This window comes from Oryctolagus cuniculus, chromosome 7 (genome assembly GCF_051225735.1).
Source record: "Oryctolagus cuniculus isolate XC-2025 breed Fujian yellow rabbit chromosome 7, ASM5122573v1, whole genome shotgun sequence".
In the NCBI taxonomy this organism is placed as follows: Eukaryota; Metazoa; Chordata; class Mammalia; order Lagomorpha; family Leporidae; genus Oryctolagus; species Oryctolagus cuniculus.
This window is the reverse complement of record NC_142873.1, coordinates 30,237,970-30,309,624: the sequence shown is the minus strand read 5'-3', so window position 1 is coordinate 30,309,624 and position 71,655 is coordinate 30,237,970. Positions and strand designations below refer to the sequence as shown.

The 71,655-nt window shown below is 40.8% G+C and overlaps 1 long non-coding RNA gene and 1 pseudogene across 1 annotated transcript; one reads left to right on the top strand and one right to left on the bottom strand.

Moving 5' to 3' along the window:
• The first annotated feature begins 6,436 nt into the window (after window positions 1-6,436).
• On the top strand, window positions 6,437-6,865 carry LOC149125388 (MKI67 FHA domain-interacting nucleolar phosphoprotein pseudogene; annotated as a pseudogene).
• A 4,156-nt stretch (window positions 6,866-11,021) lies between these two features.
• LOC103350018 (uncharacterized) lies at window positions 11,022-39,939 on the bottom strand. The gene is made up of 3 exons (XR_518089.5): window positions 39,865-39,939; window positions 13,917-13,996; window positions 11,022-11,168 (listed from the first exon to the last, which is right to left on the bottom strand). It is a non-coding gene; the product is annotated as an uncharacterized LOC103350018 (long non-coding RNA).
• Window positions 39,940-71,655: the final 31,716 nt, after the last annotated feature.

Below are 71,655 nucleotides of genomic sequence, written 5' to 3'. Positions count from 1 at the left end.
AACATGCTGAATTACAACTTTCTATGAGAAGACAGGTTCTAATTATTTGAGTATCCAAGACATCAAAGTACTTAATTTTTTTAGCAGCAGAAAACATTGACTTTTCTCACTCTGAAAACTCAAAAAATAGCTGAAAAGAATTTTTAGAACTTTCCAAAAATAAAGATTTTCTTTAAGGCTGAGATGAAGCCTGGGAAATGCCAATGTAGAAGGAAAAACAAGTTCAAATAGCGTAAATTTTTCGAAATAGGCTATGTGTACTGACCTTTGAGGTACCGTGGAGAAAATGGCTTGTTATTTAGAAGAGAAGAAACGTTTGATCACTGAACTTGCATGTCAGTTACCAGAACAGGCCCTGTGCCTTGTGGACTCCATATCACACCAAAGAGTCAACACAGGACCACAGACTGACCATAACTTGAGGTTGTCCTCACAAAATGCTATCGCAAAATACACACATACTCCCTGAGGGGACTCTTAGAGTCTTTCTTTATGGCTTTAAATGGAACTGTAATTAAATAAAAATAACAAGAATATATAAGAGTATTCAGAATGTTCATAGAAAATGGAATTCAGAGATTAGATTATCACAGTAAAAACAATTTTGAGGGGCCTGGTACAGATACTCGTAAATTCTTAAAAATACTCTTAGATATTCTTAAAATGAACACGAGTTCCACACTAAAAGATGTAGCAGTGTCGGTGAGAGAATTAAAACAAAGTCACATAATGCAATAATCTGTATCATAATGCATGATTTACCCTGTAAACTATTTAGTATTGATTCTAAGTCATTATTTAGTAGTTCATTCCTTCAAATAATATATACTCTACTAGCCCAATTAGCAAACAAAGAGTTTGAGAGTAATCAATTACTTGAAAGTATCATAGGTATTAAAACACGAAGAAATTCTTTCTTAAAAATTTATTCACTGGGGCCAGCACTCTGGTGTAGTGTGTTAAGCTGCTGCCTGCATCACCAGCATCACATGTGGGTGCTGGTTCGAGTCCTGGCTGCTCTACTTCTGAGTGAGTTCCTTGCTAAAGCTCCTGCAAAAGCAGCTGATAATGGATCAAGTCCTTGGGGGCCTGCACCCATGTGGGAGACTTAAGGGGGCTCCTGGCTCCTGGCTTCAGATTAGCCCAGGTCTGGCCTATGCAGCCATTTGGGGAATGAACGAGAGGATGGAATATAGATCTCTCTCTCTCTCTCTTCATTTCTCTGTCCCTCCCTCTCTGTAACTCTTGCCTTACGAATAAATGAATAAATCTTTTTTAAAGAAATCTCTCTCACTATCTGTAACTCTGCCTTGCAAATAAATAAATCTTAAACAAATGAAAAAAATTTTGAGATCCATGCTGAGTTTTTTCATAATACACATTTTTCCAAAATTTTTTGAAGACTCCTTGTAGTTTCTAGATTCCTCAGAAAGTAAGGCTATTAACCTCCCAGAGACTGCCTTTTCTCATCTATAACATAAATGGGTTAACTAGTCTAGAAAACCCTTTTCATCTCTGTGGTGTTGCCACAGCTTTCTCTATCATTTTCTCTGCCCACTTTGTCAATGTTGTTACATGAGCCTGCACACGAAAAGCATGAAGGACACGGTAAGCAATTAGCAGTTGTGAATTCTGTGTACTAAGGGTCACCAAGATCAGGCACATAATTACACTGCGTTTGCTTATCTGTTTGATTTTCCAAAGTTTTCATCATTTTTCTAGAGTTTTGTAGCAGATTTCTCATTAGTTATAAGTCAACTCAAGATAGACGAACCCTTCAGAAAGGACCAGCTATCAAAGGGGAATTCTACAAAAAATCTTAACCTTGAGCCTTATGTGTTCATTCCCTTCAAAGTTACTTGTCAATTTCAGGAGTGTATTAGGCCCCTGTGCCCTGTATGATATCACTGGCTGGTTGCCTCACTACTCCACCAACTCAATTTACCCAAAACTAAACATAATATTTTTCCAACCCAGTCAGCTCAACCTGCCAGAGTTGTTTTGTTCCCAAATACTCAATCTTACAATATGTTAACCATCTTTTATTTTCCTTCTTCTTTGTGCTTATCTATACATTCATAATTCTTATTATTTTCCTTCACTTAAGAACAATAATACTTTTATTTTGTCACAATATGTCAAAAGCATATTGGGGCTGGTGCTGTGGCATAGTGGGTTAAGCTGCCTCCTGTAGTGCCAGCATCCCATATGGGCGCCGGCTAGAGACCTGGCTGCTCCTCTTCCAATCCAGCTCTCTGCTATGGCCTGGGAAAGCAGTGGAAGATGATCCAACTTCTTGGGCCCCTGCACCTGCCTGAAGGACCCAGAATATTCTCCTGGCTCCTGGCTTCGGATCAGTGCAGCTTCGGCCGTTGCACCATCTGGGGAGTGAACCAGCATATGGAAAACCTTTCTCTCTCTCTCTGCCTCTCCTTCTCTCTCTGTGTAACTCTGACTTTTAAATAAATAAATAAATAAATCTTTTTTTTTTTTTTTTTGACAGGCAGAGTGGACAGTGAGAGAGAGAGACAGAGAGAAAGGTCTTCCTTTGCCGTTGGTTCACCCTCCAATGGCCGCCGCGGCCAGCGCGCTGCGGCCGGCGCACCGCACTGATCCGATGGCAGGAGCCAGGAGCCAGGTGCTTTTCCTGGTCTCCCATGGGGTGCAGGGCCCAAGCACCTGGGCCATCCTCCACTGCACTCCCTGGCCACAGCAGAGAGCTGGCCTGGAAGAGGGGCAACCGGGACAGAATCCGGCGCCCGAACTGGGACTAGAACCCGGTGTGCCGGCGCCGCTAGGTGGAGGATTAGCCTAGTGAGCCACGGCGCCGGCCTAAATAAATAAATCTTTAAAAACAGAAAGCATACCTCCCAAAGTCACCCGAAATAGTGTTTTCCACTTTCTATGCATTTTTTTTCCTGTGCACTCTCACTGCTTCCACTGATTTCAGTGACTTATAGAAGAGGAATTTTACAATCTTTCCTTTGCTTCCAATTCCCTTCTCCAACTCATCTCACAAACCTCAGCTGATTTATCTTCCTAGAACTATGGTTGGTTCATATTCTCCATGCATCTCTCTCTCTCTCTCTCTCTCTCTCTCTTTTTGCCATGGTTAACATATAAAACTCAAATTCCTTTAGGTCATTTTCCAAGTGCTTGCCAAGCTCAGTGTGGCTTAGATTTGAGTTAAAAGACTGGGGTTACTGTCCAGACCTGAGCCTCATTTTTCTGTTATAAAATTAGAAAAACCCCTGTACCTAAACAAAGACACCACGGGTCCAACAAATAAATGCAAAGGACATGCAATTACATTTCGCAGAAATATACTTGAGGCAGCTGCAGATTTCTCTTCAACCATTTTCCTCTACTCCATTTCACAAATTCTCCCCTCAAGTATATCCACCTGCATGCATTCATTCTGACAGTGTCACATTATAAGCATTGTTTCCTCTGAATATTTCCTTCCTCTGATCCCTCTGAATATATTTCCCTTTCTGTTTGAGTTGGATTTTTCCTTGAAAATCAAAATATGTTTCCTCCTCCCTGTGAAACTTTTCTACTACGGTCCTGATCTGGGAGCACATCCCCCGCATTTATGATCCCTTTGAATTTTTTTTTTTTTTTTGACAGGCAGAGTGGACAGTGAGAGAGAGAAAGACAGAGAAAGGTCTTCCTTTTGCTGTTGGTTCACCCTCCAATGGCCGCCGCGGCCAGCACACTGCGGCCAGTGCACCCCACTGATCCAAAGGCAGGAGCCAGGTGCTTCTCCTGGTCTCCCATGGGGTGCAGGGCCCAAGCACTTGGGCCATCCTCCACTGCACTCCTGGGCCACAGCAGAGAGCTGGCCTGGAAGAGGGGCAACCGGGACAGAATCCGGCGCCCTGACCGGGACTAGAACCTGGTGTGCCGGCGCCGCGGGCAGAGGATTAGCCTAGTGAGCCGCAGTGCCGGCCAACCCCTTTGAATTTCTAAAGTTCTCCATCCCTCCTTTAACACTGAGCCGCTGACAACCTGTACCACTTAACATCTTCCATATGCCTTGCATCCCTAATGAGAATAGGGATTCTTTGAGATCAGGGACCTCTCTGCCTACCCAGTGCTGCACATGACCAGAGAGTCTATGAACATTTGTTGCTCTGGATGACAATGACAACGTCACCTCAATCATGAAGCATGATCATTCTTAGGTAAATTGGAGACTCTCAGTGCCAATATGCTGACACTCTTGATATTCTTAATTAGCATTTGGCAATTATACTTCATAGTTGTTTCCACAGGACAGTTCACAATTATTCCTCAGTTTTTGTCAAGATATTCTCAAGTGGTGAGTGATAAAGATCACTCCCTGCCATTCTTTTGTTTTTTAATTGAGTAAAGCAAAGTACTGGTGACTTTATGATATACTGCAAATGTATAATACAAAAATTGACATGGGAAAGTAAACTAAATAAACTGGGAGGGTCAGGCATTGTTATGTTGCTTGGAACACCTGCATCCCAGATTGGAACAACTGGGACGATGGGGTCACACGTCTACTTATGATCTAGCTCCCTGCTAATGTGCTCTCTGGGAAGCAGCAGATGATGGCTCAAGGAATTGGATCCCTGCGATCCACGTGGAGGCCCAGATGGAGTTCCTGCTCCTGGTTTTGGTGTGGCCCATTCTTGGCTACTGAAGACATTTCTCTTTCTCTCTTTCTTTCTCTTCCCCTCTCTCTCTCTCTCTCTCTCTCTTTCTCTATCACTTTCCTTTTCATTCTGCACTGCATATAAATAATATTTTTAAAAAAGAAATAATTTTGATAATGCTTCTATAGCAATTTGTTTCTATAGCAAGCCAAATAGTGTCTTTTTATATAACGATTTGTTTATTTATTTGAAAGTCATAGTTATGGAGAGAGAAGAGACAGAGAGAAAGAGAGAGAGAGAGAGGTGGAGATCTTCCATTTACCAGTTCATTCCTTGAATGGCCACAACGGCAGTTCAGCCAGTCTGAAACCAGGAGCCAGAAGCTTCTTTAACGTCTCTCATGTGCGTGCAAGGGTCCATGGATTTGGCCCATCTTCCACTGTTTTCCAAGGCACATCAGGAGGGACCTGGATTGGAAGTGGAGCAGCCAGGAATTGAACCGGTGCCTAAATGGGATGCTGGTGCTGTAGGACCTAGCTTTACTCTATAAGCCACAGTGCCAGCCCCAGAAATATTGTCTTATTTTATTTTATTGAAGTATCAGTAGACCTGTAAGATTAGGAGATTCTTCGGTTTTCTTTTAAAACTGAAAACTTTCATTTAAACATCTGAAAAAATAGAAAATTTGAATGTTTCTTTGTTGTAGTATTTGTATTACTTATAATTATTTCTGATTAAAAATGCAAATTAAACCCAAAGTAAGTAAAAGGAATGAAATAAGGAATAAAAAACAAGGAAGTTTTTTTAAAGATTTATTCCATTTATTTGAAAGAGTTGCAGAGAAAGGTAGAGACACAGAGAGAGGTATTCCATCTGCGGGTTCGATCCCCACATGGCCACAATGGGCAGAGCTTCACTGATCCAAAGCCAGGAGCCAGAAGCTTCTTCCAGGTCTCCCACGCGGGTGCAGGGGCCCAAAGACTTGGGCCATTTTCTGCTGCTGTCCCAGGCCATAGCAGAGAGCTGGATAGGAAGAGGAGCAGCTGGTACTAGAACCAGCGTCCATATGGGCTGCTGGCACTTCAGGCCAGGGCTTTTACCTGCTGCACCGCAGTGCCGGCCCCAAGGAAATTTTTTTTAAAAAGATTAAAAAATAACACTGACAAAATTGATCAGGGAATAAAAAGAAAAGACACAACTTGACAATATCAACAATGGAAGAGTAAATGTCACTAGAGTTCAACATTAAAAGGATAATAAAAATATTATAGGCCTGCGCAGCGGCTCACTAGGCTAATCCTCCACCTGCGGCGCCGGCACCCCGGGTTCTAGTCCCGGTTGGGTCACTGGATTCTGTCCCAGTTGCTCCTCTTCCAGACCAGCTCTCTGCTGTGGCCTGGGAAGGCAGTGGAGGATGGCCCAAGTGCTTGGGCCCTGCACCCACATGGGAGACCAGGAGGAGGCACCTGGCTCCTGGCTTCGGATTGGAGTAGCTCTGACCGCAGCTGCCATTTGGGGAGTGAACCAGTGGAAGCAAGACCTTTCTCTCTGTCTCTCTCTCTCTCTCACTAACTCTGCCTGTCAAATAAATAAATGAATAAATAAATAAATAATTAAAAATATTATAAATAGCATTATGCTAATAAATTCAATAACTTGGATAAAATGGGAAAAATATGGAATGAGTCTGTAGGACGCCAACTACCCAAAACACATAAGAACAAAAAGATACCCTGGATATCTTTTTATCTATGAATACATTTAGTTTGTAAAGAAAAATAATCCCTCAAAAGAAACTCCAAGCTCACATGATTTCAGTTGAATATTACCACGCATTTATTGAAAAAATGTCAATTCTTGATTATGATTTTCCCTCATTGATTTTACAGAAAGGGAAAAATGTTGGAAGCACTGATCTTCAGAAATCTACAAATGGCCAGGTGGTAAATGTACCTTCAAAGAAGAAGAAAACTTCTGGCATACCTAAGAAGAAGAAAAAAAAGACTTCAGGTACTGCTAACACTCCTGAGAAGACTGTGGATAGCCAGGGCCCCACACCAGTTTGTACACCATCATATTTGGAGAGACGAAAATCTGAAGCAGCTGAAACGAAAGATGAAGAGAAAGATGATGAAATAGTTTTCAAACAGCCTGTATCTGATGTAAAAGAAGAAACACAAGAGACTCAAACAACTGCACGTTCAGGGAAGAAAAGACGAAGAAAAAGAAATCCATGATTCTGAGTGTATTTTGTATAATATATCTTCTGGGAAAAAAAAAAGAAAGAAAAAATGTCAATTCTACATAAATGGTTATAGAAAATGAAAGAATATATTCCAGATCATTTTAGGAGACCAATATTACCCTAAAATCAAAGCCAAAAAAATATACTGTAAGAAAGAAAACTACAGGCTGGCTCCACGGCTCACTTGGCTAATCCTCCGCCTGCGGCGCCAGCACCCTGGGTTCTAGTCCTGATTGGGTCACTGGATTCTGTCCCAGTTGCTCCTCTTCCAGTCCAGCTCTCTGCTGTGGCCCAGGAAGGCAGTGGAGGATGGCCCAAGTGCTTGGGCCCTGCACCCGCATGAGAGACCAGGGGAAGCACCTGGCTCCTGGCTTTGGATCGGCGCAGTGTGCCGGCCGTAGTGGCCATTTAGGGGGTACAGACCACTGTCTAACTCTACCTGTCAAAAAACAAACAAACAAACCAAAAAAAAACCTGCAGATCAATATCTTTCATTTACATAAACTCTTGACATTCTTTTTTTAAAAAATGATTTTTATTTATTTATTTGAAACTCAGAATTACACAGAGGAGAGGGAGTGGGAGGGAGATAGAGAGAGAGAGGTTTTCCATCTGATGGTTCACTCCCCAATTGGCCACAACAGCCAGAGCTGCGCCAATCTGAAGCTAGGAGCCAGGAGCTTCTTCTGGGTCTCCCACGCGGGTGTAGGGGCCCAAGAACTTGGGCCATCTTCTACTGCTTTCCCCGGCCATATTAGAGAGAGGATTGGAAGTGGAACAGCTGGGTCTTGAACTAGAGCCCAAATGGGATTCTGGTGCTTCAGGCCAGGGTGTTAACCTGCTGCGCCACAGCATTGGCCCCTTAACATTCTTTTAAGAAATTAAATTTTAAAACCCACATAAATTTTTTAAAAACTCTCAGAAAACTAGAAATAGAATTTTCTCAACATGATAAAACACATCTAAAATAAACCTTATCTCACTCCATCTTTAAAAGTTAACTTGGCATGTGTTATAGGTCTAAATAAGAACTACTAGTGTATAAAATTTGTGGTTAGATAAAGATTTCTGAATTAATACCGTAAGAAAATGACTATAAGAAAAAAAATGGACTTCATCTAAGTTTAAGAGTTTCAGTCTTCAAAAAAACACTGTTAAGAAAATGAAAAGCGCTGGTGCCACGGCTCACTAGGCTAATCCTCCGCCTTGCAGCGCCAGCACACCGGGTTCTAGTCCCGGTCGGGGCGCCGGATTCTGTCCCGGTTGCCCCTCTTCCAGACCAGCTCTCTGCTGTGGCCCAGGAGTGCAGTGGAGGATGGCCCAGGTGCTTGGGCCCTGCACCCCATGGGAGACCAGGATAAGTACCTGGCTCCTGCCATCGGATCAGCACGGTGCGCCGGCTGCAGCGCGCCAGCCGCGGCGGCCATTGGAGAGTGAACTAACGGCCAAGGAAGACCTTTCTCTCTGTCTTTCTCTCTCACTGTCCACTCTGCCTGTCAAAAAATTTAAAAAAAAAAAGAAAGAAAATGAAAAGTCACAGATCAGGAAAAATATTTGCAAAACATATATATAATCAATAACTTCATATATGCAAATATATAAAGAGCATAACTCATTAACAAGAAATCTATATGTAATCTATTTATACCCCTATAATCTATACATAATCTACTTTTACCCCTATAAATAGATGGGGTAGGGAAAGGGGATGATTTAATAGACTTTCAGCAAAGAAAATATAAAAATTGCAAATAAGTGCATTTGAAGATGTTCAACATCATTAGTCATTAATAAAACATCTATTAAAGCTACATTAAATTGCCTCTTTGATCTCACTTGGATGACTAAAATTAAAACAATTGACAACTTCAAGTTTTGGTGAACATGTGGAACCGGAACACCCAAATATTACACAAGATTCACCTACTTGGAAAATGACTTTAGCAGCTCCTTATAAATTTATAAGTAATACAGTAATTCCATTCTTATGTATTTACCCAAAAGAAATAAAAACTATGGGCATTCAAATACTTGTACACTAATGGCCAGCACACTTCATTCACGGTAATAAGAAAATTGAAACAACTCAGATATCCAACAAGGGGCAAATGGAAAATCAGATTGCAGCACGCATATGACAGAATACTATCTTGGCCACACAAAGAAATGAACTACTGATAAGTCCAACAGCATAGAAGAATCTCAAGAAGTGTTATCCTAGCTCAGGAGCCTACATAGTATAAGATTCTGTTTACACGAAATATTGGAAAAGGTAAAACCACAGTGACAAAAAGAAGACTTTTTTTGTTAGGGGTCAGGAGGTCAGAGGATGGTAATGCAAAAGGATCTATGAAAACTCTGGGGAGACTGAAGGCAACTGTATCTTAGTTGTAGTAGTTAACATGGGCATAAACAGTTGTCTAAAACATCAAGTTCTACATTTAAATTTGTGAATTTTATTGTAGTAACTTATCCCTCAATAAAACTTTGAAAAATACTGCCTATTAGTCACAGATAGTTTTTCTGTATTCTTCTTTTCTACATGGTTTTTAAATGCTTTCAAATGATGAACCTGACCCTGTTGCTAAAAACTTTGTTAGCATTTAATTCCTATATATTCATTTATAAATATGCCACACTCGATTAATAGTTCCCTTATTTTTTTCTTGTTTTTTAATTTTTATTTATTTATTTTTATTTTTTGACAGGCAGAGTGGACAGTGAGAGAGAGAGACAGAGAAAAAGGTCTTCCTTTGCCGTTGGTTCACCCTCCAGTGACCGCCGCGGGCTGCGCGCTGCGGCCAGCGCACCGTGCTGATCCCTTGGCAGGAGCCAAGTACTTCTGGTCTCCCATGGGGTGCAGGGCCCAAGCACTTGGGCCATCCTCCGCTGCACTCCCTGGCCACAGCAGAGAGCTGGCCTGGAAGAGGGGAAACCAGGACAGAATCCGGCGCCCCGACCGGGACTAGAACCTGGTGTGCCAGTGCCGCAAGGCGGAGGATTAGCTTAGTGAGCCACGGCGCAGGCCAGTAGTTCCCTTATTGATAGAAACCTGTATTGTTTTCATTTTTTCTCTATATTAATACTCAGATGCACTTTGTCCACATATGTTTTTGTATTTTCCCCTTACATTAGGTTTTGCAAAAAAAATTGCAAGAGTAGGCCAAAGAATAAGAATGCTTTAATGATCATACAATGTATTGCTAAATTTTTCCAGGAAAATTATACCGATTTAACTTTCACTAGCGATATAAGAAAGGACCAGTTATATTGCACTCCTGGCAAGACTGAATGTTATTGTTAATTATTATTTTAGATATTTGCTAAAACCCTGTTCTAGAACCTTACACTTCAGTTCTGCACTGGATTATAACTATTCTGTAACCTCCTGTGCATAAAGAATCAGTCTATGTTACTCACCCTCCCGTGAACAGGGTCCGTTTTATCCATTCATGGGGATCCCTGCACATCTGCAGATCCTCTGGGTCTTGTGATCCTCTACAATGACATCATCTTTCCAATAGTCGGCAGCCTGTGTCTGGCTGTCTCCATTTGTTACTTCTGCCTGGCTAGTTATCTCTTAATATGTTTGTGAATGCCCAGTGTTCATATAATCTCTGTGGCTTAAAGCTTTAACATAGTACAGCACATCCAAGCTGTTACACACACAGCACCTTTGATCCCATGATGTCATTTAACATCACAGCAGACCTTCTCAGCCATATAGCACAGCTGTGATTTGTTCTTCATTGACATTCACCTCCCAATCCCTACCTTTCCTTTTAGCTCTCTTCTTGTCTCCCCAAACCAGCACCTTTTGCAGTTACAAGCAAGGATCAAATAGAAAGTCGAAGGTAATACCAAGGAGATCTGAGCCCTCTCTCCCTGGCACCAGCTGATCAGCCTTCAGCCCATGTTCCCCAGCCGCTTCTGTGCAGGACTCAATGTGTCCTTCCGCTTGCCTGCTTAATCCTCTCCACGCCCTGAGTCGGAAGCTCCAGCTGGTTTTGAGTCAGTCTAGTGTAGGATCACCACTTGTTTTGATTCTACCTGTGAGACCCACGTTCGGTGCCGACTCTGTCTCAGAGCTCTCAGGGTGACTTGAGGCCCTCTTGTGTGCTCCAGTGGCATCATCTGCTCATCCCTGTTACTATTCATATTCCACTTGATTACCTGATCCAGGGCAGCCATCCCCACTGGAGACGTGAGCTCTAGGAGGCCAGGCGCTGCTCTTTCATCTACACATCGCTGGCAGTGTGTAGTCCACCTACTCCGCACACAGAGGCCACAGTGATCTTTAAAAAAAAAAAAAACATAAATCACTCTTTCCCTTTAATCTACTAATTTTTAAGCAGTTGGTGTTCTGCTTTGCTGCAGTGGCTACCAATGTATTTGCTTTTGTTTTTATTTAGTGATTTTCTACCTGTTTTCATATTATATCTGTATCATTGTGAACGCATAAGACTTTTTAAATATTTTCAATGAGTCAATCAATTGTAGCCACTATTTTTTTTTTTTATGCTCAAATTACCTTGCATCAGTAGAAGTTCCTTCAAATCAGCTCCTGGGGAACCATTCTGACACAGCCCTATCAGCTTGCATAGATTCTTTGGTTACTGGAACCACAAGGTTTACCAGGCTCACCTGGCTTATTCCAGCTTCACACTTCGAATCAGCCCATTCTCAAGTCTTGGTCCCTCCCAGTGTTCATGTTGCCTGTATGTCATGGATCTTCCTTGACACTGGTCTGGTACTGTTTCTAGGACTTTAGACTGGACAAAAGCAAGGGATGTACATCTGTTTTTACTGTTTTGTATGATTACATTTCAGAAAACAAAACTCCAAGTTGACAACGTACCGCTTTTCTTCAGAGGAGAATTTTAGTAGATAAGAATTAATACAATTAATAAATAAAATTATTAAAATTAGAAGCATTAATGAAATAATTAATTCAGGCAATGAATGTCAACAGAAGCTAAAATCATTCAGAAAAAGGATGATGGGGACATTTACCATAGTTTACGCCATCAGATCCCACTGATCAATTTTAATGTCTCAAAATGAGACAATCAGACATCATGTGCTTCATGATGTAATGTAACAAGACACCTCACTTATGAAATATTCTTGCCAAAAAACATTGAACTTGTATTTAGTCAAGATTTATATCTAACTTAGTTTGCACAGAAGTAGGAAAACAAACAGATAAATCCAGAATTTGGGACAATTTATAAGACAAAAAGTCAAGGACCAGGAAAAAAGAGGAGAGAGATATCTGTCCTAAATTAAAAGAAGCTTAAAGTGTGTCACAATCAAATGTAATGATTATACCTCATCTGAATCCTAATTCAAATAAATCAATTGTAAAATCCTTTTCTTTCTTTCTTTTTTTTTTTTTTGATAATGGTAGAAATGTTAAGAAAGACCGAGCTTAGATGTCACCAATGAGCTTTTGCTCATTTTTGTTAAAAATAATATATATGAACCTTTTAATACTTATACAGACATTGTATGTGTGTGCATCTGTGTCCATGTGTGTGTGTGTGTGTATAAACAATTGTGGTTAAGACGACATGACGGTAGGGATTTGTTTTAAAATAAGCAGGGAGTGATAAAGAAAGAAAAAACACACAAGGAAAGCAGGAGCAGGCATAAACTATCAGTTTGCTCCCCAAATGTGCACATGCCAGGGTCTGGGGCTGAGGCAGGGAGCTGGAACTCAATCCAGGTCTCCCACATGGGTGGTAAGGACCCAATTACTTGAGCCATCACCTGTTACCTCCCAAGGTCTGCACCAGCAGGAAGCTGAAGTCAGGATCCTGGGTTGGAGTCAGATCCCTAGGTATACTGATATGGGATGCAGACATATTAACTGCTAGACTAAACTCCTGATCCCAATATTTTTACTTCTAAAAGTTTTTAAAAAAATACACACCAAGTCATTAGATTTGATCATTTCCCTTTTTGTTTTCTGAATTTGACATGTGTTTATTATGAGAGGGTGTCTATTGGTAGAGATGAGGGAATAGGAGGGTACAGAAAAGTACAAGAAGCAAACAAAAATCATCCAGGGTCACACTGCCCAATGATAATTATCATTGCCTTTGAGGTCTATTGTAGTCTAGGCAAAAATGGTCACTATTTTGTACTACCAATGTCAAATCAGTTCAAATGGCTTATGCTTGCTATTTAAAGTGGCACTGCAACTAGAGAGACAGAATATTCTCTCATAAGTTCACTGGCCATTTATATTTTTATACTATTTATTTATTTAGTATGTAAAAATTATTAATATGGTTCAGAAGAAACTAAGTTAGCCATTATGCTCACATTAAACAGAGAATGAAGATTTTAATTTACTAATAATAAACTTAAAGATTTCCTCAGGGAATGTTGTAATAGTTTACCAATATATAGTTCAGAGTCTTTTTTGTAAAAGAGTTTATTTATTTATTTGAGAGGTAGAGTTACAGACAGACAGTGGGAGAGAAGAGAGAAGGGTCTTCCATGCTCTGGTTCATCCCCAAATGGCTGCAGCAGCCAGAGCTGAGCCAATCAGAGGTCAAGAGCCAGGAAGTTCTTCCGGGTCTCCCACGTGGGTGCAGGGGCCCAAGCAGTTGGGCCCTTTTTACTGCTTTCCCAGGCCATCAGCAGGGAGCTGGATCGGAAGTGGAGCAGCTGGGACTCAAAATGGGGCTCATATGGGATGCTGGCGCCGCAGACAGATGCTTAACCTACTACGTCACAGCGCAGGCCCCAGTTCCAAGAGTCTTATGTTAAATAGTTCTAAAAGAACACCTCCCCTCCCCGCTACAGGAATGTAGGTTTCTTTATGTAGTTCTTTCTGTGAGTTACTAGATTTGAAGGTCTTGTCGTCTGTATTGCAAACTTCTCTTTCTGTTGTTGCTGCGTTGCTGCACTGGACTTTGCGTAGATGATGTGGTATAACCACTAACAAGGGAACATGAAGCAGCTGCTGATGCGGGCAATTCTGCAGATGCCAATCTCCCTGATTCTCGGGGCGACTGTGCTGCACCACTCACCTAGAGGGAGTGTACTGCTCTGCTCCGCAGTGTCAATAAGGAGCAGGTTGAGAGTTTCAGTTTATCTTGGCTGCAGGCTCCTGTAGAGCAAAATGGAAAACAAGTCTGGTAAGTAGGGAAATGCGAAAATGTGAGTTACACTTTGATGAAAAAAAAATACAGCAAATCGTTCACAACACATCTTATTAAAGGATTTGCTCCTCCTAGTCAAAACATTTAGCTTCAGAAAGGAGATGGGAGTCCAACGAAACTATAAGCAAATATCATCAAGCTTCAGCAAAGCACAAGAGGACTGCTACTCTTGGTTTGATTGTCAAGGCGTCTCCTCTACGTTCTTGCAGTTTCTCCTTTCTGTTTCCTGCCCCCTTGTTCACTGTCTGCCCTTGTCTCCAGGACGCCATTCTTAAAACCATCCAGTATAAAAGAGCTTCCTCTTCCTCCTCTTATTTTTCTTGGATCTTCCTGAGCTAGACTTCTAGAGGTCGTGATTCTGGGAAAACAGAGCACTTTCTGGGAAGTGTGAAGTATTTATGTGAGGTTGTGGCAGGTAGGAGACAGACAATACGGGCAGAAGCAAAGGTCAGCAGCTCAGTGCTTGAAAGAAATGAGCACAGGAGGAGAGTTAGGGGCAAGGACGGAGAAAGCCAGGAAGAATTGTGTGAAGCATCTATTCTGTGTCTCCTCATTGATAGGATGTCACTTCATCCTCATAACTCTGGGAGGTGAGCATACTTTTCACAGAACAGGGAATGGAAAGTCAGGAAGAAAAATATGTTGCTAAAGGTCATACAGCTAGAATGTGTTGTTATCAAGATTCAATACTGGTTCTGTTCAGCGGCAAAGGCCATGATCTTTCTAAAATCACAATAGCTCCAAAGCATAGAAGAAGGAACTGGATCATGGAGAAATGATAGACTCCAGGATGTCAATTTTTGTGAAGTCATAAAAATGGCATTTCTTCAAAGATATATAAGAACTCTTATATATTGCATCTCTGACCGTTTTCTCATGAAAACGACAGGGAACAAAGTTCGGACTGTGAAACTGGTACACTCCTGCAAGACTTAAAAAAAAAAACTTGCTCAGGTATTCAAGAGATGGAGTTATTTTTCTTAATTTATTTATTTTAAAGGCAGAATGATGGGGCCAGTGCTATGGCACAGAGGGTTAACGCCTTGGCCTGAGGTGCTTGTATCCCATATGGATGCCGGTTCTAGTCCCAGCTGCTTCTCTTCAGATCCAGCTCTCTGCTATGGCCTGGGATAGCAGTAGAAGATGGCCCAAGTCCTTGGGTCCCTGCACCCATATAGGACACCTGGAAGAAGCTCTTGGCTCCTGGTTGCAATCGGTGTAGCTCCAGCTGTTGCAGCCATCTGGGGATTGAACCACTGGTTGGAAGACCTCTCTCTCAGTCTCTACCTCTCTCTGTGCCTCTGTATTTCAAGTAAATAAAATAAATCTTTTTTTTAAACTTTTATTTAATGAATATAAATTTCTGAAGTACAGCTTATAGATTACAATGGCTTCCCTCCCCCAATAACTTCCCTCCCATCTCCCGCTCCCTCTCCCATCCCATTCACATCAAGATTCATTTTCAATTCTCTTTATATACAGAAGATCTTTTTAGCATATATTAAGTAAAGATTTCAACAGTTTGCACCCACATAGAAACACAAAGTGTAAAGTACTGTTTGAGTACTAGTTATAACATTAAATCACAATGTACAGAATATTTAGGACAGAGATCCTACATGAGGAGTAAGTACACAGTGACTCCTGTTGTTGACTTAACAAATTGACACTCTTGTTTATGGCATCAGTAATCTCCTTAGGCTCTTGTCATGACTTGCCAAGGCTATGGAGGCCTTTTGAGTTTGCCGACTCTGATCTTATTTAGACAAGGTCATAGTCAAAGTGGAAGTTCTCTCCTCCCTTCAGAGAAAGGTACCTCCTTTGATGACCTGTTCTTTCCACTGGGATCTCACTCACAGAGATCTTTCATTTAGGTTTGTTGTTGTTGTTGTTGTTGTTTTCCAGAGTGTCTTGGCTTTCCATGCCTAAAATACTCTCATGGGCTCTTCAGGCAGAACCGAATGCCTTAAGGGCTGATTCTGAGGCCAGAGTGCTGTTTAGGACATCTGCCATTCTATGAGTCTGCTGTGTGCATGGGAAGCGGGATACACAGCAGACTCATAAAAATAAACCTTAAAAAATAAAATAAAATAAAATCAGAATGATGGAAGTGAGGGGGAGAGACAAAGACAGACAGAGAAAGATCTTCCATCCACTGGTTCATTTCTCAAATGCCAACAACAGCCAGGGCTGGACCAAAGTGAAGCCAGGGAGTAGGAATTTCACGTGGGTCTACCATGTGGATGGTAGGTACCCAGGGTCCAGGATCATCTGCTCCCTACCAGGATATGCATTAGCAGGAAGCTGGATTTGAAATGAAGGTAGGATTTAGCTGCAGGCTCTCTGGTATGGAGTATATGCATCCTAAGAGGCAGCCTAATTTGCTATGCCAAACACACCTCCCCCCTTTCTAAGTTTATTTGAAGATAGGGTTATTTTAATTCTACTGGAATGTTTAATTTCCAGAATGGCCTCGACCTGGAGAAAAGAGGCAAAACAGGAAGTAGGGCATGTATTTATGAATTACATCTCCTGGGGGATATTGCACTGAAAAAGAAGGTAAGTGTCTCCAAAGCTTGGCAGGTATTATGATTTTATCAGAAATGCCCTCGCCATCAGCTTCCTCAACTGCCTAGAGAACTCTGAACTCTGATCAGTCCTTCAAAGTCCAGCTCTGATAACATGTGCTCCACTACTCAGAGTCTATCACCTCCTCTGTAACCCTTCTTTTCCTCCAGACTCACGTGGGATCCTGTAGCAAATCTCCACCACCCTCTGCCCTCGATACCAATGAAGTCCACTGGCCTCCCTGGCCAAGAGTGTCATCACAGTCATTGATATCTCAGAATCTTGTCTCTAGAAAGTTTACATCTCTTTCAAGTCCATAGAGAAAGCCTATCCCATTCCCAAACACGTGCAACACCCCTTTCTCACTACAGGCTCTGATATTTCCAGCTGTCTCAGTTTAATATTCAGGTTTTCTTTCACTTCAATGATCCCACACCTCTTGCTTAAGGGACCTTGTGGCCCGTTATTTTCACCACTCTGAAAAACCAACTGCTATCCAATTTTTCCTCTACTATGTTAGCCAGAAAAATAATAAGCCTGGATCAACCCACTCATTCACCTTCTCACTGCCATAACTGAGTTTCTAAATGCTAGAAAAACAGATAACATCCTGTGCAGATTAGTGACAATAGAAATTCATTCCTTTAAACCTTAACTGAGCTCTGAGAGCCATATAGCAGCCCTACCTGGGAGCCCAGCCAGTGTTCATTCTATCTCATGGCTTCAGACCCTCTCTATATAATGATAATCTCCAAACCAAACCTTCAAATCTGCTTCCTCACCTAACTTCTAAACTATATATGTGCTTTCTAATTTACATTTCCATGCCAATGTCCAATATATACTGCAAATCCAATATTTTTGAAACTGTTCACCATTATTCTTTTCCCACACCTCAGAAAATGGTATCTTCATCTACTCATTCTCCCAAGCTAGAAACCGGGAATTTATCCTTGGATTTCTCCCTCATCTTGTCTTACCACATGAACCACTCAGATTCTACCTGCTTTACATCTTGAACTCATCTTCTTTTGGCCAATCTCACAACGGATTTCTCGCCTAAATTACTGGAATAGTTCCCAAATAGTCTTTCTAGAAATATTCCTGCCTTCTTCCACCACACCTTCAATCTATTTTCTTATTTTTAAAAATATTTTATTTATTTAAAAGGTTGGAGGGAGGAGAGGAGAGAGAGAGAGAGAGAGAAAATGAACGAGCTCTCCCATCAACTAATTCACTTCGTAAATGCCTGCAAAGCTGGGGCTAGGTGAGGGTGGAGCTGGGAAGTGAGAGCTCCATCTGGGTTCCTCACAGGGGTGGCAGGGACCCGCTCACTTGAACCATCAACTGTTCCCTTTCAGGATGTGCATTAGAAGGAAACTGGAATCAGAAATGGAGCTGGAACTCAAACCAGGCACTATGATATTGGATATGGGCATCCCACATGGCATCTTAACCTCTTTGCCAAACTCCCTTCCCTAGTCTATATTTATAGCATCATCACAAATCACAAATCAGATAATATAACTCTCTTCCTACCCTCAAAATCTTTTGATATAGCCATGAAAGATTATGATTATTATTTAACTACTGAAGGACAAAATAAAAAGTTTTTGAAATGTAAGGACATATATGGAATTTAACACTGGGGGCCAGCATTGTGAAGTAGCCAGTCAAGCTGCTATCTGTATTGCCAGCATTCCATATGGGCACCAATTCATGCCCTAGCTGCTCTGCTTCCTAGCCAGCTTCTTGCTAATGTCCTTAGAAAACAACAGAAGATGGCCCACATATTTGTTTGGTCCCCTACTGCCCTCATGAGAGACCTAGAAGAAGCTCGTGGCTCCTGGCTTCAGCCTGGCCCAGCCCTGGCTGTTACAACCATTTGGGGTGTGAACCAGCGCATGGAAGATCTCTCTCTCTCTCTCTCTCTCTCTCTCTCTCTCTTTCTATCTCTATTTCTCTTTATATCTCCCTCTCTCTCTGTAACACTGACTTTCAAATAAATAAATAAATCTTTACCAAAAAAAAAATTTAACACTGAACAAACTCCTTTGACAGAACACAAGGATCTTTCTGAATTTTCTGCTAAGTTTTACAATAATGTCTTGGCCATCATATTCTACTCACCAGCCATACCGAATTATTTCTGTTTCCAGGAAACTGCCACATTCATGTTTTCGCCACATTAGTATTCAAGCGATTCACTCTATCTTATTCTAAGTCTTCAAATTTCATTTTGTTCATCATCTCCTCAAAAAATCAGTTAGCTTTCCAATAGGCAACTCCTATAGAAGCATTTTTGTAATATCACTTATCATATGGCATAATATTCTTCTGTTCATTTTTCTCTCCAACAGCATGCTTTTAAAGCAAATATATTCGGCTTTACATCTTACATATCATTCATCTTTGAACCCATTTTCAGTACCTGGCTTAGAAGTATGTCCAAAAAGAATATAGAAAGAGCCTGAAGCAAAGCATAAAAAATAATTTAAAAAATTTTTATTTCTATTTATTTATTATTCTGTCATGACCTATCCCTAAACTTAATGGTTTAAAACTACAATTTATTTCTCTAATATTTCTGTGTGTTTAGCTGGGCGGTTCTTTTCAGGATTTCTCATATAGGTGCTACCAGGCTACTGGAACTGAAATGATCTGAAGACTGAAATGGGCTTGATAGTCAAGATGGCTAACTCATACAGCCACCTGTTGGTTTTGCAATCAACTGCACTATCTTGTGGAGCATCTATACGTGTTCTGCAACGTGACTGGACTTCTCACACCATGGTAGATGGTTTCCAAGAGCATCCATGAGAAATTTTCATTAAGTCCAGGTGCAAGTTGCAGGGATTCTTAAGATCTACATCCTTGGAAGCACGATAGTGTCATTTCTACCTCAACTGTTTTGATCAGGCAAGAATCTAAGTCCAACCCAGATTCAAGGTTAGAGAAATTAGAATTCATCTCGTCATATGAGATTGGCACACAGGTGTAAAGGAGGAAGGAATTAATAGCAGCCATCTTTAGGGGAAAAAAAAACAACAACATAACTTGGAATGACAAACTTTAAGTAATTCATTAAAATATATTCCTATTCAAAACTTTTACTTTTCATCAGTTTGGCTATTTTACTCTTAAGAAGTATTTCCACTAATGAAGCGAGCAGGATTATATGAAAAGGTAATTGTCAATGAAGTACCTAGTACTTCCACTATCCTATAAAAATTTTAACCTGATCACTAAAACAAGATGAGTAAATGACTTTTGTGTTTCCATTATCTGTTTATTCTTAAGTGGCATTAAAATAAAAATATTTGAGAAACTAGTCAGTCCTCAGTTTTTCTCTTCATTTGACTTTGCAATTTTATCATTTTTCTATGAGAAGTTTAACTTCAGAAAACAAATTTTTCTTTGGATGCTAATTTCTATAAAATAATGATTAATGATTATATCTTATTTTAAAATTCAAAATTATATTCCCTATTCATAAATGTGAATAAGTACCCCATAGAATTATGTATTCAACATCATTTATTTTTCATTTAGGAGTAAATTCTTAGTAGCCACTGAAACCTACACTGGTATGGAGCATGGCTATTACTTAATTTTTGGAGTCATAGTTTTGCATGGAAAGAAAAGCATACATTGTCCATTGGATGAAAGCATAGTGATACCAGATGTGGAGTTGGAACAGGTTTTACTCTGTCACAATCACAAAAGAGGTAAATATAATATTTATAAGAGTCATCCCTGTCTTCTAAAAGAAATGGCATAGTTTAATATCAATGAATCCTTATAGTGCTCCCCTTCATTGATATTAGAGGAATGAAGAAACGAAAATGAGAAAACCTCAGTATCTAGGTCTTTAGGACCACTGATGCCTGAGACAGGAGGGAATGGCTCAGGCTGGGCTGATAACTGTTGAGTCTGTGGACAGGGGAGCAGGCAGGAGGGAGATGGCGGACTCTGCCTTCTTCCAGGAGAAGGCTCCCTCAAGGCTGCAAAGTGTCCACAGTCAGTGCATCACCTAAGTCATCCCTCATGCTTCACCTCATTCCTCACTTTCCATGATCCTCTTGAGCCTTTCTTAAGAGGGAATAACATGGAGACCTGAAAAAATGTAGAAGTGAGCCGATGCCGCAGCTCACTAGGCTAATCCTCCGCCTTGCGGCGCCGGCACACCAGGTTCTAGTCCCGGTCTGGGTGCCGGATTCTGTCCCGGTTGCTCCTCTTCCAGGCCAGCTCTCTGCTGTGGCCCGGGAGTGCAGTGGAGGATGGCCCAAGTGCTTGGGCCCTGCACCCCATGGGAGACCAGGAGAAGCACCTGGCTCCTGCCTTCGGATCAGTGCGGTGCACTGGCCGTGGTGGCCATTGGAGGATGAACTAACGGCAAAAGGAAGACCTTTCTCTCTGTCTCTCTCTCTCACTGTCCACTCTGTCTGTCCAAAAAAAAAAAAAAAATGTAGACGTGGAGTGTGGGGAGCAAACCGGACTAGACTGTTACTGGAATTAAGACTTATTCTATGCATCTGCTCTCCCACAATATGGCGCTGGGAGAGAAGTAAACAGCTTCCGCACAGCTGCCTCCAGTTCAACCAATTAACTGTAGGACTTGCTCCTGATTGGAGAGCAGCGTACTCAGCCGAGTTGGGATTGGCGGAGGAGGACTATAAAGGAGGAGAGAGACGGCATGCACCAGGAACATCTATGGGGAACATCTAAGGGAACCCGTGCAGCCCCCGAGAGAACCGGCCGGTGGTGTGCCGCTCCCCTGCGGAAGTGGGGAATGCGGCCAGGGGGAACTGCCCTTCCACGGAGGTGGAAGGGATAGTAGCCAACCCGGGAAGAACCAGCAGCAAACCCGGGGAGGGCCGAGCAGACAGAAAGAACAGCGCAGGGTCCTGTGTTGCTCCTCCACGAAGAGGGGGAGCGACATGATGGTGCCGTGACTCGGATATGAAGCCTAGGCAGGGTCCTGTGTCGTTCCTCCGCGAAGAGGGGGAGCGACATGATGGTGCCGTGACTCGGATAGGAAACCTGACTTGGATAGGAAACCTAGGACGGATAGGAAACTTAGGAGGGAAGAAACGGGAAGAACTGGGAAAATACCAGAGAGAGAGACTAGCAAATGGCCTAGGGAAAAGCCGGACGAAAAGAGGTGCCGGAGGAAGTTGTTGAAAGCCTAGGCATAGACTCAGATACGGACTACGGGGGGAAGCTGGGAGAAATCTCTAAGGTCGAAAGCGAAAGTGAAAGCTAGAACAAACAGACTCGGACGCGGACTGTGGGGAGAGGCCAGGAGAAATGAGGGAGGAATATCGTTGGAGGAAAGCTTGGGGAAACATACCGGGTAGAGAAAAATGTTAGGAAAATTGAAGCCGCGGGGGGCAGGCCGAGGCGGAAACGAAAGCCACTTTGGGATTCTCAAGTTAGCCCGGGAATAGGGGGCGAAAAGTTGAAACCAGAAGCTGAGACGTAAGCCAGATTGGGATCCGTCTGATTAGCCCGGGGAGCAAAGGACGGGAAGCCAGATCGTGGGGCGGAGACGTACGCTGGGTTGAATTCGCCAGGCTAGCCCGGGGAACTTAGATTGAATCCTGGTGGCGGAGACGCAAGCTACGCTGTGTTACTCGCGGAAGCCGTCGCGTGCAGAGAGAGCACGGGGCGTGAATAGATAGGGAACGGGCTGGCGTAGGCCGTGGTTCAGACGCGAAAGGGTTAAGCGTGGAGACCGCAGAGCGCGCAAAGCCGAGCCGCGCAAAGCCGGGAAGCTGCGCAGATGAGAGAGGCGCGCGGGCTGAAGCGGCGCGGAGCCGGGAACCCGCCGGCGGGGCGAGGTGCCGGAAAGCTGCGGGGATAAGAGAAACAGAAGTTTTAGAAGTAAAGTGAGAGAAATAGGAATGCTGGAAGATAGAAGTAAAATGGGAGAAATAGGAATGCCCGGAGATAGAGAAATAGAGAGAAATAAGGCCTCCCCTCAACATGCCAATTAGAAGGCTTGGATTCGGTCTGCCCGATTAGTGAGGCGATGAGCACCTGGGCGGCTAGCCGCAGGTCACCGAAGACAGGCACGAATTAACATCAGTAAAGCTTCCCCACAATGCAACAATTAGGAGGCTTGGATTCGGTCTGCCTGATTTAAGGCGGTAAGCGCCAGCAAAGCTCGACCAGAGTATGAGCTGCAGGTCACCAAAGATAGGCACGAACCAACACTAATAAGTCTCCCCCACAATAAGGCAATGAGAAGGCTTGGATTCGGTTTGCCTGATAGGTTTTGTAAACACCTGCAGGCAGTGCTAGCAGAGCAGAGCATGCGCTGCAGGGCACCGAACACAGGCACGCATCAGCGCCTAAAAACCTCCTCACAATGGCGAAGAGAGGACCCGGATTCGGTTTTCCTGATTGATAGGACTTGTAAGAGCCTGTGGCAACTCTAGCAAGTAAAGCAGAGTGTGTGCTGCGGGACACCGAAGACAGGCGCGTATCAACGCCAAAAATAAAAAGAAAGGGGGATCTGTGGGGAGCAAACCGGACTAGACTGTTACTGGAATTAAGACTTATTCTATGCATCTGCTCTCCCACAATATGGCGCTGGGAGAGAAGTAAACAGCTTCCGCACAGCTGCCTCCAGTTCAACCAATTAACTGTAGGACTTGCTCCTGATTGGAGAGCAGCGTACTCAGCCGAGTTGGGATTGGCGGAGGAGGACTATAAAGGAGGAGAGAGACGGCATGCACCAGGAACATCTATGGGGAACATCTAAGGGAACCCGTGCAGCCCCCGAGAGAACCGGCCGGTGGTGTGCCGCTCCCCTGCGGAAGTGGGGAATGCGGCCAGGGGGAACTGCCCTTCCACGGAGGTGGAAGGGATAGTAGCCAACCCGGGAAGAACCAGCAGCAAACCCGGGGAGGGCCGAGCAGACAGAAAGAACAGCGCAGGGTCCTGTGTTGCTCCTCCACGAAGAGGGGGAGCGACATGATGGTGCCGTGACTCGGATATGAAGCCTAGGCAGGGTCCTGTGTCGTTCCTCCGCGAAGAGGGGGAGCGACAGTGGAGTGTGTGCTGAGGGAGGGAAGAAAGCTATGGGCACTGCATGAAACCCTTCACCAAACTTTCAGCAAGGGCTCTGCAAACAAAGGTCTTTGTGAGTTGAGTGTTCAGGGGTGAAGGGATTGCAGTTGGTGAATGACAGGACCCCAGTAGGATGCTGTATACTCAGGAGCAATGAAAAGCACTTTGAGACCTGAAAATGATCCCACACAATTCACTCAGTAGTACAGGCTGCACTTCAAATGCAGAGTTCAAAAAAGAGAACATGGCTTCTTTCTGTGGAATCCACAGAGCCTGGAGATGCCAAAAGAAACCCAAGAACCAATCTCCACAGGAAACCATTAAAGCATTACTTTGAATACAGACAATAATGCTGGATAGAGAACTAGTCAAAAACAAGTACTTTTATGAAAATATCAAAATTACCCTCTCCAGGTAGTCTATGTGAAGTCACACAAAAGCAAGTTTATAGCAACTTTGGTGAATATCCCTATTGCTAGTAAGCAAATTCACTTTAAATAAAAAATTCAACTGAATTGAAAGTTTTGATCTGTTTGAGTCAATATGACTCATCTACATGACTCCACATTTCTTTAGAGCCTAAAAATTCTGGTTTTGATTCAGAAGACTTCTATACCAGAGTTGCTAAACTGGTCCAATCCTTTTTCCTCAGCTTTCCAATATACCCTGTTGCACTCTGCCCTCCCAGCCCCCAGCTCTTCTCTATTTATCTGGGTCCTACACAACTTTCAAGGAAGATTTAGTCTTCCAGTCACATCCTTTTGAATATCACCTTCTCAAATATCACCACCAGTGAGTGGTTATCCCCTTCTCTGCCTCTGAGGAGTCATAACCATAAGGACCACTCACTAGGCAAGAAGCACCTTGTAGAATAGTGATCTGAGCTTAAACCTAGATGTTGATCATTGCCGAAAATTCCCTGCTTCACTCTAAGGCCATGCCTACTGGGACTATGAGATTCAGATTATGGTAGAAAAGCAAGAATTCCAAATTGGCTGCACCTTCTGTGCTACCAGCCCCAGCCTGTTTTTATCCTAGCACGATGATAGAAGATAAATACTGTCTGGCAAACCACGGATCCTCCTGTGTATGGAGAGGATAACTGAGAGATTCAACCAACCATCTTTCATCATTTCTACTTTTTAAAAAACCTATTATTATATATAATCACAGTTGAACCAAGTATACTTAACATAACTATCCTTAAGCCTGATTTTTTTTACTGTAACTGAAATGCATAGTCTTAGGGTCACTTTAGACCATAATATTCTAAGACTGGATGGGAACTTGGAGATCTATTATTCCAAATGTTGGCTTTAATATAAGAGAGAATTGAGGCCTAGAAAGAGTTCAGGATTTTCCCAGAGTCCCATAGGCATGCAGTGAAGGAGCCAAAACTCAGACTCATGTATTCTGATTTGTTTGCTGTCGCTCCCCCTCTTCGTGGAGGAGCAACACAGGACCCTGCGCTGTTCTTTCGTCTGCTCGGCCCTCCCCGGGTTTGCTGCTGGTTCTTCCCGGGTTGGCTACTATCCCTTCCACCTCCGTGGAAGGGCAGTTCCCCCTGGCCGCATTCCCCACTTCCGCAGGGGAGCGGCACACCGCCGGCCGGCTCTCTGGGGGCTGCACGGGTTCCCTTAGATGTTCCCCATAGATGTTCCTGGTGAATGCCGTCTCTCTCCTCCTTTATAGTCCTCCTCCGCCAATCCCAACTCGGCTGCCCACACGCCGAGCACGCTGCTCTCCAATCAGGAGCAAGTCCTACAGTTAATTGGTTGAACTGGAGGCAGCTGTGCGGAAGCTGTTTACTTCTCTCCCAGCGCCATATTGTGGGAGAGCAGATGCATAGAATAAGTCTTAATTCCAGTAACAGTCTAGTCCGGTCTGCTCCCCACAGTTTGCCATCCTCCTCCTACTGCCTTCTCCACTCAAGTGTTTATTGGGAAATTCCCATTCTGTTCCTCTAACACAGCATTGCCTCAGTCAACAAGTCTGAATTCTTGGACAAACCATCCCCATTTTCTTTACTCCACCAGAGGTCTTGACAAAGAGCAAAATGGAGGTGGTGAGTGGAAATGGGGAACAGATCCTGGTCAGACAACACTCTGCAGGTATGCAGTGTTGAGTGGATTAAATGTGTTTTGAAAAATAGATTCTTGGGGCCAGCATTGTGGCATAATGGGTAGAGCAGCTACCTACAATACTGGCATCCCATATAGGTGCCGGTTCCAGTCCCAGCTGCTACACGTCAGATCCAGCTCCCTTTAACGTGACTGGGAAAGCAGTAGAAGATGGTCCAAGTCCTTGGGCCTGTGAACTCGTGTGGGAGACCCTGAAGAAGCTCCTGGCTCCTGTCTTCAGCCTGGCCCAGGGCCAGTTATTGTGTGTGTGTGTGCGTGAGCATGTGTGTGTGTCTGTAGTTGTGCCTTTCAAGTTAATAAAACAAAGCTTTTGAAAAATAGATCCCAATACATATAGTAGGTCAATAATGACAATATGTCTTCCCTTCCCCCAATGTAGAAACCAATTTTGATAACCAGGTATAAAAACCAGCAGAGCACCCAAATTCTCAGGAAAATGACAAGTAGTGATGGTGACTGAAATAGTTTTTTGTTTTGTTTTGTTTTTAAATAAGTGTGCATGGCTTGAAATATGAAAAATTGAAAACCTTCCTTCAGAGAATTGTTTATTCCATCAGGGTACCAGGCCCAATGTTTCACCATGTTTGCAGTTGTATATGCTGAATATAGATTTTCCGGTGCTTGGATTTCTATAGCTCTGCACTGAAGCCCTACAGGAGTAGCCTAACAGCACAAATTATATAATCTGTGCATTCACTTCTTAAAGCTGAGTTTAAAATATGGAAAATGAAATTCTAGAAGTTAAGAGAATAGAGATTAGCAAGCCTTAACTCTGGTACCAGATTATTTCTGATATGTTAAAAAGATAACTTTCCAATTTCTAATTCATTCTCTTCTTTACTCTCTAAGAAAATTATTTCCGTGGGAGACCTTTAAAATAATTGTTCTCAGGCCATCAAGGAGGGAGGCGCCTTTCTCTGAAGGGAGGAAGGAACCTCCACTGTGATATGGCCTTGACTAAACAAGTTCAGAGTTGGTGAACTCAAGGGGCTTCCATAGCCTAGACAGCTCATAGCAAGAGTCTCGGGTGTTTGCTGATGTTATAAATAAGAGTGCCAATTGTTAAATCAACAACAGGAGTCACTGAGTACAGGCTCCCCATGTAGGATCTCTGTCCTTAATGTGTTCTACTAGGAAACTTAAAAATAGCACTACTAGTCGAACAATGCCCTATACCTGGTTCAGTTGTGTGAGTGCAGCCTGTTGAAATCCTTGCTTAGTGTATACTAAGTTGATCTTCTGTATATGAAGGTGATTGAAAATGAAACTCGATGAAGGGTGGGATGGGAGAGGTAGTGGGACAGGGGAGGGCTGCGGGAGGGAGGGAGGTTGGGGGGGGCACAACAATACAAAAGTTGTACTTTGTAAATTCACATTCATTAAATAAATAAAGAAAGAACTTATGGGGGAAAAAGCCATTGTAATTCATAAACTGTACTTTGAAAATTTATATTTATTAAATAAAAGTTAAAAATAAAATAATTGTTCTCATTTGCATACTAATTAGATTACAACAGATAATACGTAAAATCCTTAAAAGTAAAAAGAAAATGCAGTTTCTCAAATATAGAGATGTAAAAATAATGAATTTGAGTACATATTCTGTTCCAGATACTTGGCAAGATAATTTTTTTGTTTCATTTAAATTTTTTAATAATTTTTAAAAATTATTATTTTACTTAATTTAAAGGCAGAGAGGTAAAGAGAAGGACAGAGACAGATAGAGAGCTTCCATCCACTTGTTCATTCCCCAAATACTTGCAACAGCCAGAACTGATCCAGGCTGAAGTCAGGAACCCTGAACTCCATCGAGGTCTCCCACAGGTGTAACAGAGACCCAACAACTTGAACCATCACCTGCTGCTTCCTAGGCTCTGCAGTAGCACAAAGTTGGAATTAGAAGCAGAACTGGGACTCAAACCCAGGCACTCCCATATTGACGCAGGCATCCCAAGTAGTATCTTAACCACTGCACCAAATGTCTGCCCCTACTTTCAGGTATATTATTTCTGAACCTCGGAATGATATTGCAAAGTAAATATTATTAAACCATTTCACAGAAGAGAATCATAGAATTTTGTTGGCTCAAATTCTGGATGGTAAAGAATGGAGGAATGAATCAAACCTACCACTGCAGGGCTCTGCCTTTTATTTATCTTATGCAGCCTTCCTCACAAGAGGCAATGAAAATCGATTTAACTTTAGATTTATATACAGAAGATGTAGGCTGGGACTCAGGTCTTAGTTGTAAATGCCTAGCATTTAGATAAAATGTATGGTTTCTTGCACTTTAATTTCTTCATCTATGAAATGAGAATGCTAGCCACTTCCTCAAAGGATGTTGTGAGTATATTTAATACTCCTTTAGAACCCCTCTGATTGGTGAAGGTTGCAGAAAGCAATTAGAGGAAAGGTGTTTGAGTGGGTGAAGACACTCAATGTTGGCTTATATGAACCACAGCCTCCAACCTACCTCTCAAACTTGCGGTTGGTAACTGGGACACCGCATGTCTAGGACAACATGAGCGATGCATGAGAATACTAGGTATTAACGTTCTTAGGAACTCTGCAAAGCTCAATGCCTAAATAAAATCATTCTTGGACATCAAGTTTTCCTAGAACAGCCTTGCAAAATGTCAGAAGCCCAAAAATGTCTTCAGACCTCAATTTAGAAAATGAGGAACCTTGAAGACTAATAGGACAAAGTCTAGGCAGTATGCTCCACCTGATTTTTGAAGAACCATGGCAGTTATATAGGATAAAATCTTAGTTCTGCAGATGAGGAAAGCATGATCTGGGGTCCCAGCTAGTCAGTAGCAGAGCTGAGACAACAACCCAGAAATGGGGCCTGACCTCTTCCCTCTCCTGTTCCCTGCCTTGCTTTTTACTAAGATCTATTTTCATTTAACTTTATATACAGAGTATTAACTCTTTTCTAGGTAAAGAGTTCAACACTTTGTATGAGAAAGAAAAAGAGAAGGAGGAAAAAAATAAAACTGTTCCTCAACAGTCCAGACAAGGGCTATTCAAAATCATTGTATCTCGAAGGTCAATTCATTTCTTTTAAAAAAAAAAAAAGATGGCCGGCGCCGCGGCTCACTAGGCTAATCCTCCACCTAGCGGCGCCGGCACACCGGGTTCTAGTCCCGGTTGGGGCGCCGGATTCTGTCCCGGTTGCCCCTCTTCCAGGCCAGCTCTCTGCTGTGGCCCGGGAGTGCAGTGGAGGATGGCCCAGGTGTTTGGGCCCTGCACCCCATGGGAGACCAGGAAAAGCACCTGGCTCCTGGCTCCTGCCATCGGATCAGCGTGGTGTGCTGGCCGCAGCGCGCCGGCAGCGGTGGCCATTGGAGGGTGAACCAACGGCAAAGGAAGACCTTTCTCTCTGTCTCTCTCTCTCACTGTCCACTCTGCCTGTCAAAAAAAAAAATTAAAAAAAAAAAAGATTTATTTATTTATTTGAAAGGCAGGGTGCTGGTTTGGAAATGGAGCATCTGAGACTAAACCAGCATTCATACGAGATGCTGGAGTCACAGGCGGCAACTTAACTTGCTGCACCACAGCACCAGTCCCAATTCATTTCTGACACTGCCGACACGGGGACAGGTCCCCCAGGTAGAGGGCTGTTTCTCCAGGGTTTTTCCCTTTCCCACTTCAGACATCAATCATGAGTCCCAAGTTGTTTTGCCTGTGCTTCTGAATGACCAGCGATAAATTGCATCTCCTTGGGGCTGGTGAAGCAGATAAAGATACCACCTGCAGCGCCAGCACCCCATATGGGCACCAGTCCCAGTCCCCGCTGCTCTACTTCCAAGGCAGCTCTCTGCTATGGCCTGGGAAAGCAATAGAAGATGGCCGAAGTGCTTGGGCCCCTGCACCCGTGAAGGAGACCTAGAAAAAGCTACTGGCTCCTGACTTTGGATTGGCACAGCTCCAGCCATTGTGGCCATTTGGGGAGTGAACCAGAGGATGGAAGATTCTCTCTCTCTCTCTCTCTCTCTCTCTCTCTCTCTCCCCTCCCCTCTCCCTCTGCCTCTGTCTCTCTGTAACTCTGCCTCTCAAATAAATAAATAAATCTTTAAAAAAATTTGCATCTCCTCCTTAGGTTTGATTAATGTCCTTGAATGGCCCACAGACATTAGGGAAACAAGGGCCAATATTGTGGCACAGACAGTTAAATTGCTGCCAACAATGCCAATATCCAATATCAGAGTGATGGTTGGATTCCCTGTTCCTCTGCTTTCCATCCAGCTCCCTGCTAATATCCCTGGGAAAGCAGCTAATGATGGCCCAAGTTCTTAGGCCCCTGGATGGAGCTGCTAGCTTTGGCCTGACCCAGCCCTAGCCATTGCAGCCATCTGGGGAGTGAACCAGCAGATGGAAGACCTCGTTCTCTTTCTCTTTCTGTCACTCCCTCTCTCTGTGTTCTCTGCCTTTCAAGAAAATAAAACATCACCTAAAAAATTAAAAAAAAAAGAAATCAGGGAAGCACACTTCCTGGTTAATTATAAGGGATGTTACAATGGACAGACATGAAGAGATGCATAAGGTGAAATTTCACTGCATCGACATGATTGAAGCAATGGCAATTGTGTCAAAATGTGATCGAACCAAAAGGCTATAACCTTATGCTAACACACTGAGTGGGGAAACCCAGCAAGTCCTATCTGTTCAAATTCTTCCTAGCCTCTCTGGGAAGCAATCTTTCCTCTAGGGTATGATACAGAACCCCTTCTAAAATGGGGGTCTTATAGACTACTGTCAGATAGGTCATATAATTCCTTTATGGCCAACTCCAAGACCAAAAGGCTGGAAAAGATTAGAGTATGGCCCACCTTAGAGAAGAGAAATTCTAGTTTCTATGACCTGTCTTGGGGAAGGAGTTATGAGCCAGGAATCAAGGATGAAAACTTAAACATACATCAAAATATCACAGTGACCTTGGGATAGCTGCTTCTTATCTGCGCCTCTGTGCCTTCATCCATAATATGGGGATTATAATAATAACCATTTCTTAGATATCATGAGGATAATAAGTGAAAAGTTTTTATCCCAGCACCAGAGATTGCTCACTAGTTTTTGGCTTTTGCGTAACCACTCTCAAGCCTCTACATGCCATAAAGCCCAGTATTGTGGTTACTGCACCCCTCCGCCTGTGGCCAACCCCAAAAAGCAAGGGACTCTACCAGAAGACAATGTGGGCATAGCTTGTGAAGATCCTGTTAGTGGTCAGTCTTCTGACTCCTGAGGTATCCAGAGTTTGTAGCGATTGTAACATAATGGGATGAGCTTAAATTTAGACAGAGAGAAGAAGGTGAAGCACTGCTGCTGAGCTTTCGAGTTCCAGATCCACTTTCTGCACACACAAATTGGACCATGAACTCCCATTCTTTTTAACTTTGTGTTAATCATGTGTCAACTTTATTATTCAAATTTCAAGCAAAGAGCAGAAATAATGGTGATTTTCTCCTTGTGTCGGTAAGCCACAGCTTCTCATTTGAGTGGCTTTTTACTTCCTTCTCACACTCAGCACCTGGGAGACTTAGTGTCAGGAATAATGAGCTAGGGACCGGCGCTGTGGCATAGTGGGTAAAGACGCCACCTGCAGTGCTGGCATCCCTTATGTGGGCCGTTTTGAGTCCGAGCTGCTCCACTTCCAATCCAGCTCTCTGCTATGGCCTGGGAAGGCAGTAGAAGATGGCCAAATCCTTGGGCCCCTGCACCTGTGTGGGAGATCCAGAAAAAGTTCCTGGCTCCCAGCTCCTGGCTTCAGATAGGCGTGGCTCCGGCTGGCTGTTGTGGCCAAATGAGGAGTAAACCAGCAGATGGAAGACCTCTCTCTATCCCTGCCTCTCCTTCTCTCTCTGTGTAACTCTGACTTTCAAATAAATAAATAAATCTTTTTTTTTTAAAAAAAAAAAAAGGAATAATGAGCTTTCTATTAATTACATCCAATCTCATGGTCATGAACTTGGATATTTGCTCATGTCTAACAAGGAAAACATGGTCCGTGCTAGAACACAAGATCTTTTATAAATAAATTACAAAAGTCTTTTCAATAGCCAGCTTGTTCTTTCTCTGTGAGAACTTAGAATGGGATTATGTTAAAGCTATGCTAGCCAGCTACCTGCTTTGTGTACTGTCTTGAGAACTTACCCTTTGATTCCATGCTTCTTTCAAAAGTGTCAAAGCACTAGGCAAATATTACTCATCAAGCTGGTTTGATGATGTCTTGAAATCAGCTTTTATTTTCTTTTGTGGCACAGTCACATCTATTATCAGAGCCATGATTTATATGAGATGTGAGAACTCTTGGCAGAAGTCCCACATGAGACTTTTCAGTAGGTAAGTCAAGGGCTGCAAAACTTCCTTCTGGAGCCTACAGAAAAGATATTGAGGACTTTATCTGTTATTTTCCTTAGCTGTGGTTTCCTTAGAGTCATCATACAAAAGGTGCACATCTACTTACCTGCTTAGAGCTTTAAGATATAAAGGCCCTCATGGCAGGAGCCATTGAGGCTGTACCATAGACATGTCAGCATCTAACTCACAGCTATTTAAGTTAAATTTGTGAACCTTATGGGCAGGATTAGCCCTGCACTCCTGTGCAGGCTCCACCAAGCCCACATTTCTACCCAAGCTTGGTCATGAAATCTGTACTGCCTGATGTGGAAGCAAGAGTTATGAGCATCTGTACCACAAGATACTCTTACCACCATATTTTAATTCCCCTGTCCTCTCCTCCTCTCCTCCCCATTCAATTCCCCATTTCACATGCCCAGAAGTCCCACTAGCTTCTTCTCAACAATCCCACTGGGAGAAGCTGGCCAAACTGTGGGAGAAGACAGGTGGCAGGGAGGTGTCACCTCCCAAAAGGTTGAGAACAACGACAACAAAAACCAGTTAGAGACTGATTAGCTATTTACACAATCCACACAATGGTAAATGTTCCCTGCTGGTAGCTCTTGCTTCCTCCAAGTAAGTAAGAATTGGAAGATCTAGGGGTAGAGCGATTACCTGAATCCAACAGCAATTCATTCTATATGGTTGAGTCATCAGAATGCACATACAGACGCTCAGACACCAAACCACCTAACTTATGTAGTCGCGGCTGCCTCTACTTAATCATTCATTCAGAAATACTCACTGAAGGGCGGTGTGTGGCACAGTGGTTAAGTTGCAGCTTGGGATTCCTGCATGCCATATCAAAGTGCCTGGCTTGCGTCCTGACTATCGTACTCCCAATGCAGCTTCCTGATAATGTGCATCCCAGGAAGCAGCACACAATAGCTCAAGTACTTGGGTTCCTGCCATCCTTCTGAGAGACTTGAATGGAGTTCAGGGATCTTGGCTTTGGCCTGACCCAGCCCCTGCTGTTGTGAGCATTTGGAGAGTGAACCAGAGGTTGAAAGACTTCTGTGTGTCTCTCTGCCTTTCAACTAGAAGATGACAATAAATAAAAAATTTTTATTAAGATTTTTTACTAAGATCCTGCTCTGTGCTAGGCTCTGCAAGTTCTGCAGAATTTAGAGATGACTGACACAAAATCTTGCCCTTGAGAGCACTCCAATTTGAGGCAGAGGAATAGAAGTATTAAAAACAATTACATGTGGCTGCCTGTTACCCAGGGCTGTGTTGTCAACTAAAAAGAAGACTTCCCAGGGCTTCCTAAATCAGCTAATCATTCTCAAGTGACAATTACTGCACATGTAGAGTCACTCTCAACAATTAGCTATCCAAGCACTAGCACTTCACTTCCCTTCATTTAGCTGCAGCTATTCCCAAAGACAAGTCTTGTCATGAACAGCATTCTCCTAACAAGAATCCAACATGTTCTACAGTTTCTTCCATTTTCAATCTGTCATGAAGTCTGACTCTGCTGAATGAAAGAAGTAGCTTTGCTTGTAACTGACGCTTTGCTCAAGTTTTAACTGGAAACCCTAGGTGATTTATCTTGTTATTAACCAAGGACTTAAAGATCCTAGGACCTTGCAGGCTTAGGAGATTAAATATTAAAAATAAAAACAGTTTAGCTTTTTTTCATTCTGAAAATTCATATTGAAAATCTAAAGTAAGCCAGATATTTGGGGAGGAAATAAGGACTACAATGGGGATTAACACAATTCAGGGAAGGAGACAGAGGGATTGGCGATAAGTGCTATCAATATCAATGGTATAAAGTAGGCTATAGTCCATGAAATGGTAGGGAAGATGGAGAAAAACTGTCAGGACACAGGAATAGCATGTGCAAAGGCCCAAACATGACAGCATGCAGAGGACACTGCAAAGACTAAAAGAAAATATTGCTTGTGGCTGAACATGAAAGCAAACCTTGGATATAGCCACGGATGAAACTGAATATTTAAGTGGGAAATTTGACATTCTTATGGCCTATTTCCCAAAACAGATCTAACTGTAGATATAAAATCCTTTGTACACTCAGCTTGAGTGACATCCCCTACAACCACAAACAAGAACCTTCAAGACCCTCACCCTTACTGCTGATTAGAGGAGCACCTACTTCTCATTAATAAATCTGCAGGAATAATACCATAAAATTCTGTGTTTTCTTTGCAAGTAGATTCTTTTTTTCTAACAAACAAAGCACACAACTATATTGAGTTGTGTCTGAAGCATTGCATCTGAAGCACTGGCATCCCTTTTGGGTTCCAGTTTGAGTCCTGGCTGCTCCACTTCCAATCCAACTCTCTGCCAACAGCCTGAGAAAGCAGCAGAAGATGGTCCAAGTGCTTGAGTCTCTGCACCCATGCAGGAGACCGAAATGAAGCTCCTGGCTCTTTGCTTCATCCTGGCCTAGCCCTGGCTGTTGTGGACATTTGGGCAATGAACCAGCAGATAGAAGCTCTCTCTTCTCTCTTCTCCCTTCTCCCTCCTCCCTTCTCTCTCTCTTTCTCTCTCTCCCCTCCCCCTCTGTCCTTCCCTCCCTCCCACCCTCTCTGTAACTCTGAATTTCAAATAAATAAAAGAAAAGAAATGGATTCTGGTTCCTTAACAAGAAAGGACTCCTTTCCCGAAAAATGACCAAGATGCCCAAACAGAGGAACTGTCCCTTCCTCAGCTTGTGGGTTTGCAACCAGCAAGAGCAGAGAGCAGAACAGCTAGTTACACATGCCCTAAATAAGATGTCAGAGCAGGCTCACGTGATCCAATACCAGCTGGCCAGCACTTGATCAATAATGTGGACCTAGGAAGAAGCAAGCTGGGGCTACACCAACTTTCAGCATTAACTTCTTATACTTTTTTCAGGGAATTAAGGGACTCTGCCCTTCACTTTTCAGCCATATAAGAAAATAATACTACTTGAGTTTTTTAAGTATTTTGTGGATTAGGAAGTACTTTTAAATGCATTATCCAGCCCAGTCTTCATGAGAACCCAGTGAACTAAGATTTCTTATCTCTTTGCTGCAATGGGAAAACTTGAGTTCAGAACAAGTGACTCACCATGAGCCTCTAGTTGGTCAATGATCCGTTATGAACTAAGAACTCTTTGGATTTGTTCTGTTGCCAGAGAAAATGATAAACACTAGATGGTGTGGTGATTCTTGCCAAAAAGTTTAAAACAAAAGTGAGAAGTTAACATCTGAGTTTCCTTTTCCATTTTTTCCTCATACATTAAGTATTTTATTTAACCAATTATCTCAACTGCCTCTAAACAGTATAAAGTTATCCTTCACATAGAATTTATTTTAATATTTATCAACCCAAACCTAGAACTAAACAATGATTTTACAAGTTATTTCATCTGCTATATATTCATTTTCCCTTCCATTATATGAAATTACCATGTTAATTATCATTAACATTTGAGTATTTATTATTTACAAGGCACTGCGCTAGTTGCTTTTATATGAATTATTTTATTTTGTGCTAAAAACAACCTTATGAAACCAGGACTGATTCCTTATTATCCACATTTTCTAAATAAAGATTCTGAAGCTTTTTAAAAAAGTTAATAGACTGGCCGGCACCACAGCTCACTTGGCTAATCCTCCGCCTGTGGCGCTGGCACCTGGGTTCTAGTCCCAGTTGGAGTGCCAGATTCTGTCCCGGTTGCTCCTCTTCCAGGCCAGCTCTCTGCTGTGGCCCGGGAGTGCAGTGGAGGATGGCCCAAGTGCTTGGGCCCTGCACCCACATAGGAGACCAGGAGGAAGCACCTGGCTCTTGGCTTCAGATCGGTGCAGCGCGCTGGCCGTAGTGGCCATTTTTTTTTGGGGGGGGGGGTGAACCTAAGGAAGGAAGACCTTTCTCTCTGCCTCTCTCTCTCACTGTCTAACTCTGCCTGTCAAAAAAAAAAAAAAAGTTAATAGACTTACTCAAGTTTTCTTAGCTAACAAGAAGGTGGGGCCACAATTCAAACCAGGATACTTCATTGCCAAACAGGTGCCTCTACTTATGAGGTCCAAAGTTCCTCCCAACACCTGCCCCAGCAGGCGGCAGAATTCCTTAAGAAAGAAAGGCAATCTCAGCAATCCCTAAGTCTCAAGGTTGTGTGTGCTATTACTGACAGGGTGGTGTGGGCATGGGACATCGCGTACTTGTCATGCTTCAGCTAGGATGACAATTTCAGTACACTTCACACAGATTGAGAGTAGCACTGAAATTGGTTTTGAATAGACACAGATGCATTGTGAGAAATGGATGACAAGTACCTCCCAGGAACCTCCCTACTCCCAGCCAGGGGTCAAGACCCTAGATTTATGAGATATGAAAATACAATCAGTTAGCACAGGAAAAGAGAGAAAGGTAAATGGCTCATATAGGTGTCAAAGACACAAATCTGCCCTCATTAATGTGCATCATTACCCCAAAAAATTAAATAGAAATGCAGTGAACTTGAAAGCAATTATCCAGGAACTCTTATAATAGAGAAAGAAAATATTGTTCTCTTTCTCATTTTACCATATTATTTGCCAAACAATGCATTAAGTTGACCTTATATAGAAATAAAAAGTTATCTCTGTGTGCTGGTGGCCCAGGAGGGATCCTTGGGCCCTCCTGATCCTGGTCTCTCCCTTGGCACCCACCGCTGGGGTAGTTGCCAACAGCACTTTAATTACCATAGGTCTTTGAAGCGAAGCAGGAAAGGCAAAAGTTTTGACATGATTTTAAAGAGACTCTTAACCGGTTGGATAGATTTTTCAGTTTAGTTACATATGGGCCCCACTTTTAGAACATCTTACATGTGCTCTTTTAAAACAGTAAAAGTTGAGAATAAACCATATTTTAAAATCCCACCACTCTCTACACAAATAGCCTTTTTCCATTTGGTTATCATTTTTCTCTACCAAAGGACACAAAGCAATTACACAGGGGACAGAGGACCTGAGACATGGTGAAGGCTTCCACCCCCAAATTCATTCTCTGCCAGAAACTCAGGAATCTGCTTGCAGTCAGCGAGCTCAAATACTGCACACCAGAGACCCAAGGTCACGCTGGAGATAAATTCTGAAAACATCAACAACATGAAAAAAGTAAAACCTGATTGTGTCCACATAATTGTTTTTTAAAGATACTGTAAGCCATTCACTGACATGATTCGTGAGAAAGAAGAAAAGACAAATCCATTACAAAGCAGAGATCAGATGTAATAAAGAGCACCATTCTCAGTGTAAGGTTTGAAACTCAAGTTGGAATCCTGCCTGCTGGCATCCCTGTGCACTGGTCACTGCAACCACAGAGCCCCTGAGTCCCTGTCTATCAAATCCAACCTGAAAGACAAGACTGTTGTGGGGAAGAAATAAGGACCCAGGGAATGTGCCTGGCACATAGGAAGGCTCCAGCATCATCTTTTGGACCCAAATCTGAACAATTGAGATGACAGCTTTCAGAGATGAAACTCGAGCAACTGAGTCACAGGGTCACATTGTCATGCAGAAAACATCAACTCCCTGATTAGGTAAAACCATGTCGCTCTACTTAAAAACCACAAGGCATTTGTTGGTTTAAAACAGGCAAGTTAGAAATATATTACAATTGTCATTAGGCTCAGATAACCAGTCTAAACTATGGAATGTACAAGGATAATTTATCAGAAGGCCAAATTGATTTAACTGAATTATCACAGAAAAATCCGAAATCTAATTACAGGCAGCAACAATTTCAAGAGAGCTGCTAGGTCTAAACACAAAGAAGCCATGTCGTAGGCTGACACTAAAATTCAGTCATGCTGTGTTTCATTTATTTGATGAAAAGATGTCAGATATGAATCTCTGGACAACTGAGGCTTTGTACATTACTGAGGAGTTCCTGCAGGTGATGCCATGTTAAAACTGTGCAAATGGTCATCCCTCACTCTACCTTGGGCATTAAAATCTCATCTATGACTGACTACTCACAGCCATGCCCCATTACTCGGGAATCCTGAGAGTGAAGAGGGCCAGCGACATGAGCCCAGCAACGTGGGCCTAGCCTGGATACTTGTGAAGAGTCAGGTTCTCCAATTCAGCCCAAGTTTGAGTCCTGCCTCTGACATGCATTTGTTATTCAAACTCAGACAGGTGATATACGTCTCAGCCTCTTTATCTGTAAAATGGAAATAACAATCAGTTAGCTCTAATAGTTCCTAACTTAGTCTTACGAAGCACTGAGAAAAAGAAGTGTCAAATAATCTGAGCTGTTGCCATCTCCTTCATCCAGGCCCACACAGACACCAAGGAGGGGCTGCTCATCTCGGAGCCCTGTCCATTAAATTCTTGTATTTTGCTCTTCACAAAGCACCCAAAGCTTTTAAACCCTCCCAAGCCCACTGAGGACAGCAACTTCCAGACACAGTGATAGAACACTATCTTTTCACTTACAGAGAAATTAGAAAAAGACAGGTGCTTCTCTCTTTCTTGCCCTAGGACATCTGAAAGTGCTAAAGAGGGGCTGCCCTTGTGGTGTAGCTGGGAAAGCCGCTGCCTGCACCACCGGCATCCTGTATGGGTGCCAGTTCGATTCCTGGCTGCTCCACTTCCAATCCAGCTTCTTGCTGATGCACCTGGGAAAGCAGCAGAAGATGGCTCAAGTACTTGGGCCCCTGCACCCCATGGGAGACCTAAAAGAAGCTCCTGGCTCCTGGCTTTTGTCTGGCCCACTGACTCATCTCTGAACATTGCCTCCACTTGGGGAATGAACCAGCAAATAAAAGATTATTTTATATCTCTTTCTCTCTCTCTCTCTCTCTCTCTCTCTCTCTTTTCTGTAACTGTACCTTTCAAATAAATAAAATAAATCTTTTAAAAGGAAGAAATAAAGAATACATGTTGATTGGGTCGGCGCTGCGGCTCACTAGGCTAATCCTCCGCCTTGCGGCGCCAGCACACCGGGTTCTAGTCCCGGTCAGGGTGCCGGATTCTGTCCCGGTTGCCCCTCTTCCAGGCCAGCTCTCTGCTGTGGCCCGGGAGTGCAGTGGAGGATGGCCCAGGTGCTTGGGCCCTGCACCCCATGGGAGACCAGGAGAAGTCCCTGGCTCCTGCCATCGGATCAGCGCAGTGTGCCGGCCGCGGCAGCCATTGGAGGGTGAACCAACGGCAAAAGGAAGACCTTTCTCTCTGTCTCTCTCTCTCACTGTCCACTCTGCCTGTCAAAAAAAAAAAAAAAAAAAGGAATACATGTTAATTGATAAATTCTTTCCATGCATCCTTGATTCTCACCATCATTATTTTCTATAAATACAGAAATTCTTTGCTATATAAGACTCTTCCCATAAAAAAGTGGCAGATACCAGGGAAAAGCAGAGAGCATGGGACTTAATTAATTACCCTCAGTCAGGCACCAATCAAACAGTACTCTTATGTGCTTATCTGATAAGCTGGGACTAAATCACAAGCCATTACTGACCATTAATGTGCATAATATTATTAGGTTTTCACAAATCTGACCTTTGATATGAAGAAGGCAGGCTTGATCAAGACTGTGGGATACTAATGACATAAAGTGGAAGAGGATATGAAAAAAAATATTGACAGAAATTCCCCACAAAATATGAAACCAGTACAGAGAATATTTAAAGGAGGCAAAATAAGGCTGACCTCAGACTGAGCTGGCACCAGAGGTCCTGTCCGCTCTGCTCAGCTCCTTCCAGAAGCTTTACAGACCACTGAAGTTGGACAGAGAAAGGTAAAAAAAAATATTTGAAGAACTCTCAAATCCTGTGAGTGTTTAACTTTGCTGAAGGTGGGGAGAAGGTTCATTTGACCCACGGGCTTTGTGGCCTGTTTGCTGTTCTCTTTTAGACTTGAAAATCTACTTCCAGTCTCAAGGACTCCTGGCGAGGACCAGGGCAGAGCTGACAAAGCAAAGAAGGCTCACAGGAGAAAAGAGAAAGAGCCTTTTGGGAGCGATGTCCTCCTAGCAGCCCAATAGCTAGAGTGAGTGGTAAAGTGCCCAGGACATTGTTCATTCTTTCATGCAAACAAGGGGCTTTTACAAATTATTTCTGTGCAAAAACTCCTCTAGGAACTCAAGAAATAAAGACAAAAAACACTGGCTCCCCATCATTAAGGGGATGTATAGGGGAAATCAATAACACACACACAGAGACACACACACACCACGTTTATACAATGGGATTCCATATGACAGGTGCTAAATGCAAGATGTGAACACTATCTGAGTTCCGGAGGATGAAATGTTGAAAGGGCAATGAGGGTTGACAGGGAGAAGGTCTCAAGGACAATCATGTCTTGGTCCAAAAGAGGGAAAAAGAGTATGCTAAAAAGACAAGCTGAGGTGAAAACCATGGGAGGAGGAAAAGTACTCTAGGTGGAAGTATCAGCATACACCGAGGGCCAGAGATATTGGAGCACCATAAGTGTTGGTTGGATTCGCAGAAGTGGGAAATATGTGAGGAAGGGGGAAACTGGGGAGAGGGTGTCTGTCGGTCACATCACAGGAGCTGGGTATGCCCTTCCAAGTGTCTGCACTTAAGACAGAATTTCTCTCCAAGAATGAGCAGCATGCATTTGGCTGGAATGTCCCTTGTCCTCTGAGCTCTCTGCAACATGAGACTGTGGACGGATGGAGGGGGAGAGATGCCCAACAGTTATGACTTCAATAAACAACATTAATCATCAGTTATAAACAAAAAATGTGTGGCATTTGTTCTTCCAGTTGATTATGGTCCTAAGGGAATCCTGTGCCCTCTAATTTTCTAAAATTTTAAGGTAAATGCTTAAGGATGACAGATGAAAACAGGAGGTTAGTCTTTTTTTAATTTCCCTAATCTTAACCTTAGGAGTGAAAAAGAAATCTTCCTCTCTGTCTCCACACCCACGCGGAACCCTGGGTTCATGCTGTTAGCAGGGCTGTGGTGCCTACGGTGGTTTCTTCTTGTCGGTTGCAGCTCTGAATTACAACCTGAGTAACTCCACACCGGAGGCTTGCATTTCAGGTTTGGCTTTTAGGGATTCAAGATAAAAGGGACACATAGTTCTAAGAAGAGTCTACAGTTACTGGGAAGGAGCAAACCTTGTTGGGAAAGAGGAAGGAGGGTGTGAGTGCCAACCTCATGCAACTCTAAGCTCACTGGATTTCTTGGTTCTGTCTTGCACTATCCTTCCTCCACCTGCCCCTGGCCCAATTTCTGCTTCATGATCTCAAGCCCCTTCCCCGTCACATAGTTAAGAAGCAACTATAAAATAAGGATCAATTCTCAAGGAATTACTTGGGGGGAGGGTTTATATTCATCAGTTCTACTGAAATTCTCCCTAGAAAGCTGAAAAAGATCAACAAATGAGCTCTCCTTTTCTCTCTCTCTTTCTTTCTCTCTTTCTCTCCAGGACAAATACATGGGATTGTGTGGTATTTCAATGTCTAAAATACATGAAGATTAACCATAGGGCTCTAGGCATTGTTCTCAGCACCTTCTAGAGATGTCTTCACTTTACACTGAAAGTATGAGGCTTGCCAAGGGCTCATGACTAATGAAAAATAGAGCCAAGAATTAAATCTCAGGAGTCTATCATTAGAACCCTGCGTATCTACTATATGATAAAGTCTTCTAGTGGAAATGCATCCATGAAATCTCCTGGATATAGAAAATGGACAAATTTTCACTAAAACCTCTTGAATGAAAAGTATTGAAATGGACGAACTTGGATTATAGTATCTTCCAGGACTCTGATTGAAACTCACCTAGTATTCATGTAACGTTCAAGGTTGATGATAAAGCGTGACAGGTCATGCATTTGATGTGGCCACTGCTCCAACACTGGTACTCCAGCCCCAAATGTCTGAACTACTGAACCATTGTCCACTCTGATTGTGAACAATAGGACCTTGAATCTTCTGACCCTAACGTTCCCAGATCACCAAATCTCTAATCATGGACTTACATAACGCATCTGCCCTGCTGACATGCACTCCCTGGTGTACTACGTCACAGCACTAAACATTCCTCCATCCTCACATATTTTTCAGCAAACAGAGTGAGTATCAGCTGCAGCATAATATGCCTGTGGGGTTGTATGAAATTTAGTGGGGTAAGTCTACAGCAAATGCCACAGAATGCTTCAGACAGCACTGTTTCCAGAGTGCTCAGCAAATCGCACTGTCCCATAGAGCTGCGGATGCAGGAACAAAGGCCTCCAGCTTTGTCTCCACTTGTAAGAAGACTGAATTAAAGTTGCCAGGGAAACAAAACCCAAGTTTCCTATTAAATTTACTTTCAGCTCATGTGTCACACCTCTTGCCACCTGGATGAAACATAATACAGAAAGAACTACAGTTCTTTTATTAAAAGCTCTAAGAGCACATATTTCCCAGGTAAAGAAAATCCACAGGAGGATAGGTTTGGGCAAATCTCATCACAGAAATGATTCAGCCTCCTCTAGATTTTAGTATAAGCTGGAAGAAAATCATATCAAATGACACACTGTGTGTATTTCTGTAACAGAGCACAGAACCCAAGGTTTGCTCTTGTCTATTTCTAGTGGTCGCAGAGGCAACCTATAGACTCAGAACTTATGGATATATAAAAAAATAAAAAAAGAACTTATGGATAAATTATGATTAAGATAAATCAACAACAGAAAAGAGATTTTTGAACAAATGCTATAATGAGGGAGTCTGAGTGTGGTTGGAGAGCAGGAAAGATGGGAAAGAAGACGGTATATGGTGGAACCAGCTCATCGTTAGGGGAAAAGCATAGACATTCAGGAGTAAGTTGGTCAGTTGCCTCTGACATCGTATGCTCAATGGAAGGACTATGAGGATATTTCATATATTTTGTGGAAAAAATACAATTAAAAGATAAGTTCGGGGCCAGTGCTGTGATGTAGTGGGTAAAGATGCCGCCTGCAGTGCTGGCATCCCATATGGGCACTGGTTCGAGTCCTGGCTGCTCCACTTCCTATCCAGCTCTCTGCTATGGCCTGGAAAGCAGTAGTTCATGGCCTCTGTGCCACATGGCATTAATTCCAATTGCTAACTAATTCCTTGAACCAATAGAAAAATAGAAAATCTCCTCTTGGTGTCTGCACACTGCAAAACTGAGCCCCCAACTCCACCACAAACCTGACCAAGTGTGAACCTTGAACTAAACACTGCATGGGTTAATGTCAAGGGGATTACATAAGAGTGTCAGAGGATACAGACACCTTAGTGAAAAACTGGGCAAAAAAGTCTCATCTGGCTGTAATAGAATTGAAGAATGTTATTTGTCAAGGAGTGAGGGCACCAGAAGTATTCAACAACAAAATGTTTCTAAGTAGATTATCTTTATGATGCCCTCCTTTCGGTGTTATGCCAATATAATGAATAAAATGTGATTTGCTAAAGTTCATTGCACAGGGAAAACAGAACATATTGGGTCAAGAATGTACAGCCAGTCACTGTAGAGACCAACCTGCATGACAGAGAGATGGCAGAATGCAATGTACAAAGCACCAACATTGGGACAATCTTATCAGCAATTGGTAAGTTGATGGTTTGTTACTGCTTATATAGTTCAAGAATAATCACTATTTCAAAGTATTGAATTCCAACATACACACGTACATACAATATACTAAAGCATCTTTCTTCATTGTTTTTCCTTAAACATTAAAAATTTCAAAAACATTAGGAATAATTCAAATCATTAATGTTTCAAATAATTGTATTTTCTCTATGATGGAAACAAATAGGAATTACTGATCAACAAAAGGAAACCACACCACTCAAATAACTGAGTTGGTAGCAAAGCACACCAGGATCAGGCTTTGGCCTAGTGGTTAAGACTCCAGCTGGGATGCCTATATCCCATTTCAGAGTGCCTGGGTCTCAGTCCTGACTCCACTCCTGCTTCTAATATGCACCAGTTTTCTAATATGCACTCTGCAAGGCTGCAGGTGATAGACCAAGTGGCTGTGTCTCTGCAGCACATAAGAGACTAAACTGAATTCTGGTCTCTCAGCTTTGGCTTAACCCAACCTGAGTTATTGCGGGCATTTTGGGAGTGAATCAGTGGCTGGAAACTGAATCTATTTTTCTCTTGCTTTCTCTCCCACCCACCCCCACCTCTCTCCTCAAATAAAAAATAAATAAAATTTAACAAAAAATAAGCACATCAAGTTTGCATATTAAGGACCTGTAGGAAATCAATCTCCACATTGTACCTGGCATCTGTTTCTGAGATGGTTCAATCCAAATGACTTTGGCTGAGTACTCAGCTTGAATGCCCCAGGATTGTATCCTAACCAAAAGCCACCATGACAAATAAAAGGAAAGCCAATTCCTTTGCCTGATTTTATTCCCCCATTGAAAATGTTCAGGTTGGATAATTTATTACCCCCCATTCTGTACTTTCTAATTTCTAGGAAAGGTTGTAAAAGCATTCTGTTTTTTCTGGCAGTCCAAGTCATGGTCCCTCTGTAATTACAGTATAGTAAGCAAAGATAAGTTATTATCTCCCCTTTATTTGTGAAATACTGTCATGTAATTAACTGAATTTCAGTGCACAAGGGCCATACACTCTGGGAGGGAACATTCAAATGTGAAATGTCCTTTATGACAGCATATGTTTAGCATCACACAGAAGCATCTGAGATTGTCTTAGCCACATGGTGATGGCAACAATTTGTGGTGTTCACGTTTCTTGTTTACGCCTTGGAAGCATGTTGTATCAATTCAAATCTTAAAGAGAAGGATGATGCAAAAAACACTTCAAAGCAGAGATATCTCATCAACACTGGAAACAAGTGACCTGAGCCTCCACTCACCTTTACCCGCATCCTCCCTGAGGGCCTCAGAGGTATTCCAACCCCAGGACTCTGGGGAGCACAGTGTAAAAAGCAGTGCTTATTGTGGAAGGCAAGATGTGTGCTCATGGAAGGAACCTGATTGGGAGAAAAATAAAGAGGAAATAATTCAGTGTTAAAGCACGTGAAACACATAAGCTTCAAGGAAGTTTATTCTGGAGATAGACTTGATATGATGGAGGCAGGGAACATGAGATGATAAAAACTTCTTTCAAATAAATGAAAATAAATCTTTTTTAAAAAGTAATCGAGTCCAGGGAAAGGGGATTGGTGAGGCTACTCACTCTGCCTTTAATGTATCCTTTCAAAATGGGATAAAAATATTCCAGCTCCAGCTCATCTCTCTAGAAGTACAGTCCCAATTTTGTAGCTTTCCCTTGAGTAACTTTCTGTATATGCCTATATTTTCTGTATATTCCTATATACTCATATGTTGCTTACCTGTGAATATATGAATGTCCAAGATCCCATTGGAGGCCTTCAGAGTGTAGGATGTCATGCTCTCTTGTTTCCATCCTGAAGATATTGACATTATCATGGTTTTCTTAAAGAAACGCCAGCAGTAACGTGAAGTTTAGGTGTTGGGGTTCAACATTTGCACGGGCCTTTTCATGCAGGTTTCCATGGGGTAGTGGTTATCACGTTCACCTGACATGGGCCTTTTCAAAATTGTAAGAAAGGATTATCACTATGCTCCCAAGGTCACAATTGTCAATTTTGTAAAATAATTTTGGAGCTATCATCCTCCAAAGCACGTTCAAATCTCTGCCCCTTGTTACTGCACATAGAGCTTATCCATCTACATAGAAAATATGTAACAAATGCTCACTATCTAGTCGTTATGTGGAAAAAACATTTAGCTTTCCCATTATTACACCAGAATTTGACTTTTCTTCAAAGAATAGTATTGTACAACAAACTTTACTGTTGAAGTATCTGCTGACATACTTGTACCAGTTACAACAGCTTCCATATTCCCAAATAAATAGAAATGGAAATTCATCCACTTGACATTGTGTCCCAAAGTAAATGAGTGCAGCACTGCTTGGACTATTTTTTTACTATAAAATGATATTTTAATTTTTTACTAATTTTTTAAACTTTTATTTAAGGTATACACATTTCATGTACTTCATACATACAGATGCAGGAACATAGTGAATCTCCCTCCTGCCCATGCTCCCACCCTTCCTCCTCCTCCCTCTCCTATTCCTATCCTTATTTTTTATAAGGATCGATTTTCACTTAACTTTATACTCATAAGATTAACCCCACACTAAGTAAAGAGTTCAACAAATATCATGAAGAAAAAAAAAAAAAAACACTGTTCCTCAATAGTCAAGACATGGGCTGTTAAAAATCATCACACCTCAAAGTATAAACTTCACTCTTACAGATAACCTTTTAGGTATTCTATTAGTTACCACACATCAAGGAGAAAATATGGTATTTGTCTTTGGGGGACTGGCTTATTTCACTAAGTATAATGGTTTCAAGTTGCATCCATTTCATTGCAAACAACAGGATTTCAATTTTTTACTGCTGTGTAGTATTCCATAGCATTTATATACTATAATTGCTTTACCCAGTCTTCAGTTGATGGAGATCTGGGTTGATTCCATACCTTAGCTATTCTAAATTGAGCTGCAATACACATGAGGATACAGATCATTCTTTCAAATGATTTCTTTTCATTTGGGTGAATTCCCAGGATTGGGATGACTGGGTCATATGGTGGGTCTATATTCAGATTTCTGAGTGATCTCCATACTGTCTCCCACAGTGGCTACACCTGTTTACATTCATAACAGTGGGTTAGGGTACCTTTATTCCCACATCCTCACCAGCATTTGTTGTTTGTTGGTTTCTGTACGAGAACCATTCTGAGGGGAGGTGAAACCTAATTGTGGTTTGTATTTACATTTTCCTGGTGGTTCGTAACCCTGAGCATTTTTTCATGTGTATGTTGGTCATCTGAACTTCCTCTATTGAAAAATGTTCAATTCCTTTGCCTATTTCTTAATTGGATTATTTGTTCTGTAGTTGAGTTTATTGAGCTCTTTATAGATTCTGGATATTAATATTTTATCAGTTACATAGTTTGCAAATATTTTCTCCCATTATGTTGGTTGCCTCCTCATTTTGCTGAGTGTTTCTTTTGCAGTGCAGAAGTGTCTCAGCTTGATGCAACCAGATCGGTCAATTTTGGCAATTTTGGCTTTGATTGCCAGTGCTTCTGGGGTCTTTTCTAAGGTCTTTGCCTATGCCAATGTCTTGCAGAGTTTCCCCCAATGTTTTCTAGTAATTTGATGATATAAGGTCATAGATTTATGTATTTGATCCACTTTGAGTGGATTAATGTGTAAGGTTTAAGATAAGGATCTTGTTCCATACTTCTGCACATGGAGATCCAGTTTTCCCAGCACCATTTGTTAAAGAGACTGTCCTTGCTCCAGGAATTGATTTTAAACACCTTTCTGGGTTCAGTGTCGTGGCACAGCTGGTTAAGCCACCAACAGTTTGCATCCACACTGAAACACAAAGTGTAAATTACTCTTTGAGTTCTAGTTATAGCATTAATTCACATTGTACAACACATTAAGGGCAGAGATCCTACGTGGGGAGTAAGTGCACAGTGACTCCTGTTGTTGACTTAACAAATTGACACTCTTGTTTATGGTGTCAGTAATCATCCTAGGTTCTTGTCATGAGTTGCCAAGGCTATGGAAGCCTTTTGAGTTCACCAACTCCGATCTTATTTAGACAAGGTCATAGTCAAAGTGGAAGTTCTCTCCTCCCTTCAGAGAAAGGTACCTCCTTCTTTGATGGCCCATTCTTTCCAGTGGGATCTCACTCACAGAGATCTTTCATTTAGGTCTTTTTCTTTCTTTCTTTCTTTCTTTCTTTTTTTTTTTTTTTTTTTTTTTTGCCAGAGTGTCTTGGCTTTCCATGCCTAAAATACTCTCATGGGCTCTTCAGCCAGATCTGAATGCCTTAAGGGCTGATTCTGAGGCCAGAGTGCTGTTTAGGACATCTGCCATTCTATGAGTCATATGCATATATTTCAAGAACATTTTTAGCAAAATAAACTCATCTTTTAATTTTGTTTTTCCACAAACTTTTGACATATCTTCATATTATTCTGCGATAAGAGTACAATTTACTTTATATATTTATAGAATTCAGTCATGCTCCCTTACATATCCCTTATACAGTTCCCTATCAGTTATAAAATATGTCAGTAGAAATAACAATAATTAAGGTATTGGGCTATAAATACATTTTAAATGGTTTGGGCTTGACACTCGATAAATGACACTGTAAGCTGATTAAGCTGATTAATTTGACATGGATCATCATAAAAGTTACTGAGACACTAAAAAGACCAAGAACAGAGAAAATCTGAAAACCTCTACCTGCAGAGACCTTTGGCAGAGATAATTTGTCACTGTTGCAAACATTAAACCACTTGATTTTATGACATTAAAAGAAACATTTAGGTCTAATAAACTGGAGCTAGACTTAAATAACAAGGAAGATTCAAGATAATCTCAGTCAATTTCTTAAATTAGAAAAACTGTAAGTAGTATTTGAAACTTATGGGATACTATCAAATGACCAAACATACATGTCTTAGGAGTTCCTGAAGACATGGAAAGAGAAAACAGATTAGAAAATCGATTCCAATAAATAATAGCAGAAAACTTTCCTAATTTGGAAAGCACATAGAACTCCTAATAGACATAGACTTTCCTGATCAGGAAGCACATAGAACTCCTAATAGACATGACTGGAAAAGATCTTCAGCATAACACATGATAGTCAAATATTTAAAAGTAAAAAATAAAAAAATTCTAAAATTTGCACTAGAGAAATGATAGCTTACCTTCAAAGGATCGCCAATTAGATTGCTAGCCAATTTCTCATCAGAAAGCTACAGGGTAGGAGAGAATGGCAGCACATAGTCTAGGTCCTAGAAGAAAAAAAACTGGCAATCCAGAATACTGTACCCAGCAAATTTCTCATTTATAAATGAAGGTGAAATAAAGACCTTCCAAAACAAACAGAAATTGAAAGAATTTTTCACCATTTGTCCAGACTTACAAATGAGACTTAAGAATGTGCTACATACAGAAACAAAGATAGCATCATGAAAGAATGTGATGGCAGAAAATCTCCCAGTACAGTAAATCCTAAACAAACAATAGGAATGTTAATGGAAAAATGGCAACAGGAAGCCATTACTTATCAATAATAATCTTGAATGTAAATGGCTTAAATTCTCTAAATAAAAATTAAAAAATACAATATATCTGAATAAATTAATAAGACTTATCTATTTGCTGCTTACAAGTAACACCTCAAAGCAAAACTACACACAGAGCAAAAGCAAAAAGATGGAAAAAGATATTCCATGCTAAGGGAAAGTAAAAATAAGCTGGAGTAGCCATCATAATATGAAGAAAAATAGACTTTAAAAAACTGTTAAAAGATACAAAGAAGGGCACTGTGTAATGATTAAAGAATCAATTCAACAGGAAAATGCAACTATAGGAACAGTATATGCATCCAATGCCAGGGTACCTGGCTATGTAAAACAAATGTTAATGGATCTAAAAGGGAGACATAGACTCCAATACAATAATAATGGAGATCTTAAATGCTCCACTTTCCTCAATGGTCAGATCTATTAGACAAAAAAAATCAACAAACAGGTTAATCTACACTTTCTACAGAACATTTCAACCCACAGTTTCAAATACAGATTCTTTTCATCAGTGTTTTGGAACTTTCTCTAGGATAGACCATTTTCAAGGCCATAAAGCAAGTCTCAGCAAATTCAAAATATTTGAAATCACACCAGGCATCTTTTCTGACCACAATGGAATGAAGATGGAAATTAACAACTTAAGAATCTATAGAAAATATGCAAGCACATGGAGCCTGAACAACATGTTCCTTAATGAAGAGTGAGCCATAGAAAAAGTCAAAAGGGAAATTAAAAAAAAATCTTAGAAACAAATGAAGACAACACAACATATCAAACTAATGGGATACAGCAAAAGCAGTGTTAAGAGAAAAGTTTATAATTATTAATGCTACATCAAGAAATCGGAATGACATCAAATAAATGATCTAACAATACATCTCTAGGATCTAGATAAACAATAACAAACCAAACACAAATTTAGGAGGAAGAAAGAAATAATAAAAATTAGAGAAGAAATAAACAAAATTAAAATAAAAAATTTATACAAAAGATCAGTGAAATGAAGAGCTGGCTTTTTGAAAAACAATGAACAAAATTGACACACCATTGGCCCAACTAGCCAAAAAGGATGTAGGGTAGGTGAGAAGACTCAAGTTAATAAAATCAGAGATTAAAAAGGAGATGTTACAACAGATAACACAGAAATAAAAAAAGAATCATCATAAATTACTACAAAGAGCTGTATGCCAACAAATTGGAAAATCTAGAAGAAATGGATAGATTCCTGAACACATGCAATCTACCAAAATTGAGTCATGAAGACACAGAAAACCTAAACAGACCAAAAACAAAGATGGATACTGAATCAGTAATAAAGACCTGTCCAAAAAAGAAAAGTTCAAGGCTAGTTGGTTTCTCTGCTGAACTCTACCAAACTTTTAAAGAAGAACTAATCTCAATTCTTCCTAAACAATTCAAAGCAATTGAAAGGAAGGGAATGCTCTAAACTCCTTTCATTTTTAAAGATTTATTTATTTATTTATTTGAAAAGCAGAGTTAGAGAGAAAGAGAGAAGGAGAGACAGAGAAAGAGAAAGAAGTCTTGCATCTGATGGTTCACTCCCAAACTAATTGCAACAACTGGGGCCTGGCCAGGTCAAAGCCAGGAGCCAGGAGCTTCTTCTGAGTCTCCCACATGGGTAAGGGGCCCAAGCACCTGGGCCATTTTCCACTGCTTTCCCAGGCCATAGCAGGGAGTTGGACAGGAAGTAGAACAGCTAGGACTTGAACTAGTTTCCATATGGGCTGCCAGTGCTGCAGTCTGTGGCCTTAACCTTCTGTACCACAATGCTCTCTCCCCCCACCCAAACTCCTATTAGACAAGAATCACATAATTCCAAAACCAGAAAAAGATAAAACAAAGAAAGAGAACTATAGACCAACATCCCTGATGAATATAGATGCAAAAATCCTCAACAAAATACTAGCTAATCGCATCCAACAACACATCAGAAAGATCATTCATCCAGAACAAGTGGGATTTATCCCTGGTATGTGGAAATGATTCAACATACACAAATCAACATCACATCTACAAACTGAAGAATAAAAGCCATACAGTTATCTCAACAGACACAGAGAAAGCACTTGATAAGCTCCAACATCCTTTTAAGATAAAAACCTTAGGCATATTGGGTGTAGAAGAAACATACCTGAACATAATCAAGGCCATATACAAAGCCATACCCAGCATCATAATGAATGGGGAAAAACTTGATGCACTTCCACTGAGATCAAGAACCAAACAAGGATGTCCACTTCACAATTACGATTCAATATAGGTCCGGAAGTTTTAGTCAGAACCATTAGGCAAGCAAAAAAATCCAAGGGATGAAAATGGGAAGGGAGGAAGTCAAATGATTTCTGTTTGCAGATCACATGATGTTATACATAGGCAAAACAAAAGACTCCACTAAGAAATTATTGGAACTCATAAAAGAGTTTGGCAAAGTTGCAGACTATAAAATCAACACTCAAAAATCAATAGCCTCTGTATACAAAACAATGTCATGACTGAGAAAGAACTAAGATCAGTTCCATTCACAATAGTTACACAGAAAATTCAATTAGCTTGGGATAGATAAATTTAACCAAGGATGTAAAAGATCTCCAAAGATTTCTTAAGTGATTAACATGAAAACTTTTGGAAGCAATAATATAAAACATCATAAGTTTAAATATTTAGTTTTTCCTTTAATTTTTGTGATAACATACTTTCTTTTTTTTTTTACATACTTTCAATTTACTTAATAGTCACAGGTTTACTACTCCACTAAATAAAGAATTCAACAAGTAGAAAGTAGAAAGACCATTGTTCCACAGAATATAGGCAAAGGCTATAAACAGTAATCGAATGTCAATATGTCAATTTCACTCATACCCCTCAAGTTTTTGTATTCCGTGTATTCGCTACAAAGTAAAGAAGATATATGACATTTGTTTTGGGCCTGGCTTATTTCACTAAATGCAGGAGGAGGGATGGTGGGAGAGGGATGTGAAGAATCATTATGGGCTAATATTGATTATAAGAAACACATGAAATCTGTTCTGTATATATATTTATTTTATATATAAGTTATATATGTATAATTCATATGATTATTTTATATAATGTACATGCATATGTTTATATACAATATAGGTACTCATATATTTATGTATATATTATGTATTGTATATTTTTATGTATAATTATGTAATATGTATATTTATATGTAAATTATCTAAGAAAATGAAAAAATGTACACATAAATGTTCCCAGGATGATATAGGGATTTTCAACAAGTAGATGACTTCCTAAGGTAAAGATAAGGTAGGCAGCTAAAGGTTCACAATAGTAGAACTGGATTTTACTTGGTCTTGGATGACATGCACAGATGATTGCAACAAACCAAAGACAAATGAAAAACAAAAATGAGATCACATGTTGTGATTAAAAATGTAAATATTTTAGCCGGCGCCGTGGCTCAATAGGCTAATCCTCCACCTTGCGGCGCCGGCACACCGGGTTCTAGTCCCGGTTGGGGCGCCGGATTCTGTCTAGGTTGCCCCTCTTCCAGGCCAGCTCTCTGCTATGGCCAGGGAGTGCAGTGGAGGATGGCCCAGGTGCTTGGGCCCTGCACCCCATGGGAGACCAGGAAAAAGCACCTGGCTCCTGGCTCCTGCCAGGATCAGCGCGGTGCGCCGGCTGCAGCGGCGGCCATTGGAGGGTGAACCAACGGCAAAAGGAAGACCTTTCTCTCTCTGTCTCTCTCTCTCACTGTCCACTCTGCCTGTCAAAAAAAAAAAAAAAAAAAAAAAAAAAAATGTAAATATTTTGTCCAAGTTTATGTCCACTTTTTTTCTTAAACTTTCTTGCTTTTGCCACAATTTATCCACAAAGACACTGCTCTGTTAGGGCATCTGTTTCCTATGTTTATAAATAATATTCAGAGAACCTGGAAAACATGGTACAAATATCAAAACATAAATGTTTTGATAGTAACATGGGTTTCAAAGAATACAAGATAAAGTCTACAAACATAGAAAACTCTAGTACAGAACTACAATTTTTGAAGTTGAAAGTACATGCAAATAGGTAAATGTATTCTATCAAAAGGAAAGTACTTAAGCATAGAGTACTTGTTGGAACTTGGGAATTTGGATGTAGTACATACCACAGTAACACATGTATCTGATCCAGTTCTGAGTAAGACTCAAGAATACAGTGAAGAGGACACTCTTTGGTTAGTCTAGGTACTAGACAAGCAGATTTGCCATTTGTTCTTATACAAGAAAGACAGTCTTACATAGTATCAAATTACGTGTGGTAGATTGGACTATTCTATGTTTTTTGAAGGAAATTTTCTAACTGAATCAAACTAAAGAGACCTAGAGTTTTGAAGCAAAATTGAGCCCTCTACCTTAGGTAATTTTACTTTTAAGAAATAATATTTGCTTTTCTTGTAGGAGGAAGGCAGGTGGGAAGTATCATTATGGGCTTAAAATTGTAAATAGATATATAGTATGACTCACCAACCCCACTTCTGGGAATTTACTCAAACAAAATGAAATCAGTATTCGAAAGAGTTATCTGTACCCCCATGTTTATTGCAGTTCAATTCACAATAGCTAAGATGTGGAATAACCCAGATGTCCATCAGCTGATGACTAGATAAAGTGGCATAGATAAATAGATAGAAAGATAGATAGACAGATGATCCAGCTCTCTGCTATGGTCTAGGAAAACACAGGAATATGGCTCAAGTGCTTGGGTTCCTGTACCCATGTGAGAGACCCGGAAGTTGTTCCTGGCTCCTGGCTTCAGATTTGCCCAGCACCAGCCACTGTGGCTATTTAGGGGAGTTAACCAGTGAATGGAAGCCCTTTCTCTCTCTCTCTCTGTCTCTACTTCTCTGTAACTCTACCTTCCAAATGCATAAATAGAATCCTTTTTTTTAAAGATTTATTTATTCATTTGAAAGGCAGAGTTACAGAGAAGCAGAGAGAGAGAGAAAAGTCTTCCATCTGCTGGTTCACTCTCCAAACGGCCTCATTGGCTGGGGATGATCTGAAGACAAAAGACAAGAGCTTCTTCTGGGTCTCCCATAATGGTGCAGGGGCCCAAGAACATAGACCATCTCCTGTTGCTTTCCCAGGCAATAGCAGAAAGCTGGATTAGAAGAGAAACAGCCAGGACATGAACCAATGCCCATATGAGAAGTAAACACAGCAGGATAGGGCCGGCACTGTGGCACAGTGGGTTAACACCCTGGCCTGAAGCGAATGCATCCCATATGGGTGCCCTAATCCACTGTTGATAGGAATGTAAACTGGTGCAGCCATTGTGGAAGACAGCATGAAGTTAGTTCAGATATCTGAATATAGACCCACCATATGACCCAATCATAGTACTCCTGGGAATTTACCAAATTAAATAAGCATATGAAAGAGTGATCTGTATCCCATGTTTACTACAGCTCAATTTAGGACAGCTAAGGTATGGAATGAACCCAAATGTCCATCAGTTGAAGACTGGATAAAGAAATTATGGTACACATAAACTATTGAATACTACACAGCAGAAAAATACTACACAGCTATAAAAAAGAATGTAATTCTATCTGCATTAAAATTGATGCAACTGAAGGACATTATATTGAGCTGGACACAGAAAATGTAAGCTGGACACAAAATAAGCTGGACACAGAAAGACACTTATCGTATTTTCTTCCTTATATGTGGGAGCTAAAATTCGAAAAAGAAAAAGAAATGTCTGTGTGTTTCAGTGTTGCTGCAAATGTATTTCTGTCAAACTTTGTTGTTAATGTTTAAAAAAAGGCCTAAAATAAAAGCATAGTCACTGATTACATCAGGATATGCCTTAAGTTGCAATGTAGATATAGGAATGAAGAGACTGTATTAACTGGACTATATATCTGAAAAAATTACCTGGAATGTGTTATGGACAGGTAAATAGATGGAATATATGAATGAGAGATAAAGAGACATGGAAGATAAAATGAGAAAGCTTAACATTGTCTTCAAATGTTTTCTGAGGGAGATGTGTATTGACAGAGATAATATCTGAAATTTTCAGCTTTGGTAGAAGACATGAATTCTACAATTTTGGAACTAAAAAAGCTCCAAGAAGGATAAAATAAAAGTAAGCTTACAAAAGTCGACGTAGTGGAGTAGTGGGTGCAGGCATCCCATATGGGTGCTGGGTTCATTCCGTACCTTAGCTGTCCTAAATTGAGTTGTAGTAAACATGGGATACCGATCACTCTTTCATATGCTTATTTAATTTGGTAAATTCCCAGGAGTGCGATGATTGGGTCATATGGTGGGTCTTATTCAGATGTTGCGGAATTCACGTGGGAGACCCAGAAGCTCCTGGTTTCTGGCTTTGGATAGGCCCAGCTCTGGCCATTGCAGCCATTTGAGGAGTGAACCAGCAACTGGAAGATACCTCTCTCTCTCTCTCTTTCTCTCTCTCTCTTCTCTCTCTGTCTCTGTCTCCCTGTCTCTGCCTTTCTGTAACTCTGCCTTTCAAATAAATTTTTTTAAAAAATAAGCATACACCTAGACAACGTAGTGAAACCATGGAACAATAAAGACCAAGAGAAAATATTGAAGGTATCTAGAGAGAAAGGTCATAATATCTACAAAGTATAAACACATAGTCTGGTCTCAATCCATTCCACAGAAGCAGTAGAAATAAAAAGATAATGAAATCATATATTCAGTGTTGAGATAAAATATTTCTCAATTTAGAATTTCAAGTATAGTTCTATTACCAGTAAAGAATGGTAATTAATTTTACACCCAAGATTGTATGAGTTTATCATTAACACACCTCTACTGAATAAAATAAGTATGCACAATAGTAAAAAAGAATTTCAACCCAGAAATAACAAATATAAAGAAGATATTTGAAAATATCAGTAATTCTAAGCAACTACTGAATTTTGTAACATTGTCATAAAAATCATTAACATTTTAAATTTTAATTATAATTTTTAATTAGTTTTTAAAATATTCAATGTGCTTTGTAGATACAATTCTGAGAATATAATGATATTTTCTTCCTTCTACTCTCCCTTCTTCCCACCTTGTTTCCTTCTCTCTTTCTTTCTTCTTTTCTAGTTTTTGAGATAAGATATGTTAAATTTACATTACAATAAAATTACTTAATATTTCAGGGAATAAGAAGTTTAACAAGCTAAAAGCAAAAAGACTTTAGTGGGAATTTAGACAACAGCTATAAGCAATAATTGAATGAAAAAATGAGCATTTCACTCATATACATTAAATTTTAAAGTAATCACAGATAATAAAACTATAGTAGTATAACATTCTTAACCATTGGTTTCACAAAGAATAGCCATTAGCTTAAAGGAGCAAAAATAAGAACAAACTAAAATATGTATGGTGGATATGCAAGACTGAATTATGGGTGAGTAGAGTTCCAATATTCCAAGGCTCTTATTTTCCAGTGATGGGATAATAATTAATATATTCTTTGTTAAGAAAAGTTTACATGTTATTTTGATAAAAAACACTAAATAAATATATTGAATGTACAATTGCATATTTAGTAGGTAAAAGAGGTTATAAGTCTCTTCATTTACATTTTCCTTTATTTGCTAGATTCAATGTAGTTTATAGATACAATACATTTTCCTTTATTTGCTAGATTCAATGTAGTTCATAGATACAATTCTTAGAACATAATGTATGATCCTAATAGAATAAATGATCATAGAAATCAGTAATACACACATAATGAATTGGATGCTTCTGATCTACCTAATCATAAGTCACAAGCATTCTGTAATGTAGTAGAAGAAGCATATTCAGGGGGCCAGCGCCATGGCTCACTTAGTTAATCCTGTGCCTGCAGCACCGGCATCCCATATGGATGCAGGGTTCTAGTCCCAGCTGCTCCTCTTCCAGTCCAGTTTTCTGCTGTGGCCCAGGAAGGCAGTGGAGAATGGCTCGAGTGCTTGGGTCCCTGCACCCACATGGGAGACAAGGAGGAAGCACCTGGCTCCTGGCTTCGGATCAGTGTAGCTCCAACCGTAGCGGCAATTTTGGGGGTGAACCAACGGAAGGAAGACCTTTCTCTCTGTCTCTCTCTCACTGTCTAACTTCATCTTTCAAATAAATAAAAAAGGAAGCATATTCAGAATTTGGCCCTAGTAGTCCCAAGTTTGGACAAGCAAGAGGTTCATACTCTCTGTATGCCTACTCCAACCACAAAGTGCCTACCACAGGCTCAGGAGGAGTTCCCCAGAACCATAATTTGAGTCTCCTTTACAGAAAGCTTAGCATGATACATCAAGAAATGGAATGCTACAGCATGACAATGCCATTTAGGGCTTTGAAGGGTAGTAGAAAACAGAAAATTTTCAGGTAGAACAACCTGTAAATGCTTCAACATCGTTTGTATGAAAGGAGAAATGCCATATGGTAATTGTGTGCATCTAATGGCAAAGTTCTTCAAAAGAGTAAAATAAGAGGATTGATGATAAAGTGTCAGAAAACATTGTATATTTGCACCATTTAGAATGGTTCCAGAGTATAAGAAATATATATTGCTTATGTGATATGAATGCTCAAACAAAACATTCCCGCATAAAAATCAATTATGTGGCCGGAGCCATGGCTCAATAGGCTAATCCTCCACCTAGTGGCGCCGGCACACCGGGTTCTGGTTGGGGTGCCAGATTCTGTCCCTGTTGCCCCTCTTCCAGGCCAGCTCTCTGCTGTGGCCTGGGAGTGCAGTGGAGGATGGCCCAAGTGCTTGGGCCCTGCACCCCATGGGAGACCAGGAGAAGCACCTGGCTCCTGGCTTCGGATCAGCGTGGTGCGCCGGGAGCAGCGCGCCAGCTGGGGCGGCCATTGGAGGGTGAACCAACAGCAAAAGGAAGACCTTTCTCTCTGTCTCTCTCTCTCACTATCCATTCTGCCTGTCAAAAAAAAAAATCAATTATGTAAGATCACCCATCCTGTAGAAGCCAGTTGGTCTCCTCCAGCCCTCACAGAGTTTGTTTAATGATTTATAAATTAACTACCCAAGGCAGTTAACTCATAAGTGAGGCAAAGTCTCTATATCAGGGACTTATGAAATTTGTTTCAGCTACTATCATGGTTGAATGTCCAATTTTTCAATGACTGTTGAACTCTACTTATTATGTTGTTATACAGTTAGGTGCCAGCCAGCTTAATGAGAGCAATATGGGTTAGGCGGGAGTTAGTGAGCAGGGAGATGAGCAGCTTCTAGTTGTCTGTGTGCCTTAGTCTTGCATTTCTAAAGACCCCACCCCTTTCCATGCTAATTCAGCACATCCACTTTCCCACAGTATCAATGAACCTCCTTCATCAAGCAGAGGACACCATAGTGAAAATATGGAGACACCATAAAACCATACCAGAAATCATCACTCACACTGAACCCCACACAAACGCCATACCATCTGTTCATTCAGTTAGGGTACCACCTGCTATTCCATAAAGGGTGCAGCTGAAGTGGGGTGAGTGATTACCCTCATGAGGTTGCTAGCACTCCTGTCAGAATGTGGACTATATTTTCAATCTCTTTAGATAAATACTGCTCTCATTCTTGCCTCTTATCTATATCTCTGCTTTGAATTCATCTCTTACCTAGAGACAAAAACTTGGAGTAAATCCAGCCAGGACCTGCATATCTCCAAAAACAATAGCAAGTTAATTAGATTGGGTACCATTCTGCATGGCAAGGGAAATGATTTTACTTTGTTCAAATAGAGTTATTATTTATTTGAGTTTGTTTTCCCTGCCTACCACTCTTCTACCAGTATCAATGTGGACATGCTGAATGTGAATAGGAAATTACAAACAAATACCCCACAAGGGAATAAAGGGTAGGTTTATCCCACCAGGTAAAATTCCCACCTGCCATGCAGCTGGCTGTAGGCAAAAGAAATGGAATGGGTGATCAAGAATAGATATCACGAAGTAGCACTATTTCCTATTGTTTATGAAGATCACTGACACATAAATAATACAGTTTTGGGTTGCTGTAGTCTTGCTAGCTAAAAAGATTTTATTGAGCTTTTTCTATAAATAAATTTACATTGGAAAAATAGCAGTTTTTCTATTAAAATTATATTTTAATGGTGACTATGCTTTTTCAAACTATATGTACTCCCCCAAAGATACTTATATGCCTCCCTTGCAAAGGAGAGGACAAGAATTAGTGCAGGTTTGTTCTCTTTTGGGGGCCCAGAAGTAGACCACTTATGAGTGAGCAGAATGCATTTAAATCAGTCAGTCCATTGTGCAGTGCTCAATAGGCATGTGTCTCCTGAGTGCTCTCAAAACCGTTAACGCACGCTTTGAATCATCACCAAGGTATTCTATCCAAAACTCTAGAATTGATTTCCATCTTTAAGAGTGGTCTCTTATAAAAAAGGATATTCAAGATGGGACCGGGTTACCTTAAGAAAATATACATGAAGATCCCTTCAAGGCAAATTAATATTATTTTAAGAAACAAAGCACTTAAGTGCTGTTTGAAATCTAATTTGGAGCTATATTATGTTAAAAATTACATGAATGGGTGGGTTCTTCCAGTAATTTTTCCATTTGATACTCATGGCCATTGGATTTAAAATGACCTTCATGCAAGGACAGAAAATATCACAAGCTAATAAGGATAGGTGATCCTGGGTAGGTTGGGCAGGAATGAGTCACAGGCACCACTCATAAAGTAATTATGCACCTGCTGGGGAGTGTTTTCTGACGCCAGTAAATATTGACGTGCCCTTCCTCTCCATGACAAGAGGAAGATTTATTGAAGTCAGTGTGCTATCAAAGTTTTCACAGAAGTATTGTTTGGGGGCTACTGTAGTTACTAGAATCAAATAAGTAGCAATCAGTCAAGCCTGACCACCATATGGACAATAGAATTAAATATGTTATTGACTATAAAAGACAAGAAGAAATCAGAAACCAAGAAGCCATTGCTTCAGGCACAACAACAGGAAGGAAAATTTATCAGCTAGAATCTGGGGCAAGGGGAAACATCTGTTCTCATAACAGAAGCCAGACACAGAGTGATGGCGGGCTATAACAAAGATTCTAAAATCAGTTGAACAAAGGAAGTACATACTTTATTGTTTGCAGGGTGGCAAAGGGGTGAGGTGTAGAAACAAGCATTATTGAAAACATCCAGGGTGCGTTCTGCTGAAATTCAGTTGACTCACACACTGGAAAAGTCCTTATTGCTTCATCTGCTACTGTCTTCTGAGATCACCAGACTCAACAATCCTTTCAGACTTGGTACTTTAGTCAATGAACTCTTCCTACCATGCAGAAGTACTCCCACTGTATAGAATTTGTGTCCACAAAAGTGTTCAACCTTTCCAAATCACTTTTTGTGTTTCACCATGTCCAGGGACCTTCAGCGCCCACATCAGCTCCCCACTCCTACAGTCACATCCTGAACTGCCATAGACCCTTGTAACCACGCCATTCTGGACACCTTCAGCGCAGACACACTACTTTCCAAGCACAATCTCCCAGCCCTCTGGATCTTCCATTCAATTACTCCTGCTTCATCTGCTCTTGATCTGCACAACTTCTCCAAATCTTTTCGTCCTTTCAAAGACCACTCCCAACATCACAACTTTCTCTATTCAACCCACACTCATGTTGCAATACTTGAATTACCATCTTGCCACAGCTTCTGCTATCATGCCTCACTACCTTTACAATGATCTTGAATGTATCAAAAGACACAATTATAATAAATTGAATTTAATGATCTTAATTGGCTTTATTTGCAATTATAGAATTGGGCAACATTTTATTCCATATAATAGAATAAGTGTTGCATGGGATGAGCCAAAGAAGCTGGTTTTATGCACAGAGAATGGCTGAAAAAAGCACAAACAAAAGCCAAAAAGCTGACTGGTCATTTCAAAGTTACTTTCCTTGATAGGCAGGAAAGGGAGATAGAACAATAGAAAAACGACTGCTCCAATGCAGAAGTTTTGTTTCTCTAGTTTTTGGGAAGTTCTTCATCATTCTTTACACCTTATACCTTTTTAGCTCCCAATTAAATGATTTTTCCTTAGTTAAAATATAATAATTTTTATAAGAAAGTAACTTAGTTCATCATACAAGTAATGGCTTCCATCAGTGTCCTTACAGTCAACATCATCACTTTTAAAATCATTGCATTCCTTTTGCCCAGTTTCTCTTAAGCACCACTCAACAACAGCAAGTTTTGGAGCACCTGCCTCATGAAGTAACTATTATTTTGCCCATTCTACAGATTAGGAAACTGGATCTCAGACAAAGTTATGCTATGTCACTGACAGTCCACAGTGGTTGTGGCAATTTGTACTGCAAGCCTAAACCTGTCTGCACCAAAGACAGTCTTTTTGCCATTTTGCTTTGTTTGCCCTCATCCTGATCTATGATTTGTCTTCTTCCTACTTCTCTCTCACTTCCTATATCTGGAAAAAGTCAAATTAAAGAATCGTTGATTACAGTGGGAAGAATCATTTATCAAGTTAAAAGCCTGTTCAAGTACTGGGAACAAAAGGATCAGGACTATGTAGGCTGGGGCTTTAAAGAATCCAAGGTGAATGGACAGTGGTTTGGAGTGGAAAGACCGACTTCCACCTCTCACAGTGCTTTCATTCTAAGATTTAGAGATGGAGTGACAGGGAGCACGAAAGAAAACTAGTACGGCCCTTCTCACAGTTCTCATAGAGATCTCAAAGAAAACAGAACTCAACCACCCCCAGGAGGCACAAGGCACTCAGCAGCACAGAAGCTGTGCTATTCCCAGCAGGTCTTCCGGCGTGGGTGACACTTGTGAGTCACTCATGGCTGCATCTTGAGGGTCTGCTTAATCCTGTCCTATGAGGAAAAGCATATATCAAGCTTATCATCGACTTTTACAGAACAATGAGGCAGATAATATTATGTGCATAAGAAACTGTAATTCAAGATAGAAAATGGTAATTCCATAAGAAAAGTACAGATAAAGTGCAAATTATGTCCCATGGAAGGAAAGATCACTTCCAGTTCTTGACCAGAAGAGGTTTCTTACAGGGATGGGATTTAAGCTAGAGCAGATAGAATTTGGACCCATGGAGAAAGCTTTAAAGGACAAGTCATAGGATATACCAACAAGGTAAGTAAGGGTGTGTGTGTGTGTGTGTGTGTGTGCTTCATCTCAAGAGAGACCTAAACACAGGACACCTATGACAGAGTTCACAGTTTGAGCCACCTACAACATGGTAAAAGGAGTGGAAGACATCATGAAAAGAAAAAAACCACTCCAACTCCTTCATCTCTTTCTAAAATCACTCTCTCTACCTCTTTCCTTATTCAGCCTGGATTGGGTTCAACTCTTGAATGCTAAGCCAAGAAATGTGGGCCCTGATCACTAAGATATGGGGAGATTGTGAAATGATTTGTTTGTGTTGTTTTTTTAACCAGGGGCAAAAAACCCAGAGCTGTCATTTAAGAAGGCCAATCTGACAGTGGTGGTCATGGGTGGCTTAATGATGGGATATGTTCTAAGAAAGGTGCTTTTGGCAGATTCCAGAATTCCATGAACATCATAGAACATTCACACAAGCCTGGAGGATGCTGAGCAGTCGCTCAAGGTGACCTCTAGCATGAAATCAGAAAGCCAGGTGAACACAAGATGTAGGAGGCTGCTGATGGGCTGACATGTCATATTGTTTTATGATAAACTTTTTAAAAATAAAAATAAGGAGCACACTTAAAGTATAATACAGTAAATATATAAACCAATAACATAAACCAGTTATATACTGTCATCATCAAGTATTATGTACTATAAAATTGTATGTGCTGGGAGCACAGTAAATTTGTTTATGATAGCATCAGAGCGTAGATGTGGGTAATACATAGGCTATCACATTACTCACAAATAGGGATTTTTCAACTCTGTTATAATCTTGTGGAACCATTGTCTTATATTCAATATGCCATTGACCAAAAATCATGTGAGTTGCATGACTATATTTGAAGAAAATGGAACACTTAAAGGGAGGGAATCAAGCTTAAAGTTGTCATGATTGAGAAAGTATCTGGGCTTTTTTTTAAATAAAGTTGTTCAATGAACCATAGTATATATGCTGAAAATCCATGTTATAATTCCAGTTTCTGTATAGTTTATAGAGTAGGCATTTGAAAGAGATATATATATATATATATATAAAATTTACTTTTGTAATTTTCACAGTTTTACTGTATTTAGTAATATGTAAAAGGATAAATAACATTTATGAAATTGAAAAGACTTGCAAACAATAAAATGTAGACTATAGAAGTACACAGGAAAAATTTATACTGTGACAAGCCTTTTAATTATTCAGGTACTTGTTGAAATACATATTACCAGGCTTGTAAGAGCAAGGATCAGCCAGCTTTTGGGTAAAGGCCCAGGTAGTAAATAATTCAGACTTTGTTGGATATTTGATCTCTGCCACAAATGCTTGACTCTGTTCTTATAGCAAAGAAACAGACACAGAAAATAACTTTTAAAAACAGGCATGGTTGTGCTCTAATAACATTTTATTAGGGGCTAGCATTATGACATAACAGGTTAAGTCAACATCTGCAACACTTGCATCCCATATAGGCGCTGGTTCGAATCCTGAATTCTCCACCTCTGATCCAGCTCCCTGCTAATGCATTTGGAAAAGCAGAAGAAGATGGCCTAAGTGCATGGGCCCCTGCACCCATGTGAGAGACCTGGAAGAAGCTCCTGTCTACCAGAATCATCCTGGCCCAGCCCTGGCTGTTGCAGCCATTTGGGGAGTGAACCAGTGGATGGAAGATCTCTCCCTCAGTTCCACCACCCTCCCTGAACTCTGTATTTCGAACTTTGCCTTTCAAATAGATTTTAAAAATCTTAAAAAAAAACTTTTATTAAAAAAAAAAAGAGTTCAGGGCTATTCAATGGAAGCTAAAACTAGGAACTGAAGGTTTGATAAGAAATAGGAAGTTTATATAATCTTAAAATGCATCCCATAAAATACATATTAACTGCTTATTAATTACAAAGTACTTAATAAGTATAATTAACTGGTGAGTGTAGAAGCCTGGAAGATACCATATTAACCAACTGGTAAAATTAACATTGCCAGAAGTCATATGCTACCTGAATAATGTAATGGGAAGAATGAGGCATAATTTCTGTGGTATTCCTGAATATCAAAACCTGAGTCTAATCAAACTGAAACCCAAATGGAAGGACACTCTGTAAATAACATGGGCGGACTCTTCATCCATATCAAGGCCACAGGAGAGCTGGATAAACTGAAGAACTGACCCAGATGGAAAGAAGGCACAGATTATCATTGATAGGATCCTGGACTTTACAAAGGCCATTACTGAGACAATAACAAAGTGTGAATGAGGTCAATGGATTAGGTGATAGCATTGCATCAATGCGAATTTCCTGATTTCATGGTTGTACTGTGATCATTAGGAAGAATGTTCTTATTAGGAAATGCATACTGAAGCATTAAGATGTAATAGAGCACATCTCTAAATTTCTCTTGAATGGTTGAGAAAAATGATACAAGAGTTAAAGCACAATGAGGCAATGTGGTAAAATACTAATATTTGGGGAATCTAGGTAAAGGCTAGAGAAGAGTTCTTCACTTTCCTATCTAATCACTTTTTTGTAATATAAGATTATTCCAAATAAAAAATTTAAAAATTATTGGCTATTATAAGTCAACTAAAGGCAGCAGAAAACACCCAAAGTCCTGGGAATTTTCGAAAGGAACTTTTAAAGCTAGTGACAGCCTGGTGTTCATGTGTTGGGTAGAGCATCATTGCATCAGAAATTTCCTGCTGACTTTGAACAGAAAGCATATTTTGCAATTTTAAAGTTCTTTCTTTTAATGAATCAGTTTGAAAGGCAGAGTGACAAAGAGAGAGGAAGAGAAGGAGACAGAAATCATCCATCTACTGATTTACTTCCCAAATGTCTGCAACAACCAAGCGGGCCAGATAGAAGCCAGGAGCCAGGACCTCCATGTGGGTCTCAAACACTGGTGGCAAGGACCCAAGTACTAATAGGAAGCTTGATTGGAAGCAGAGGCAGGACTCTGTTTCAGACACTCCGATATGAGACGTGGGAGTGCCAAGCATGGCTTAACCTACTATGCCACAAAGTCTGCCCCTGAAGCTTCTTGATTTCCAACAACATGTGATAATTATGGAAAAGTAAAACTGGTGTGCTACAACATGCCTCAAAATAATTTCATCAATGTTAAAGCAGCAAATGGATCAGGATTACAAATAGGGGTTACAAAACCCAACATGTCACAGTGATAGCACTTACAATACCAATGGCCTAGAGCTGCTGTCATATTTAAATTTAAATTTAAAAATATTTAGTTAAGGTTGAGGTTATCAAGATATTAGTAGGCCCCAAATGTATGTAATTTGCATATTTGTATCCAGGAAAAAGAATGCAAACATATGAATATAAAATTAGGTAAAAAATGAAGATTTATTAAGAAAGAGAAAATCAATCATGACAAATTATAAACTTTAAAAAGCTGATGAGTACCATAATCCAGAACATTAAATATTTTTATGAATTATAAGTTTGGCATCACTTTTTCATAGATTCCTATAGATTTTGTGGCTGCATAACATTTGATTAACATCTATACAACAAAATTCTGTAAAACCATACAGAAAGAAAGAGGCTTGGGGCTGGCATTGTGGTGCAGCAGGTTAAAATCCGCTGAAGTGCTGGCATCCCATATGGGTGCCTGCTCTGGTCCCGGCTGTTCCTCTTGTCCGATCCAGCTCTCTAATATGGCCTGAGAAAACAGTAGAAGATGGCCCAAGTCCTTGGGCCCCTGTACCCACATGGGAGACCCGGAGGAATCTCCTGGCTCCTGGCTTTGGATCGCTGTAGCTCCGGCCATTGCAGCCATCTGCAGAGTGAACCAGCGGATAGAAGGCCTCTCTCTCTGTCTCTCCTCTCTCTGTAACTCTGTCATTCAAATAAATAAAATAAATCTTTAAAAAACATAATGAAAAGGGCTTGTTTCCTGAGAAGCCCCCAAACTGAACTTCATTACCTGTAAGTAAATCCACCCCTGCCCATGAATAAAATATTTCTCAAAGAAATTTATATTCTTGCAAAGAACACTGGAGCATGATCTCTGAGCTGATAGCAGCTAGGCAAGTTAGAAATCCAGGAGTTGGGCCGGCGCCGCGGCTCAATAGGCTAATCCTCTGCCTGTGGCGCCGGCATCCTGTGTTCTAGTCCCGGTCTGGGCGCTGGATTGTGTCCCGGTTGCCCCTCTTCCAGTCCAGCTCTCTGCTGTGGCCCGGGAAGGCAGTGGAGGATGGCCCAAGTCCTTGGGCCCTGCACCCGCATGGGAGACCAGGAGAAGCACCGGGCTCCTGGCTTCGGATCAGCGTGATACACCAGCTGCAGCGCGCGGGCCATTGGAGGGTGAACCAACGGCAAAGGAAGACCTTTCTCTCTGTTTCTCTCTCTCACTCACTGTCCACTCTGCCTGTCAAAAAAAAAAAAAAAAAAAAAAAAAAAAAAAAAAAAAAAGAAAAGAAATCCAGGAGTTACACTGAACAAACCAAATATGGGATCCTGATACCATTTTACGGTTATATGAACAGTTAAACAATAAGCTTGTGAAATGTGATAAGACTTGGTGGCTGTTCATGTGCAAGTGTGGCATAAAGTCTAAAAGGTTTCCTTTGATATGAGGAATGTCACCTAAATTCACACACAGAGCTAGGATTTAATCTGAGGGAATCTGGTTCCACTACTACATTACACCATCTGGCATGGAAGGGCTAAAACAGAGTCTCATACTGAGTGAGAGTTGAATTAAGTGTCCTTTTGTGACATCCTGTGAGTCTCAGATCACAATAGTAGTTTTTGTTGATGATGCAAGACACCACATATATGAGCCTATAAATCCTTTTGACCACAAAAATATTAAATAAAAACATTTATTTTAAGATTTTATTTATTATTTTATCTCTTAGGTCTTCCTCTAGATTTCCAGCTTTGTCAAAATGTGACATTTCCTGCTTCCTTCAGTTTTTAAGAAACTGGAGAGTTCAGCCACCGTAGCTCAGCCCCCACTAGAAATGCTCACTCAGCCATGGCCAGATGCCAAGTAACCTTCTGTTTATTCCACTTCAGGCAGCTCAAAGTCACGAGTGTGGCAGATGATTAAGTGTGGGAGCTGGTAGTGTGTGCAGTGGTGCAATCTGAGTGCACAATCAAGGAAGAAAAATCACTCTAAAGGGATCGGGGTCAATGATTACACTGGTAAGCAGTGCACAGAGGCAGATGGCTTGCATAAAAGAAAGTATTTCTTAGCCAGGAAGTTGCATTCAAAACACATTGTTTAGAGGTTGCTAAGCAATCACAGGAAATATAATGTAGAGTTGGTTCCTATGAAAAGAAGGATGGATTGTTACAATTATATGCAACCACCAGGTTTCATAGATAGTACCAGACATCTTATCTAATGTCTATTATCTATCTTAATATTCCCACAACCTAAGGTCACCCAGATAGTGTCAGAGTTATAATTTGATCCTTTATTATTCCAAATCCACACTCTCCTCATTATATCAAGCTCCTTAATATATTGCAAAACTCTTGACAGCTTTGCCTCAGAAAAGGCATCCTGATTTTTCTTCCTAGTGTCTGAGACTTAGATATCTGATGTGCTTGTCATATGAGGTCACACAGCCACGTTAGTCTGACAAAGTGTACATAACAGGCTTTTAATGGAATTGGCAGCAATTGCATGGTGGTTCCAGAGATGCAAGTGTCCATGAACTTTTCAAGAAGAAAGCTGTAGACAACCAATATTTTCAAACTGGAAATGATGGAGAGAGCACTTAGCTCTCGTCAGCTTTACTTCAGTAGCTTTCTTGCAGACTGAGGTGTGGGCCTTCACAGGCTGAAGACTACATATGTCTTGGCACAGGATTTCCTTACTATGTGATTAAAAAAAAAAAAAAGTCCAGCAAGGAAATACCACAACCACAGAGAACCTTGGGCAAACAGGGCAATGCAGACAGAACTAATGAGACTTTGGACTGCCACAAAAGGCTAGCTTAAGGTCGTGGAACCTCAGCTGAAAGGACAGTGAAGGATTTGGGTATTATATCACTAAAAGGAAACAAATAAGATTATAAAGGTACACGTTCGGTATCTTCAAAGTCAAAGAACCTCAGAATTTATCTTCTGTAGCTCTGGAAATAAAGCAATGTCAAATGATTCAATGGTAGAGAGATCCATGTTTCAACTCACAGAAAAAAATTGCTTTCCAATAATCAAAACCAATTGAAAATGGAAAGAGCTGTGAGGAGGAAGATTCCACCTAAAGGAAATGGCATTCCTGGATCAAGCATCTAAATCAATGACCTGATACCATCAAATTACTAGGGGAAAACACAGGGGAAATACTGCTAGACTTTGGCATAGGCAAAGACTTCTTGGACAAAACCTGAGAAGCACAGTCAATAAGGGCAAAAATAGACAAATTGGATTACATCAAGCTAAGACGCTTCTGTGCTAGGGAAAAAACTCAACAAAGTGAAGAAACAACCAACAGGATGGGAGAAAAGATTTGCAAACTATGCATCTGATAAAGGATTAACCATATCCAGAATATATAAGGAGCTCAAGAAACTCAACCACAACAAAACAAGCAATCCAGTTAAGAAGGGGGCAAAGGATATAAACAGACATTAATGAAAGGATGAAATACAAATGGCCAGCAGATGTATGAAAAAATGTTTAGGATCACTAGCCAGCAGTAAAATACAAATAAAAGCCACAATGAGGTTTCACCTCACCCCAATTGGAATGGTTATTATCCAAAAATACAAAAATAACAATGCTAGCAAGGATGTGTAGAAAAAGATTCCATAACAAACTATTGGCGGGAATAAAATCTAGTACAGCCATTATGGAAGTCATTATGGAGATTCCTTAGAAATATGAAAATAGATCTACCACATGACCCAGCCATCCCACTCCTAGGAATATACCCCAAAATATGAAATCAGCATGTACCTGTACCCCCATGTTTATAGCAGCTCAATTCACAACAACTAAGATATGGAATCAAGCAAAATATCCATCAACTGATGACTGGATAAAGAAAATATGGTATATGCACATGATGGATTACTACTCAGACATAAAAAGAATGAAATTGTGTCTTTTGCAGCAAAATGGAAACCATTATTCTTAGTGAAATAAGTCAGAACTGAAAGACAAATACCATACATTTTCTTTTTTATAGTAGCTAATATATAAAGTACAAAAAAACACTTAAGTATATAAGCGAAATTGTTACAGATGAAATAGTGGGGAAAATATTACTCTGGTTCTTTGTCTCACATGGAAGAAGAATTTCCAAATCAGATAAGGCAAAGATTTAAAAGCAAGATTTATTAGGGTCAGAGACCTCTAGCCATAGTGGCATTGAGGGGGGCTCTAAGAGGGGCAAAACCCAAAGGGGCTGGTGGTAGTGGGTTTTTTTTTTTTAAAGATTTATTTGAATGGTAAAATTATAGAGAGGCAAAGGCAGAGAGAGAGAGAGGGAGAGAGAGGTCTTCCACTGGATGGTTCACTCCCCAAGTGGCTGCAATGGCTGGAGTTGGGACCATTGGTAAGGAGGATATTTATTATAAAGTATTATAAAGGATACTTATTATAAAGTAAATTAAAAATATGATATCACAAAAAAATTAAGGAAAACAGAAAGGAATGAAGGGAGAGGAGGAGGGAGTGAGGGAGGGAGGAAAGTACTGTTATATTCTTAGAATCACATCTGTGAGATACATGAAATCGGTTCTCTATATTAATGAATTTAAAATGTAATAAAAATCATGTAATTCATATATGTATGATACCCCTAGTGACATGTTCTGCAATAAGAGTTAAACATTTTGAAAATTATTTTTCTAACATTTCTTTGCTTGGTGGAATGCCTCCTTACTGTTCATAGTACCTTTCTCAGCTGGGATCAGATCTTGCTTCATTCCAAGTACCCTCTGTAAGGCATCATTGCTCCCACGAATGTCAATCCGTGGTACTCTTGCTAAACTAGCATGTCTTTGGTTCATCCTTAAATACAACCCAGAGAATGTTGGGGTTCTGTACAACAGTGGGAAAGTGGAGTACAGAAAATAAAACTCTGAGGAGAGACTATGATGAAATATCCTCCTTACCAATTCAACATTATCCTGTTGGAATAAATCCCTCCCTGCCCCATCCCTAAGTTACCCACTCATGGGTTCCAGAGAATACGTTTCTTTGCTTTTCCATGGTCGTTCCTGGCAATTGACTCTCATTGCATTGTCACATTTTATTTTATGAATCATGGAATTGCAGAGCTGGAACAGATTCTGGAGGTCATTTACACCAAGTGTCTAGAGGTGATATAACTTGCCCAAAGTCATGGACTTAACAGAACTGGAACTACTCTTTCAATTGTATCAGCCTGATTTCCCTGTTATAGAAACTTTTTCCATTTTCAGGGATGGATCACTTCCTGACACCTGACAATTCCTCTTTCTGATGCTGGCTGGCTTACCTCTTAAAATTTAGTAGTAAAAATTATGTGGACTTCTCTTCCTCAAAAACAGTCACTCCTTTTGAGTTAGACATCATTGTGTAGAGGCACAGGTTCAATAAGAAAGCCACTTTTACTTTTCTCTACTAAGATTAATGTGTGTGTGTGTGAGAGAGAGAGAGAGAGAGAGAGCCATATGAACCAAAAATTGAGTGAAATAAATCATTCATCCTAAAAAAAATGTGTTTTCCTTCTCACTGCCACCTAAATTATTATCTAGTTTTTAATTTATTTTTAAAAGGTAGTATAGGTTGTAATGAAAGCTATTTATCTTGTAAATTCTGAAGCAAATATAAAAAATCCCAAACCAAATCTGTGCCATACATTTTTGTCTTGTGTTTTGAGTACCTAATCAGCACTAAATTACTACAGATGGCATAGATATTATCATCCCCAAAACATCAGTTTTTTTCTAGAGACTAACCAGCCCACTCCCCATCTGGACACAGGAAAGAAACAAGCATCTACTGAGTGCCAACTATGTGTTAGTCTCTTCATGTGCCTTGTCTTGTGGTAGTGCTCTCAACAATTCTGGGGCTGATATTGTTATTCCATTTGTTTGAGGAAACAGAGATCACATACCTCACAAATGGTAGAGCCAGCATTTGAATGTAGATCTGGTTGATCTCTT